Raw genomic sequence first — 72089 nt, 5'->3', positions numbered from 1 at the left:
GCATGCATGCACATGTATTTGTGTTATGCATATGTATGCAAGTGTGTGTACATGCTAGCGAGTGTGTGTATGTGCATCATGTGCACGTGTATGGGTGTGTGTGCATGCACGTACATGTGGGTGAGTGTCAATTATGTGTGCCCACATGTGAGCATTTGATGTTGTGTACATGTGTAATCGTGTGTGTGTGTGTGTGTGTGTGTGTGTGTGTGTGCATATGTACGTGTACGACTACGTGTGTGTATACTTGTGTGTGTTTATGCATGTATGTATATGTGAGTGTGCATCAGTGCATGCAAGTGTGTGTGTGTACGCAGGTGAGTGTGTGTGCATATGTGTGTTTTTGTATGTGGGTACACGTGCGTATTTGTATGTGTGCATGTATGTAGAATTTTTGTTAAGAAAAATAATTTTTTTAAAGCACCTTATATGTAATGATGGGGTGTTCTATTTCTAAACAAATGATGATAGAAAGAGAGATATGTTTTCATCATATAAGTGACCTTTCATATAGCACTATCCCCTCTTTACACTAAAATTTGAATTTGAAATGGGGATAAAGCTTGTCTTTCACTCTTTAACTCTCCCTTATTACACTCTTTAAAATGGGGATAAAGCTTGCCTTTCACTCTTTAACTCTCACTTCTTACACATGGTAAAATGGGAATAAAGCTTGTCTTTCACTCTTTAACTCTCCCTTCTTACACATGGTAAAATGAGATGGCCAAAGAGTGACACGTGGGTGAATGTTGTGGTAAGGGAAAAATAGTAAGACTAATAGTGCAAGATGTGTATTTATATACATATTATACATATATGTTATATATGTATATCATTTATATAACATATATATGTTTTACACACACACATATATACATATGTATATACATACATATATATAGATGAACAACCTTGGTCCCTTCAATGTAATACACCGTTCTCCAATACATGAAGCTCATGAAACCTTGCTGCAAATCCAAGTTGAAAGTCCCAAGTGTTGACATCCAATTTGCAACCCAACACAATGTCTATTGGCCCATGTCAAACACTACTAAATTAACTTTGCATGTGTATTCATTAGAGAGAATGACATCCACATCATTGCAAACCATTGTACAATCCTCCTTTGCTCCATTTGCCACTTAAACAAAGAAGATAAAGCCATAGGATGTAGCTTGAGATTATACAATGAGTTGCGATTCACAAAACTATGCATGCTACCACTATCTAGCAATATATGTGCCACTCTTCCATTTACCCAAGTTTTAAGTCTCAAGGTATTTATCTATTTGTAAAAACCGGCATATCCATCATACGAGAGTGAACACAAGGTAGAATTATGTTGATTAATCCATATCCATGAATACTGCCAGATCAAAAGAAAACTCGCCACCAAGCTCATGCTCATTCTCATTGCAATCCACAAAATTTTCAGCATCTTCCTGAAGTCCATCATTTTCTTTCCTGAGAATCATGCTCAAAGATAACTTCTTTGCCTTGCATGCTTCATGGTGATCCTTGCTCCATTTCTCCCCACATTTGAAACATAAGCCTTTGCTCTTGATCTCATTAATGCAATCCTCCTTAATCACATTGCTCTTGGTTAAACCACTTGAAGGATTCCCATCACCATTTGGACCCTCCATAGATACTAGGGTATCTAAGAATAGTAGGTCCCATTGTTGAACCATATGGAGCCTTCACATGTGAAGTAAGGGTAGAATCACTCTTTTAAGTACCTTTGTATTGTCAATTATGAACATATTTCTTCTCACAAATCTCAGCCAACATCATAGCTTCCTTAAGATAAAGAGGTCTTTGCGCATTCACATTGGCACCAATGCTAGGCTTCAAGTCCTTGGTGTACTTGATCATTTGGTACTTTTCACTCCCCCCCTCTACATGCAAAGCAAGCTTGAGGAAACTATGTGAGTACTCCTTAACACTAGTTCCCCTTTGTTCCAAGTCTTTCCTAGCACAAATGACCTTATTGTTGTGTATTTCTAATCATGTAAAAGTCTCCCTCATATCTTCTTTAAAAGCTGTCTAAGTAATAACCTCATAATAATGAGAAGAAATATGTCTCCACTAAGTGCGAGCATATCCTTCAAGGTGAAGAGTTGCAAAATAGACTTTGGCTCTTTCACTCCTTGGATTGAGATGAAAATATATGTCCATTTTGTTGACCCATTCTTCAAACTCCTCACTAACTCCTCACTAGAATTTCTCTCTCCTTTGAGCTTGGTAAGAACTACTTTGTCTTTGACCCCTTTAAATTCATCCCTCTCTTCATTAGTGTTATCCAAATGCATCCTTGTAGAAGGTCTTGGTGCCACGTGAAATCATAAGTCACATGTTTCCCTTTGTCCATAATGAAGAAGGCATTTGGAAATGATTTCCTCCCATGATTTATGATGGTGGTGGATCATTCTCCTTATTTGAATGACCACCCTCATTTGCATTGCCAATCAAAATGCCCACAGGTTGCCTTAAAATAGTGATGATGTTTCTTCATACACCCTAGAATAAGAACCCACTACATTGGATTCACACCACGAGTTGCACCGAGAGATGATTATCCATCATGCCCTCCATCGTAGAACGCATGATTATGCCCTCCATCATTATCATTGATTGCATCTCATGCCCTCCATCATCGTAAAACGTATCATCATTGTCATTGATTGCATCTCCATATGCTCATTGGAGTGTTTGTCATAGTCATCCCCACATGCGTGTCCACATTCTCATCCATGTCATGCACTGTGTAAGGAGGAGAGATTGGATCTCAATCCCGAGGAGTCCTTGAAATTCTCAAAAGAGAGTTTCGTGGATGTTGAGAGGAAACTTGCCAATATCTATAAGAAGTTTGAAAGAGGGTAGTATGCAAAGGTAGAATCTTATTAGTACTTCATTCCCATTTGTGTCAGTGGTGCAATGAACAGGGTTAAAGGAGAAGGTTGTAGAGAAATTTGTGAAGAAAGCAATGATTAAATATAAGCCCTGAAAATCAAGATGATGCAAGACAAAATTACCGAGGACTATAAAAGGCATGTAAGTATACAAGGCATTACATTCTCATTGCAAAAGTCTTTCTAGCACTTTGATTCTCAATTTCTTGCTTTTCTATGGTTTTCTTTTTCCCATAGAAGGGCAAAGTCCGTGTTAGGTAAATCCAATGAAGATGTTGACCAGGATGAGGGAGATAATGAGGATGACGACGACGATGTCCAGAATGAGGATTAGGGTGGCCACTATGAGGATGTCCAGAATGAGGATCAGGGTGGCCATAATGATGATGAGAGCCATGATGACCAGGATGAGGGAGATAATGAGGATGACGACGACGATGTCCAGAATGAGGATCAAGGTGGCCATAATGATGATGAGAGCCATGATGACCAGGATGAGGGAGATAATGAGGATGACGACGACGATGTCCAGAATGAGGATTAGGGTGGCCACTATGAGGATGTCCAGAATGAGGATCAGGGTGGCCATAATGATGATGAGAGCCATGATGAGCAGGATGCTGGAAGTGATGAGGCAGATCTCATGGATCGCGAATTCGATAACCTTCATCATGTGATTGAAGATGCATGCAAATGATTGTTGAGCCAATTTCAACCATGTCACCGATTTCCCTTTCAGACATCTCAAGTCCTAAGGAGACCCCTCTCTATGTCTTCAAAATTAAGAATGCACAAATAGATGCATCGTAAACGGGAGGTATCCCTATCAAGACAAGGTGCTAAAACCTACAACGCAGGTGATGCTTTATAACATGTCAAATCATCTTTTAGAATGCATTGTGCACTTTTAGAGTCTATGGTCACTCTAATGGGAGGGTCATTTAGCTTTGAAATTGTAGCCTCACAGTCCATGTTTACTACAATCCAGGCTTACTAGTAAAATGCAAGTTTACTTTTGAAATTGGCTTCGATTTTGTAGCCTCAACAGTCTAAGTTTAGTAGTACAATCTAGGTTTAGTAGTATAGTCTAGGTTTACTTTTGTGTTTATCTACGTAAATGGCCATGTATGCAAAATGTGGTGTGATTGCGAAAGTAAAAATAATTGCTTATCATGCATAAGAACATGAGTGTATCATCTTGTATAGCAATGGTCATATGATATGCCCTATAATAGCAGGGTTACGATGCTCTAATCTACCAATTATGTATACATCATCTCTCCAAAGGTGGTGAGTGCATCTTTAAAGTATGTGGCAGCTTAAAAGCAGTGACAAGGGGGAGAAAATTCATAATATAGAGAAGGAGAGAGAGAGAGGCATGTAACTCTCCTACATATACACAAGAAAATCCTGAAAACTGAATACATGATGTGTGGGGGCAAGGGGCCATTTTATATGGCCCCTATGATCTAGTCGACTAGCAGCAAGGACAACCGACTACATCTAAAAGACACCTGACCTGCAGAAATCCCAGTCGGCCAGCTACTACAGAGAGAGATGGGGAGCAGCAGGAGCAGTCGGCTATCAATTGGATCAATCCCAGAACCACAAGACAGCCTCCCACACCTGGTAAAAATAGGGAAAAAATATGGAGAGTGGGGAAAAATGAGAAAACACCTAAATCGGGCGGGCACACCCACAACAGAGGCCCTGGTGTAAATATACAGATAGGAGATGGCTGCTAACAAAATGGACACATTTGTACTGGCACTCGACCACTATCCAATCAATTAACCAAACACTCACCCATGATAATTTGGCATTGTTTTAGTAGTCATCTAAGTTGATGACTTGATTAGCACACATGGAAAAATGATGTTGACATTTATATGGTCATCTATGTTGATAGGGGCATTGTTTTAGTAGTCATATATGTTGATGACTTGATTATCACATAGGGGACAATGATGTTAACATTTATGTGGTCATCTATGTTGATAGATGCATTGTTTAGTAGTCATCTATGTTGATGAATTGATTGCCACTCATGGGACAATGATGTTGACATTTATGTGGTAAAGATGCTCCTTAAGAAAAAGTTAATCTACATCTACTAGATGGTGACATTTACAATGTCAAGAAAGCCTTGGTATAGTGCCATTGTTAGCTAGAGTAGCAAGAAGAAACCAATGATTGCTTTGTTGAGTACAAACGTACTCAACAATGTCAAGAAAGCCTTGGTATAGTGCCATTGTTAGCTAGAGTAGCAAGAAGAAACCAGTGATTGCTTTCTTGACATTTACAATGTCAAGAAAGCCTTGGTATAGTGCCATTGTTAGCTAGAGTAGCAAGAAGAAACCAATGATTGCTTTGTTGAGTACAAACGTACTCAACAATGTCAAGAAAGCCTTGGTATAGTGCCATTGTTAGCTAGAGTAGCAAGAAGAAACCAATGATTGCTTTCTTGACATTTACAATGTCAAGAAAGCCTTGGTATAGTGCCATTGTTAGCTAGAGTAGCAAGAAGAAACCAATGATTGCTTTGTTGAGTACAAACATACTACTACATCAAAAGAAAACATAAAGCTACTACTAGATCTCTTGTGCAAGAAAATATCAAAGCCTTGGTATAGTAGCCAAAGAAGCACATAGCTAAAAGATATGAATTTGGGTGATGTGAAGAATCCAAAGATATTGTAGTCAAAGCACAAAATTAGATCTAGAATTTGGAAGAAGGTGCATTATTTATTACCATCATATGTGAATGTGTGCATGGAGCTATAAAGATATGAATTTGGGTGATGTGAAGAATCCAAAGATATTGTAGTCAAAGCACAAAATTAGATCTAGAATTTGGAAGAAGGTGCATTATTTATTACCATCATATGTGAATGTGTGCATGGAGCTATAAAGATATGAAGTGGGTGGATCCTCAGTTCTACTAGCATGTTCAATCTCAAGGAAGATGTACTTTCCGGTCACAAGAAACAACATTACTTAATGAATCCAAATTATGCAAAATAGGTGAAAGAAAGAAATAGATAAATTATTGAAGGTTGGATTCAAAGTTAGTTGGATGTCAAAGTTAGTTGGATTCAAAGTTAGTTGGATGTCACCCATAGTGATAGTACTAAAGAAGAGCAAGAAGTTGCGGGTCTCAACAACAGATACAAGACGCTCAAGCAATCGAGAACAAATATGTTTTCACTCCCATTAATAGACCTTGTTAAACTTTATAGCAGGCCTTGATGTGTATTTGTTTCTAGATGGGTTCAATGGTGGACACAATCAATCCTTGATGGATTTGGAAGATCAAGAAAAGATGGCATTTGTGATTGAATGGGGAGCATATAATCAAGTCTTGACAGTTTTGGAAGAATCAGAAAAGATTGCATTTGTAATCGGGCATTTGCTTCTAATATCAAGACCTTTGGGCTCAAGAATGCTCCGATAACATTTCAAAGGATGATAATAAATATTATATGAATACTCGATCACCTTTATGCTAGTATTTCTAGATTTCAATGTCTTTAGTAAAGCATTGGAGCACGTTGTTAGAGCACCTTATTTGTTTACCTCTTTGTTTGGAAAAACATCATTTCGTTTTGATTGAGCTTGAATCCTCAGCTGTGTACTTTCATGGTAGCAATGGCATTCTCGTAGTACCACCGTGGATTCCAAAAAGTTGAAGGTTATCAAAGCACTAACATCACCTTAAAACTTTAAGAAATTGGATCCATTTGTGGGTTAGATTCTGTGGCATAGTTGGTTTCTAAGATTCCATGCTAATGTGGCCTATTTGATATACCTTAAGAAAGAAGGATGCACAGTATGATTGGTTAATGGTGCCAAAAGACTTTTAAATGCATGCTCTTTAGTAGTCACCCCAATCTTGTCTTTCACATCTTTGGCTCTTAGTGATTCCAATGTAGAACGGCCAAGGGTATTGTGCGGTATATCCCAACTCCTACTAACATTGTAAACATCTCTTGAAGAGCCTTCCATGGGATCCAAAACTATGGGCTGCTTCCTCAACCTAGAACCCAGAACATGTCCACTTTGATGGTCTCTTGAAGGCATGTTTGACTTTCCTTGCATACCACCAAGATTCCCATGTGGATTTGGTGCATGACCAAACTTGTCCACACCCTTTTGTACACCCAAAATCCGGTCAAGAGTAGCAAACCTTTCATCCAACTTGTCCACCATTTGTGATGCAATTGGTAGCATGCTAATGGAGAAATTAGAGGAAAGGTATTTTTACCTTACCTATTATGCCAGTAGTGTGGGAACATGACTACTTCACCATGAAACAGGAAGCTCTTAGGATGATTTACGTAGTTAATAAATTCAAAAATTACCTCTTAGGTAATCATTTTACATTTTTTATAGATCATTAGGCCGAGTTATTCCTATTTAATAAGCAAAACTTAGCAGGATAGTTGGTTCGATGAATGTTATTATTGTAGGAGTTTGATTTCTCCATCATAAGCTAGGCATCCAACATGATGCTACAGACTTCTTGTCCCCAAAATTGAAACAAGAGAACCACCAAATGGGGTAAGAGAGATTAGTTTCTAGATGTAGAATTGCTTGAAATATTAATAATTTGGATTAGTAGGATGAAATGTTGGATTAGTAGGATGAAATGTTGTTCTTCCTAGAGGAAAGCTTTGAGCTAACAAAAGTTTTTATGGTGGTTGTTGGGCAACACATAGGGTGGTGAAAATATTCATAAGACATACAACACAAAGATAATTAATTACATGCAAATGACTATGCCCGTAAAACAAAACATACGTGATATGTGAGGTGTAACTATACACAATGAAACTAAATAAACCGAGCATTCAAGGTTTAAGTTAGAATCCATCCATGACTTTAGGCAGCTCCACACTAGAACATTTGTGAGCTCTTCTCTTCTACACTTGTGAGCTCTTCTCTTCTACACTTTCTTGCTTGTGCTATATTGAATCTTGCATGCTTAATGGATGCTTGTTAGATAGGTTTGATTGTAGGTTTCTCTCTTCTGTTAGCTTCTTCCCCATTCCACCTTTTGTGAGACAAGACCACCGTGGAAGGACATTGTCTTCTTGCCTTCATATAGGCATAGAGAGCTCTACCTTCACCCCCATAGACATGGAGAATTCTGGTGTGATAATGCATTGAGGATACAAGGTGGATGAGCTATTGCACCTACATAGACATGGAGAATTTTGGTGTGATAATGCATTGAGGATACAACAGATGAGCATCCACATCGAGAGGAGTTAGAATTGCATTGCAACTCAAAGGTAAGACCCAATGACACTTGATTTGATAAGGCTAAGGTAAGCTCTTCACTTGAACAGTTTAGTGCCATAATCAAGGACTATCCTAAGTGTTAGCTCTTTTCTTCCATCCATTCCTAGCTATTAGGGTTCACCAAATAAGAATCTATAATGGACCTTATCTTGAACTTCTAGAGTACATAGATGGTTCCATATCATGGAGATGGTAAAGCCCTTGTGGCTCCTATTTTGGAGCTTTAGATGTGTTAGTTATTGTTTTTTATTTGGTTGTGAGGCTTGTTTACATTATATTTTCATATATTGGACCCTGGTTGTTTGGTGATTTGCATCACGTTATTCGATGAGAAATAGCACATAATTTGAGACTTGGTGAGCACATAATTTGATAAATGAATGACACATTATATGATGGGAAACAGCATGCAATTCATTGGAAGATTTTCTTGTCATAAAATTTGTATCAGCTACAAATTCTAAGAAAATTTCTTAAGTACTTTTATTACCCACCAATAAGTGCGCACCAACCTTGTTATAGGCCTAGTTCCTAGATTTCTATGCACCAAGTAGGCCTATTATATATAAGGAGATTACATGAGCCGAGTTCATACAAAAAAAGCATTACACTGCATACGTGAGCCCAGACACGTGAACTTGTAGACATGAACCTGGACATGTGAGCCAAGAGACATGAACCTACATACATGAGCTCAAACACGTGAACTTGTAGATGTGAGCTTGGAGATGTGAGTCTAGAGGCATGAACCTAGACACGTGAGCCTAGCAGCATCATAGTACATTTAAAACAAGTCAAATTAAAAAAAAAACTTGCTTAAAACCATTCTCAGACTTGATCTAAAAGCACCTAGGACCTTTGACGGGAACACGATCTAGAGTAATTGTTAAAAATGATAAAATAGTCCATTGCAATAGTGCATCAAACCAGACATCCTTGAACCCACCAAGCCTTTGATCCCAGTAAATGACCAACACTTAGTAGAGTGATCCCCCCAATTAAGAAGGCTAGACTCCTTTGGATCCACCTTAACTAAAAGAAATGAGCCAGTGAAACACAGAGGTTAGTGGAGGAATAGTGGAACACTTGGAAATAGTGACTGCCCTCTTAACTATGGATTCACTAAGGCTCTATAAACAATATCTTAAATTTTATGAAGAAGACATTCAACCACCCTATCATTGGCTCTAGTGGAGGAGCGAGAGCATGACTTGGAACCTCAAGGCTCGCCCCCAAAGGAAGTAGTCTCAGTAATCAAACTATGTTAGATGCCACAATGTTTCAAACATTTGGTGTTGATTTTGAGCTGATCATGACCATAGAATAAACTAACAATCGTATAAATGGAAAACGGGACATGTCACTTTTGCCATATTACCCAGGGATAGGTGTTCCACAATACACCCACCAACGGAGCAAGCACACATAGCACAAGTAAGTGTCCCGCCCTCCACAATGTTTCAAACATTTGGTGTTGATTTTGAGCTGATCATGACCATAGAATAAACTAACAATCGTATAAATGGAAAACGGGACATGTCACTTTTGCCATATCACCCAGGGATAGGTGTTCCACAATACACCCACCAACGGAGCAAGCACACATAGCACAAGTAAGTGTCCCGCCCTCCACAAGATCCCATTATAGAAGCGCCTTCACCATAGAACCCAGTTCCAATTCTTCTCCATTTAGATGAGGAATAGGGAACTTAAAGAAAGGTAAAGAACCAATGTATGGGACCACATCATCACAAGATACCCACACAAGCATTCACACGAACATGTCCTCAACCCCACAATCAAGGTCAGGATGGTGCAGGACAAGGGTGAAGGACAAGTGCCATTAGAAAAGACATGTAACCCAACCCTATAGGGTAAGAGATTTTATACCCTCATCCTATATATAGGTCTCATGCAACCACCTCCTTACATTCCACTGCCACGTGATTACGTATAGAAGACATGTTCAGGATGGATTTTTTGATATGGGAAGGGGATTGCAGCAAACATAGCACCTGAGAGGTTCGGAAAAACCAAGCCAATCCATATCTCAAGGATGATGACCAAATTTGATGGAATTGGAGATCCCATTTAGGACTTATGAATGTTCATTCAGGATTTACCTTGAAGGCAAAGCCGACCAGTGGTTTAGGTCACTAAACCCACTAGAAAAGGCCAACTACAAGGACTTGAGGCACACTTTCAAAGTGTGATTTTTTCCCAATGGTGCCAGATGGAGCCCAATTATTTAGATCTAAACTAACTCAATCCCATAGCCAATCAATAGAACCAATTAGGGAACCTCAGTGCTTGCTAAAGGTCTTGTCCAAGATTTTAACCATTCTAAAGAGGTTGCGAAAAGAACCAATTCTCCGGAGCCTTTATCTCTCGAAACAATCTGCCCAAATTCCATGTTGCTAGATGTAGAAGGAGGACTCAATGTGGGAGGTGAAATTTGGCCTTCCATGGGTCATCATAGTCACCATAATATTTTCTTTGATGTGGCCCTTTTGGAAATTCTCAACTTTGGAGAGACTTATAATAAGGAAATTCCCAACTTTGGAGAGTCTTATCTGACTAGAATTTAAGAGCCCATATAACTAAACCTGAACTTGAAGAGAAGGAGGGTGAGCCGTGCCACAATGAGTGATCTCCCTCCATAACGAGAATAAAAGGACAACTAAAGTGCTTATGAACAAGTTGGGATACTACTTTGAAAGCGATGAAATGAATGCCATATTATCTATCATTTATAAAGGAATGTTTATAAAGGAATGACGATCTCCACGATATTGGATGGTGGTGTTGGTGTCAACATAATTACCAAGGATTGCTGGAAGGACTTGGGAAGTGTACCATTTGTATGCACAAGCCTCATGGTCAACCTTACTGACGGTAACATAGCCAAACCCTTGGGCATTCTTCAAGATACAAAGATTAAGATCTTTAGGCTAATCTAAAAATCACCCGCAAACTTGTTGCCAAAGGCAACAAGACCATCTCGGCTACTACGAATCGACTCGCAAAAAGGTCCCAAAAATCACACATTTGTGGCTCCGTTTTCAGAGAAGAGAGTCATACACCATGATCCTCAGAAGGCGTTACATGAGAGATGCAAGGTAGAAACCAATCACATTTACAAAATGCAAAGGTCACCAGTACTTGAAAATAAACTTGAAGACACGAAAGACTCATCCCATGGGTTGAGGCATTCTCTCGCCAATGATTCTAACACAACCACTCTCAGATTGCTTCAGTCTCAACGTAAAAGCTCACACCATGTCGATTGATATCTATAGAGTTTATAACAAGCTGCTGGATGGTGAAGATGAGGACCAAGAACATGAGAACCTCCTAGAGCATGCCAACTCTAAGGACTAGATTCACGTTCTTGCAACCATGGACATACTTCCACAGAAGCTTGGGACAAGATTTGTATGATTAGATAGTGCTGAAATCACATCCCTATTCATTCTTGATGTATTTGAGACAGAACAGGTGATGAAACTAGCTTCCCTAAAAAGACCACCTAGCTACATGGCCCGCCTTGGTTGACATCGGGGCTAGACACAACATTTTGTCTTAGGAGACGTGGACCTCATTAGGCCACCCACCTCTCGCACCATCCATAGTGACCATTATTGCGCATAAATAATTCCCAATCTATGAATGTCGATTGTTTTATAGTGAAGTCTCTAATTGGATATTAACTTACATTATTGTGTAAGTTTTATGTGACCCCTACAGGTACATTGAAAGAGAGCATCATCATCGGGAGGGGATGGATCGTGGCTTCAGATTGCATCGTCTCAGCAGGCAACTTGCGAAAAAAGACCTCAACGTTCAAGCTCCCTTTCGGAATGGTTATCGTACCCCTGGTGGATGAGGGCACTCTGAATTTATCAACATCTCAAGTCTCGTCCTCCACATACAAAACCGCCACCTCAGGTAACCTCTAACACAAACAACACTCTCACCTCACTGTGTCAGCCACACCATCAAAATATCATGGTGATCTAAAACCTCACGCGCGAAGATGAAAACCACCCCCAATCTTATTTCCACCCTCCTTATCGTCCAGCCTCGTTGTGCATCAACTACCAATTTCCTATCTCAAACCATGTGTAAGAGTCAAAGAAAGCAGTTAAATAAGTGTGAGAAAGAAGTGTGTTAGAGTTTTCACATCAGACGAAGCTTCTACACAGGCCTACCTCCAATTCCCATGCACACCTCTTGTAATATCTACATGGGCTTTGCATGTTATAGACATATTTAGAATTGTTCATACATGAACCTGTAGTGAGCCTCATCGTGGACAACCCTCTAGGTACTTTTCTAGATGGGGGGACCATGGCAGGGGTGCAATCTTGGCCCATGGTATGACCCATCGCCTAGACCTTCCTATAGTCAGTAGGAACCTTCCATGGCCGCGTCTTTAACCACACCACCCCTTCATCCACACCACCTCTTGATCCACACCACCTCTATCCCATACGCTCAACAACGCCACATCTCTTAAGCCCACAAAGGCCACCTAGCTCCCTTGCAGAGCAGTTGTGGGCACAACCATGCATGCAAATCTACTACTGTCATGCCTCAAACAATCTATTATCTTGATTTCCCAAGAAAAGGGCTACCAAGTAAATGTTGAAGAAAGCAACAACCATGCGTAAATCTACTGCCATGCCTCAAACCTTGAATCCCCAATAAAAGGGCTATCAAGTGAATGTTGTAGAGAAAAAGAAACAAAAAGAGTGGAAGAAAGCAGTTATGTTAGTCCTTGTGTTGGAGTAGAACACACGCGGGCACACCTTCCACTGCCCACCATTTCCCATGCCTGTCACCTGCATATTTCACAATGGGTTTCACAAATTGTTTTCACTTCTTACATCTCACGGTGCACACAAACAAATGCACCTACAACTAACCTCCATCATTCCATGGGGTCCTAGCACTCATTCCACCAATCACACGACGTGGACCACTTCTACTAAACTACCTCATGTTGAAGGGTCCACACCACTTCCATAACCAACGGAGGCCTGGAATGAAGAACCTCTACATTGCCTATCACTTTCCATGCTGCATCTATAAGATGCCTGCCATCAGACATGCCCAAAGGTTTCGATCACTTTGCTCTAGATTTGGCTTTGCAGATCAGTCCAAAACTAACCACTTACCCTTGGTACCAACTCCATAGTGTATCCTCAACCATCCACTTTGCAATAGCTACACCACCGACTTGGATGATACGTGGTTGCCATTAGAAAGGAGAGTATGTTAACCACTCCATTGGTTAACATGGTTTTTCCCACCTAAAGGCACTTAACCATCTTATCTGTGTGCGAACCAGCACTTAACTTTTATAATACAGCGCTGGAATATATATAAAGCAGCCCTACCATGAGCTTAATGTCAAAAAGGAAAAGTCTACAAACTTAGCATACATAGTTTCTTAAGACTAGTAATAGAAGCCAGACCATTTTTAAGTTTGGCCAGCCTAGTGTAAAAACTAGTCAAGTGTATTTGAGTCATTTTTGACAATAAGTAATACATAATCATTTCCTTACAATAATAGTTTACTTGTGATGCTTGCTTGTATGCTTTTGAATCTTTCTTATTCGATGGATGCATGCTAGTAGATAGGTTTGATTATAGGTTTTCTTCTTGCAATAGCTTCTTTGTGTTTGCATGCATGGAGTAGCCCATTATATAGCATAGGGCTTACTCTGTAAACTTTTGTGTTTGCATGCATGCAGTAGCCCATTATATAGCATAGGGCTTACTCTTCAACTTCTATGTTTGCATAAAAATTTAAAAAACATACAAAAAATAAAAATCGAGGGATTTAATCGATTTTCACTCGAATGACGTTTTTCCCAAAGAGGAATGATGTTCTACCTAGAGAGGAATCACACATTGGCTCTTGTAAAATGACGTGTCATTTTTTATTAGCCATGCACATCATTCCTGAAACCCACCTACATTCTTGTCCTTATCGAATCTTGGAGGAAATATTTAGTTTAAGAAGAATTAAGGTTAATTAAAGAACTAACACACCACTCCCTAGTAGGCATCTTGCAACAAGACTCCAAAAGTGCGTGCGAAACAGCTCTATCAAAGTCGAATCATCATTATGCATCATTTGTTATCGAGTTATGCATCATTCCACATTCGATTTGTATGGTGTTCCTACCCAAGAATCACATACCATTCCTGAAGAAAACACAATAGGCCATTTTGTGAATTACAAGTTATTTGAAACGTAATTCAATCTGAAAACACACACAAACATCAAAAAATTAGAAGTAAAAAAAATCAAAAGTATAAAATAGGTTGAATGGAGTGTGATTTCTCATCAAATTACACACTATTCAAAACCTCCAAAAATGTATAATTTCTCGTCGATAGCACGCTAATCCTCACATGGATCATAAAAACGGGTTGTTAATTCCTTTTTTTTTGGGAAACATTAAATATATATATTAATATTACCAAAGAAAGCCCTATATAAAAAGTTATCTTACAATTCTTCTCATACATACATCAGATTTTACAGCTCTACACAAAGATCTTCCAATTTACAATTAAGACAAGATCGTCCATAGAAGGATCTTCCAATTTACAATTAATTAATCTTATTGAATCTCCTCCCCATAAAAATGTGCTATTCCTAATCGAATTATTGTGCGTTGTACCTGTTTTTTTCTAAGGAGTTCAAGTCAATCTTTTTCTAAGTGTGTTCACGCACGCTTTGGATCGTTACGGCCAGCTCTGAGGGCATTCCGTCAATGCCTCCATCTAGGCATTGAGAGCTCTCCTTTCACCCCTTGACAAGGAGCATTCAGATGTGACAACAACGAAGCGAGGATATGACCAACGAGCTAGCGTACCCACAATAGAAAGTTCCATGTGTGGCTCAAAGGCAATACCCAAGGACACATGCTTCAACAATAAGCTCTTGACTTGGACATTTGGAGATGGATAGGAGCGGAATAAGTGGAGAGTAAGCATCATCACTCACACTCCTACACAATCCACTAGCAAAGCAAGCATAAATCAAAGATAGAAAGCAAACATACACGCAAGCATAACCACAAGAGAACAAAGCGAGACTCAATTGTGATAATTGGATTATGTGTTTTCTCATTAATAAAAAATGACACATATACAAGCCTCACCCGACCGCCTAAGAAAAATTTGGGGACCCAAAAAAAGTCTTATTTCCTAGGCTAAGTATATACTACTGACAATGCACAAAACATAAGCTTAATATTTGACTATCACATGGCATTACATAAGTAGTAAGCTCTGAAATTTCCCAAAATCTATTACATGAAGCACATTGTGTGGGTACAAAAAGATATGTCAAAAAGACGTGGCCACACATCTAGAGTAATGTTAACCAATGTGCTTAATAGTATGCAATTAGTGATCAACGAGCCTTCCATACGACCTGTGATCACAATCTCTAAATAAACCACCATGGATTGTGGAATGATGGAATCTCCCTTTCCCCTCTGTTCAAAGGTCCTTTCCCTTGGACTCTTGGAATCTCCCTTTCCCCTTTGTTCAAAGGTCCTTTCCCTTGGACTCCTGACAACCTTTTCCATCCTTTTAAAGAGTCTCTCACCTCTTGTGTCTAGCCTATTCATTCAAGCTAGATGTGAAAGACGGAGCACCTGATAACGTACCTCCAGGTATAGCTCTTCGTCATTCTCTTGAAGAGTCCAAATGTCCTCCACCAATTTGTTCTGTAAACGCTCTAAGCGTTATAAAGGCCTTTTCCAACCATTTAAACAACCTTTCTGCACTCAATAGAATGAAATTTTCTTCCCAAGGCCAAGGCTTTGTCTTGTCGTGTGGAAAGTTTAATTTGCCCTTTGGTATCAAGGATCTTTTTACTTCTGTCTTTTCAACCTATCCTCGTCATTGCATGAAAACCATGACCTTCGTAATATTTCACACAAATAGCCTTCACAACAATGCCAAAAGAAAGAGAGCGTGAGGCACACTTTGCAAGTACATACATTCTATACATTTCTTAAGAACATGTGACCCATCATGCTAAGGCCTATTCATACATCATCAACCTACAAGTAAGCCTTAGAGAAAAGCCACTCCTAAACTAGTACCAATAACGTGCAAACAAGGGTTGATCCTTAGGGTAAAACCGCAGAGTGATGATTTGATGTTCATATCACTCCCCTACTATCGAAATGGGTGCCGCAAGCACTCCTCCATGTATTTTGATCCGTAAAAAAGCCAGCACACAAACAGTCTTAAAAACATGTAGGCATAACACACGGAGAATACATTTCAAAGAAGGCTTCATATGATTCAGTAGGCCATATTTTGGTTCCAACCATTTACTGTAAAGTAAATGTTACCTCAGTTCTTTGAACATGTAATTTAATAATGACAGCTGAGCTTTGCTTAATGAACCTGTGTCCTATCATCACTGGTGGTTTCCATAGCCTTGCTTTGTTGTTTATAAGAAACTTTGTGGTCAACTTGGAGCAGTTATAATAAAGAGATTCATGTAGCAAGAATTCATTACCATCAATGGCAAGAACCAAGAGGATTCAGAGTGGAGGCTTACTTTCCATCACCAACCAAAACGGTATAAAGGCTGCTGATTCTACCTTGCTTGTTTAGTAAGCAACCTTGACTTTGGCAAAGGATTCTTGTACTTATTTTACTTTGCAATCAATATATCTCAACAATCATGTTGCCATCATGCCAATGCTCTAACTAATCCTTGAGTTTTCTTGCAGCTTTGTTTGCCATCATACCATGTAAAGCATGAAATGACAATTGTGTTACAACTGCCTCTTTAGGCAGCAGGAAAGGAGATTCATATTTAGTGTAAATGAGTACATCCACATATGTATTTGAGTAGAAAGTTTGAAAAAAGATGAAGAGGTGAGGATAAAGCTGAGAGAAAAAGAGAGAGGCACATATAAGTTTTATCTATGTTTCTATGTGCATGAGTGTTGGAGAGAGAGAGGGAGAGAGAGAGAGAGAGAGATGCATGTTCATCTCACACAAGTCACTAAGATACATGGCCTCCTCCCAGCTCTGATGGGTACTTAGGTGAAGACCGGACATCCTTCCACAACAATGCCAGAAGCAGTGGGACATGAAGCCAAGCTGCAGTAATCATATTGATTCCCTGACCAGTTGAGATCTATTTCTTCAAAGCCAAGACATATGTACAAGAGCACCCCCATGAATGCAGTGCCTGCATCAAGAGATGCTGAAAGCACATAATTGTAACGCTGCCACCATTGCTTGTAAAATCGGGCCACGTAAAAGTTGAAGACAAAACCAACAATAAACCACACTACCATGTTGATGGAAGAAGCAGGGGGGAGAGTTGTTCCCCCATTCAGAATGATGGCCACGTTAATCAATGGAATCCACTTCACATGGGGAAACTTCTTATGAAGTAGCCATACACCTATCGGTGCCAAGGCGCCACCAAGAAAAAACCAATTCAGGTCTTTGTATTTGCCTTCAGGCCCAAAAATACGCTTTGGTCCAACAAGGCCCCAGATAATTGATGCATTGTAGAAAACTCGGTCATTGGGGCAAGTCCACGGGCTTCCAGATGGAAGCTTTGATGTGTCACATATGTTGTCTATGGTGTTCAACATCCACCAAGTAACAAGGACGTTCACAAGGGCAGCAGTCACAGTACCCAACACCTGGGCCAAGTCATGTTCCATCCAGCATTAGGGGAAAAGAATATCTTGCCAAAGCATTTGGCATATGGCCCATTTCCAAACTTCAAATATACAGGGAGCCCAAATTTTACAGTAAAACAATATAGAAAACTACCTGCACAACAAACATTGAGCGTGGAGGTATTTTCATGTAATGCCCGAGCTTGAAGTCTGCCAAGAATGAGACTGCTTGTGATGTACTTTCATACCCATATGTCTTGAAAACGGTATTTGCAATGGGTTTTCCAGGAAGCATATAACCAATTATATACTCTGAGAGAACATTCAATCCAGGTGTCTATCTTGCCAAACAAATCCAACAGTTAGCAAAATCATTCCGAATGCTTATTTTATTTCTTGCGAAAAAATGGTACTATTATGTACAATACTAGAACTGTTATCAGACAAGAAATGGTTATCTTAGTCCCCTCAATAATGCGAGTCTTCTTCAGCTTCCTCCTCCAAACATCTAGCCTCCTAAGCTTCTGCCCAATGAAAACGAGGGCTTCTTTCATATCCATCTGTTTTCCGTCAGTTTCATCTCATGGTGGAACACCTTCTGCATGCTTTGCATCGTTTGCATTGTCAGAAGATGGACATAAGAATCTGAGGTACTAGGGGTGCGTAGTAGTTGATGAGAGAATATACCCCTCCCCTTCTCTTTCTCGCAAAACTCTCCTTTGACATGCCTCTCTCAGATGGTGAAAGTCTCTAGTCTTGCGACATTTGGGTCCAGCACCCATAGTAATCAGGGACAGGCTGCTCATGGACAAGGACGTTTTACGTGTGAATGCAAACCAGATCTGGGCAATGTTGACAGGCCATTTGGCGCTGGGCAGGAGGCAGGCCAGGCAGGGCATGGGAAAGTCAGGAAGGCCACTGGGCACTTTCCAGTAAAGACCCCCAAGTGTACCTTTGCATTTACATTCTGCAGTTCTGGAGGAGCTGGGGATCTTGCCTGCAAAAGTATTGAGTAACATCAGCCCATATAACCAATATATGGAAAGGCCTCTATACCCTCAATGACCTGTCTGCTCTCCACAAGATAAAATCAATTCTCCAAGTCTTTCCTAGCTATTTGTTTCTCCGTCAGTCAATTGCACTTCAGACAGACAGGCCTTACATTGAATATCACAGCATAGGGTTTCTCAAAAACATTCACCACTTTAGTGAGTGATCTGTGGAGGCATCTGATTGCTCAGTTGGCTGACCAGTTGACTGCCCGGCTGTTGGCTTTCCACAGAGCTTCAGTCATACCTTTTCAAATAACTTAAGCCTCAATCCACAACTTTTGTTCGATCCCAGGGCTCCCACGATCTATCGGAAGTTTTTGGCATCCATATGGTCAGCCTTTGGACAGGTTCTAGAAATCCACGCCCTTCTAGAGACTTTCCACAGATATTGACACATCACCTTCGCATCAAGCTGTAGTACATAGGGATTTTTTGCATGAAGATGTATAGCATGGTGATGTACAGCAAAGTGTGATGGCAGATGAATCTTGCAACATCTTGGTGATGATGTTCATGTTGACGATGATATTTTATGCTCCTCGATTGCCATCACACTTAATAGCTTTCCGCCCCTTACAGGGGCAGTGCAGACCTATGAGAGGTGCCAACCTAGATCTCGCACCATGTTCTGTGCAGGGCTTCTTGGAACCCTCGCTGCTGGAAGCCGGTCATCAGGAACCAGCTTCATCCATAGGGTCAGCCTTTCGACAGGTTCTGGAAATCCGCACCCTTCCAGAGACAACTTCCACAGATATTGACACATCACCTTCGCATCAAGATGTACATAGGGATTTATTGCATGAACATGTATAGCATGGTGATGGACAGCAAAGTGTGCAGGCAGATGAGTCTTGCAACATCTTGGTGATGATGTTTTATGCTCCTCCATTGCCATCGCACCTAATAACTTTCCGCCCCTTTATAGGGGCAGTGCAGACCTATAAGAAGCGCCAAACTAGATCTTGCACCATGTTTTGTGCAGGGCTTCTTGGAAACCTCGCTGCTGGAAGCAGGTCATCAGGAACTAGCTTCACCCTGCAGTTACCGATGGTCCCATGGAAGCTTCATGCTCAGTGCACTAGATCTGACAAGCCTTTATCTGGGCACATGATTGGTCATGGAGCTATTATCCCTGCTAGAACATAATGGATTATGGTTATGTAGGGTGGATTGAAAATTGGTGTTGAATGTGTATGCTCCTAACCTCAAAGGAGAGAATTTTATTTTATGCCATCAAGGACTGGGGATAAGAAGGGGGGACATGAAGGCATCATTCACCCTCTTAAAAGGGCATCCTAGGAGAGATTTATCTTTTCCTTTCATGGCTGTAGCATGCACCAAGCTAGGACCGTAAGCCTTTCTTTAAACCTGAGTTTAGTGAGTCTTTAGCAATACTTTAAAACAGCATACATGAATCTGAAAGAGATGTAGTAGAGATGACACCAGATGGGGTCCCGAATTACCCATTGAAATGGCCCCCTGCAAGCAGGAGTATTTGCTTTATTTCTTCTTCTGGAGAACTGTATAGATGTTGAACTATGTCCACAAGACTGAACGGACAAACTGACTGACTGACTGCCAAACGCAAGGACAAAGTGACCAAACGTTGGGCTGAATTGTGCATAAGCTTTAGGCGACTTTGAAGCAATCTTTGAGAGGATACACCAGCCCGAGACTGAGGGTAGGTGTGCTGTATACTCCTGAAGAGACTGAGCTTCTTTGCCTTGGGCTGAGAGCATGAGTATGGCTGTAGGTATGCACAAGCAAGAGCCTAGGCATACATGCTTGACTTCTCATGATAATCTCTGATTTATGATTGATGATTTTTGGACTGAACTGATCTTTCCCTTTTATATGCTTCAGGGTGCTCAGTCGGCTGCCCCTAAAGCTTGTCAACCGGCAATAAATGCCCACAATTGGCATTAAATGTCTAGTCGGCTGCTTGGGCTGGTCGGCTGGCTACCAGACATGGACGACAGGAGCCCAAGTCCACAAGGACCTGACCGATAGCCTATACATGCCATGAGGCCTGCCGCCTTGTTTTAAAAGGTGGCTAGGGGTACTAAGTACCCCTTGCAAGGCATTGCCCAAGTTAGGGCTGCCTTGGCCCCCTTCTACGTGAAATGCAACTACATGCCTCTAATGCATCTACTGCTATGGCTGACATCTACATGCATTTGAATGATGAACACTTGCTGAATTCTCCACAGTGGGTTAAGAGGACTGACCTGACACTCTAAGGTTGGGAGACTGACCTACGTAGCTCGTGCCTAACATGTCCCGGACTGGGCTCACAAAGGGGTCACGGCATAAGACAAATATATCCTAAAAGGTACTACTTTTGTACATGATTCTTGCACTATTGATGAGCGAGTTTGTCACCGTGTACCACAGTGCATGGATGCACGTGACATTCCCTCCTCCTTAGCTTGGTGGCCGGTTCATAGCTTCGAGATAGTCTCGCTGCTACTCTTCTAGAACATTCTACAATGAAGGTCCAATATAAGGCTTTAACCAAGAGACGTGGAAGACGTTGTGCATCATCCAACTGTCTGGCAATCTGAGTTGCATGGCGACATCGCTTATCTTCTTCATGATGGGAAAAGGATAGAGAGAGAGAGAGAGAGAGAGAGAGAGAGAGAGAGAAATGAAATGAAATGTTATATTAACGTCTTCAAAAGGCCAAAGTGACCTATGAGACCAAAGTTACAACCATGTGACATCTGATACACTGTCTAGAAAAGAAAGGAAAGAACTGAAGGTAAGTATCTAGCCCTACAATACATCAGTAGGGAGCATCCGGAAGTAGCAACTAGGGAGAGTGGGAAGCTAATGCTACTAGTCAAAATGGGGTACATGGAGTACATGAATACATGAATATGGGGGAGTACAAAAGTGACAGTGAGTACAACAGTATATGGCTGGAGTGGTAATCATCCTAGGAGCTCTAGCATGGGTATTTGCTGGATGGCCTGGATATCTGCCATAGTGAGATGTGTGGTCGGACGAGCCCGATGCCTCGCAATGATGCTCTGAATCCTCCGGTGTAGGCACCATCTCCGATGTGAGGATCTGCAGCCCTCACGCGTCTGGATCTGCCCAACTGGATAGCTCTCTCAACTAGAGTCCCACGGGGTGCCCACTGCTGGGCTGTCGGCTGTGTGTCGTCCCGGGTAGTCCCTCTAAAGAAGTCAGTAATCTGGACCCCCTGCCAGTCGGGCATCTGCTCCTGATAATGGACTCTCTGAGCCTGCGGATCTCGAGATAAAAATACAAGCATCGCTGATCACAATAGTCCATGACTCTAGCCAGTGGTCCAAATCCCCGAAGCCTCTTTCTACAGCCACCAGCCCCTCCATAAGCGTGTGTGCCCCTTCAGCATGCAGCCGAGTTTTCCCAAAAGAAGCACTCCCCCCAATAATAGCATAGCCCCTCCCAAAAGGGCCACGCTTCCAAAAAGGGGGGTATTCTTTTATATTTTTAAAGGTTTTAAACCTTTGTCCACACATGGGGTTGCAAAAGGACCTTATTAAATGCCTAGAGTCACCTTTGACCCCAATAACTGAACCAATCTGTCCATGAAGTTATTGCCCCAAACTGGTGCCATTCACACTGTCCACCATGTTCCCGTGCATACTTGCATAATGTCAAGAGAAAAACACCGGGTCATGACATAACCCCCTCTTGAAAAATGGCAAGCGTCCTCGACTGCACTCAACGGCACAGTAAAGCATCCAATGAGCAAAGAGCCTCCTATGACAGAAGCAACGGCCCTCAAGTGCATCTGAGTGATGAAACAATCATCCTGCACAATATGGCCACACCATCACGTCAAAGTGACGAACTCCTTGTAGGCATATGCTCACTTATGGTAGTGCTATGTGTGAACAGGGCTTAACCAAGGGCACTTTTTCCCATGTGGTTTTTCCCCTTGGACATCAAGTGTGAAAGGACACTCTAACATATAATATTTTGTACTTCTATATTATATGGATGTGGCACACATGCAAGAGTTGACTTGCATTTTGTGGATACCACACTTCTGGCTCTCTCTCTCTCTCTCATTTCTGTGTGTGAGCTTCTCTACCCTGCACCTAACCCTAATGTGCAGGTTTGTGTGTGTGAGTGTGTGAGTCCAACACCCAACATTTGGTATCAGAGCTGGGAGCTGCCTTTGGATTTCTGCCCCAGAAAAAACTGCTGCTAATTGTGGATTTCCGTCGTCGAAATTCCGTCGAAAACTACCGTTCCGTCCGTCGCCTGCATTTTTCCGCCACCGGACTGCCTGCTTCCGTCAGCGTGCTTCCGTCGACGCTCCTCCATCCGCCCACCACCACCGCCCAGCTCGCGGGCGGCACCGCCCTCTCCAGCCGGTGGCTTTAGTGCCCACAGCCCCGCTACGTGGCTCCGTCCATCCGACATCAACTCCGTCCCGGCCCCGTGGCCCGTTGCTGTTCCGTCCCCGTCAGCTCCGTCCATCGGTCTTCCGTTTCAACTGCCCAGCATCGCTTCCCGTTCGATGGCTTCTGTTGCTGCTCTGTTTCCCACGGCTTCCGGTCGTCGACTGCCGTGCGTACCCGTCGACCTTGCGTTCCAACCAGACTGCCTCCGTCGACTCCGTTCCGGCCAGAGCCCGCCCATTGTGTGTTCCGCTGCCACCAGGTCCCTGGCGCCGCCCCGGCCTCCACCTACCTCGTCGCCTCTGCTGGTCTGCCACCGCCAACGACTCCAGTGCCGTGCCCGCGTCCGCTGTTCGCACGCCCGATACCTGCAGCTCCTCGACACTCTCACGCCTCCATCTTGCTGCCCGGTACACGCACTTGCCTGCAGCTTGTTGATTCTCCAGTTGCAACGACTCCCTCCAACAACTGTTCTGCACGACTTGGCCAGCCTGCTGGCCTGTTACCTCTACTCGACTGTCTGCTCACCACCAAGCACCTGCTTCCTCACAAGTGCTGCCAAAGGTATTTTCTGTACAAACTTTTGGTCAAAACACAAATACAAAATCTGCAGCCATTCCAGTGCAGGTCATATGCAGATTTTGCAGACACTTCTGTGCAAGTCAGATTGAAAGGAAAATTGCAGGTGCAATTTGGGGGATTTATCAATTTCAAGACAAATTGAAAAAATTGGGCATTTTGCTTTGCCTGCAATTTGGGGGTTTTCAAAATTGAGGTCAAAATTAGCAAATTGAACCTCTTTCATTTGCAGAAATTTGGGGGTTTTTCAAAATTGAGGTCGAAATCAGCAAATTGAACCTCTTGCATTTGTAGAAATTTGGGGCTTTTGTGGAAATTGGCCAATTAGTTGCACATCGAAGCGATTGGAGTGCATAAAAATTGGGGATTTTCAGATTGGAGCATGTAATTGGGCATTACAACTGCGATTTGTCGCGTATGTATACACATTGTGTGTAATTGGATAATTTGGTGCAGGTTTACACTTGCTTTGGTTTGCAGGCATACATTTGCACAGGACATTTGGTTGCCTGGCAGTGCACATTGGTGCTTGGTTTGCTTGCAGATATATTTTGTTGACAAATGTCTCTCTCTCTCTCTCTTGCTAGGAGGCGGGGCTGGATTGAGCACGCAGGGAGCGTCGGGTTGGACAGTATTCTTGCCCCTGCACTTCTCTCTCTCTCTCTCTCTCTCTCTCTCTCTCTCTCTCTCTCTCTTCCCCACCGCCTTCTCTCTCTTCGCCCCCTTTCTCTGCCTGCATTTCGCCCCTTTCTCTTCGCTTCTCTCTTCTCTCTCTTCGCTTCTCTCTTCCCGTTTCCCCGCCCATCCCTGCTCAGGCCCCCAAGGCAGCAACATAACTCTCCCCTGCACCTGTAGCTGAGCATCTTGTAGGTCGCATTCTCTGAGTCTCCCCCAAAGGGGAGAGGGTACCCTTGAGGGGAGACTCGTTCCACCAACAGCCCTCTCCTTTATCAGAGCAACACATGGAAAGTAAGAAGTCTTTTGCCTCAGTCACCGCTTCACGATTACCGCCCATTCCTCCACCCGTGAGCAAGCCGACACCATGGGAAGCCTACCTTATGCAAGAACTGAAGAAACTCCAGGGAGAATTAGCAGCACTGAAACACGAGACTATCAAGAAAGATGAACAAATCAACGAACTGAAAGTGCAAGTGCAAGCCATGAAGACGAAGCAAGAGGAAGCACGAGAAGGACCCATACCTACAACACTACAAACAGAAACGACAAACCATGTTTCAAAGGTAAATTCAGTTAACTCACAAGATTTTGTTAAAGAAGTCATATCAGCGGTCAAAGAAAAGGAACGAATGGAAAGTAACAAAAAGGTAATCAGAGTCGGTGGTCTTCCTCAAGGCTGGGATAGGGCAGACATAGCTCAAGAGCTTCGAGAAGACTACATATTAGATACAGATGTACTTACAGCACAACTGAGCAAAGTAGTCCCCTTCGTGGACTTAGGAGACCCTATCTCTATTATAGTAAAGGGTACACATGCAAAAGTCTCCTATATGGACAACAATGAGAAAATAGCAGTGATGAAGCAAACAAGGTCTCTCCAAGGAACAAAGGTATGGATAGCTGATGAACTCACCCCGCTACAACTCAAGAATAAATCGGAAGAAAGAATGGCAAATGGGCAATATACAGAGGAGGACAAGCAATCATTAAAGAATTCCGTACCCCACCCCCCTCAAGAGCAAATCCATCCATGGATGAAATATAGCTATTTTTATTTTGAACCTCAATTTCAAACTAGATGCAATAGAACCCATTGTAACTTAAACTCTTAAGAGTCTTAAGAGTTCATTTTGAGTTATTTTTTTTTCAGTTTTATGCCTATTTGGCATCGATACCCAGAGTGGAATGTAAATGGATGTACCTGATCTGTCCCATAGGTCGGATTCGGCCTCCCGTGGACGTTAATATAACTTTCTTTCTTTCTTTCTTTCTCTCTCTCTCTCTCTCGGGAGGAGGGGTTTGGCAGTTTGGAGAGTGGCTTCCAGGGACTGTTTATGGGCTGTTTTGGTTGATTGCAAGTACATGTCACTTGGATGTGTTTTCTGGCATGGAAGTGATGCAAGCTTGAATGGGTGCATGTTCATAGAGCAGATTGCTTTCTTCTTGCTTGAAAGGAACAGAGGGACCTACACTTGTGGGCATATGTATGTTTCCAGATGTTGCATGAGGAAATAGGTCACTGGATGTATGTCGTAGTTGGCATTGTCTTTGAATGGTGTTGTGTATGGTTCTGTGTGGAAACAAGACAAAGGTTTCAAGGGGAAACAGGCCTAAGGGTTTCATGTGGAAAAAGGTCGTAGGATTCTCGAGGAAACATGTTTTTGGTTTCTCCAGGAGATAGGTCACATGTAGGCAGTGGATACAGGGATTGACACATGTTTTGTACAGCCTTGCTGCTGATTGGACAGGGGTTCGGGAACCCATGACTGAGATGGATAGTACCCTTGGAAGGCAGAGGGGGTTGGTACAGGTGTGTCGATTGTATGGTATGTTGTGCTGTGATGCGAGTTCTCGTTTGGGAAACAGTTCGGAGTCGTCGTCGTGATGCAAGAGCACTGGATGTGTCAGGGTGTTATGCTATTCATAGGGTGAGAGGCTATGGATGGTTGTGGCAGCCTTGTGTTGGAAATAAGTGCTCACTAAGAGTACTTTTAGTCTTGGTCATCTCAGTGTATGCCACGTGGCACTCAGGGATTTATCCCATATGCACTCATGCTCAGCTCTTGTACTTTCCCCCTATATATTCAAGGGGTCACATCAATAATCAATCAATCTTGTGTCTTGTCTACACTCATCTCAAGGTAACTCTTTGTCTTTCATTTGTGTTATTGTTTCATTTATTGTCTGCTCTTGCTTTCATATTTCCTACATGGTATCAGAGCAGGTTTATCCTGGCTCCCCTCATCCTCGCCATTTTCTGCTGGATCTACACGTTTCTCCCCTCACCCTATCCTCAGTCTGCTGTGCAGCCATAGCTGCGTTTTTTTTCTGCCCGCCATATTTCTGAAAAGGGCTGCTCCTGTTTGCCCCTGATGCTGGTCGCCATTATTCTGCCCGCCACAGAAATTCTGATCGCCCTGGGCGTAGCTGCTGGGGCCACTTTCCCCGCCCTCAACACGCAGGGCCTCACCATCGTGTACACTGAACAGACTGAGAGAATACCCATAGTCGATTCGGTCTTGATCTCCACTCTGCTTCTCCATGCTGTGCTCGTGCTAGCTTCCGACCCTGATCTGATCTTGGACTACTGCGTGGCCGACACCTCTTCCAGTTTGCTCATCAACGGCCTTCCATGCAAGAGTACCTCGTCCATAACCTCTGCTGACTTCAAGTCGGAGCTGCTCAGAGTGGGCGGCAATGTTTCCAACACCGCCCCTGTTTTCCATCAGTTCTGCCTCGCCATACTTCAGTTGAAGGGTTCCTGTTTCTTCCTGACGATGTTCTTCATCTACTCCATCAGCATAAGGCTCTTCATTATGGTGCGAATCTTTTCCTTCAGCTGGGCGACTCTTTCTCTCGATGGCATCTCTCTAGGTGCAGCCCGTGCTGCCCCCACCCTCATCGCTGCCCTGATCTTCCCCTTCGTTTTTTCACATAGCGGCAACCTCTACAGCAGCAGCTCAAGGCACAATTTCAGATCTGCCTGCCCATGTCAGGCCCATGCATCTCTACCTTCTCTCTCTCTACTTCCGGCGGCCTGTCCTCTAGTATTGCACATGCAGCAGCTACCCCCGCACTCTCTTCTTCATCAACATGTCTTCTCAAGTCGTGGACCTCCTGGACATTCAACTCATGCAACAACTCGTCATTTTTGGTTGGACCTGATTTGCAACATCTGTGCAAAGGGCATTTCCCCCTTTGTTATTTCCCATTTCCTCTTCATCTTCACATGTGGGTTAGCTGTCCATTGGACCAGCCAGACCTGCAGCAGCAAATTTAAAGCAGAAATCAAGTGTATGTTGTGTTCTATTTTCAGTCTACTCTCTATCTCTTAAAAAATAAAAAATAAAAAAATAAAAATCTCAGTTCTGAATTTCATTTACTTCTCTATCTTGTACGGGATTAGACACTGCCAAATCTGGTAAGACCTTCCCATCTCTCTCATAATTATCTATGTTTTTGATGCTATCTACCACCATTGGTCACCAATGATGTAGATCATGGCCCATGGGGTAATATCATGTCTATTTGTCTACATGGACTTATCTTGTCCCTATCCAAGAGGCACCCCTGCATTACCCACTCTAGCAGGAGGATTGCCCTTGAGGAGGGATTATCTATCAAGGCCCATCTCTCTATCTATCTACAATCAGTCAGTCTCTCTGTCTATGTGTCTATCCTGTGTGTCTATCCTGTCACATGTCTTTGACACTCTATCTATCAGTCTATATGCCTCTCTTTTGTGGATTAGCTACCCACATTCTCTTGGCATTTTTTGTCTATGTCCCATTTATCTTCTATTTGTCAGTCTCTCTCATGTCTATCTGAAAGTCTCTCTCTCTGTGGGACCACTCTACTGGCTGATTGTCTCTCTCTCTGTCTATCTATGATCCACTCTTGTCCCTACCCTTGTGGACCCATATGAGGATATCACTTGAGGAGGGGTGTCTCAGGATCTTTTGTCTCTCAGTCTATCAGTCTTTATGTCTGTCTTCTAGTCTTGTCCATCTTGTCTTCTAGCTTGTCTCTCAATCCTTGTCTAGTCTCTCTGTCTTGGTCTTATCTTTTGTCATGTCATAGTCTTGTCTTTTTGTCTTCCTCCTAGTGTCCACTTAAGGAGGGTGTTGGAAATAAGTGCTCACTAGGAGTACTTTTAGTCTTGGTCATCTCAGTGTATGCCACGTGGCACTCAGGGATTTATCCCATATGCACTCATGCTCAGCTCTTGTACTTTCCCCCTATATATTCAAGGGGTCACATCAATAATCAATCAATCTTGTGTCTTGTCTACACTCATCTCAAGGTAACTCTTTGTCTTTCATTTGTGTTATTGTTTCATTTATTGTCTGCTCTTGCTTTCATATTTCCTACACCTTGATCATGGGAGAAAGCTTCCGTATGCAGGACTCAATGTGAACAATGGCTAGACTTGTTTGCCGATGCCGAGTGGACAAGAAGCCATGATGCAGGGTCTTTGCAAGATTTAGGAGTTCTACTGTGGTTGAGTTTCCAGCCTTATTGTAATCAAAGCTCTTATAATCAATTAAAGAAATACCGCAAGGGACGCCACTGCGTTTTGGGGCCAACCGGTGTCCGTGTACTGTTTGCAGGAGCACTCTAGCTCCCCCTGTTTGTTTTCATTTTCTAGGTCTTCAAAGGTGTTGAAGTGTTTTGTGTGCGAGTGTATGTTTTGCACTGCCCTTTGGTTTTGTTTGAAGACCAAGGCCGGTTTACGGACATCGTCGACTTTCTCAAGGAGGCGAGCCTATGGTTGCTTTGGCTAGGACAATCGCCAACTTTCCTATGGAGGCAAGCTTGTGATTGTCTCATGAGAGTCACATCAAAAGCTTCAACATGTGGAAAGTGAAAAGAAAGTGTAGGAGGCAGTATAGGATTGTGTGTCTTTACCTGTATGAGGTGAAGAGAAAAAGCTGAAGATGAAGCTCAGGAGAAAAGACACCAAGGACAAGAAGTAGTCGGCCAGGGAACAAGAAGCAATTGAAGTGTTATGGTGCAAAACTTGGATTGAAGGCTATGGCTTTCGACACTTTGTCACCGGTGGTATCTTCACGGAGGCTTCATGGGTTCGGAACGCAGTTTCTTTCTATGTTTAGTAGTGGTGATCTACTATGCTTCATCGGGAACTTGTGCTTACCAGCTGGGTGGAGTGCAAGCAGGTTTTGGGTCCCTGAGGATGTATTAGATGAGGCTCAGTCGGAAGCGAAGGAACTTGATGAGGTTCTTATTCTCGAGCAGATATTGGCACACAAGGAAAGAAAGGTACAAGGTAAAGTTTTCGGTCGCTATCTTGTGAAGTTCAAGAACTACTCACCAATGGATGCGAAGTGGATGGAGGAGGGTGACTTAGCAGATTCACCTCAGAGACTGCAGCTTTATCTTGATGCCTTTGAGTTGGAGCCGACTCTTGCTACGGCTCATTCAGGTTCAGCAGAGCATAGGTCTGGAGCATTGCATGATGCTCAAGAGGGGGGTAGCACCTCCGCTCCTTTGTCACAGACAGGCTCAATTGTCATCTAGGAGTCACTTGGTGACATCTTTGTATTCACCCGAAGGTACTAATAGCTGACAGTACATTTGCTTCTGGGACTTCTATGATATTGTGTACTAGTCACATGAGATGGTAAAGTTGAGTATGGTTCACAGTCGGTAGCACCATGAACTATAAACTGCAACTAAGGATAACTCTGTCTACGCCTATGGTTAACATAGATGGTTTTTGCCTTTAGAACTAATGTACGACTGAGGAAGATTGGGACATTGATCTTTGTCATATGGTTCTGGTTGTTCTTGACCACAGGATTGGTCAATTGGATATTGAGATGATGCTATTTGTGGAGCTGGTCTCCTTTGGAATGGCATGGTTTGGTTGAGCTCAAAGTCTGCGGCAACCTGAGCTAACACTTCGAGACTCTATGGAGGGCGTAAGTCTTGCGAGAAGTCCTAGAGTTGGTTTGGTTCATGGATATATGGATCGAACTCTATTTGTGCATGTATGCATACACTTTTTGAGGTATTATCGTATTCTGGTGCCATTGGATCGTGGTACCCTTGAGAATACATTGGGAATACTCCGGATTGATACATCAAGTACTTTATTATGTTCATGGATGCACCACTGGGTGTGGCTCATGCGGGATGGCCATGCGTAGAGTGCGTAAAGCATCAAGAGGGACATGTGGAAAGTACTTAGTGGATGTATTGTTTGAATGCATTGAATGCTTTCATATGCTCATGATATATCACCAGTCGTGGGTCCTGGGGGATGCCCATGGGGTAAGGCTTGCGAGCAACCCTTAGACTGTTATTTTAGAGTGGGTAAAGCATCTTGAGGAGCATATTGCTTGCAAATGCATGTGTGTCATATGTGGAGTGACGCATGGTTTTGTTCTTGGCTAACACAAGTTACGTGTTTCCACTTGGTTTTAGACTTTTGCTACAGGTTTAGAAGGAACAAGCAAGAGGAGTGTTGGGTGTTGGACTCACACACTCACACACACTGAAACCGGCCTCTGATAGAAAACCAGAGTGCGGTAGGAGCAATCACCCGTCCACTTGTAGTCTAGATGAGAAACAAAACACAGATTGGAGCTAGAGTGCCCAAATCTGAAAACACGACACCTGTTGGCCCCAAAGCTTGGCGCCCCTTGCGGTATTTCTTTATTCAATTATAATAAAATGAATGGCTGAGTACAACACAAAGACCAGCCAAGAGTTTACACCTGTAAGTCCAATCTGACGGCCCACAAATCCTTCTCAGCACAGAGGATCTATGCACACAGATCTGTGTCTTCAAACAACACACTGTGCCTCCCTCTGATCAGCCAAGATCACTAAGCAGGCCAGCCATGGGCATACATCTGGCATAACTCAAGTGCATGATACATCTTCTCAGCTCAAACATACATGTGCTGTCCAATCTCTGTCTCAACCCTTGCCAATCTGCCATACCCCTCCTCTCACAAGGGGCCAGATAACACATATCTGCAACAGACATCAAGCAGTAGAAAGAGAGATAGATGAACAGAAACAGAGCTTACCAAGTTCAGCTCGTGAAACAACACTGGAGGAAGCAACAGCACCAATCTGTACTTGCAGGCACTTGTATCCACAATCCTGCTTCACACGTGTGCCTGTACTTGCCTGTATCCTCCTCTTGATGTTCACTCTTATGCTGTCCTTGAAATTACAGATCTGAAAATCAGCACAGTACCCGTCTGTACCGCCTCGGGATACGTGCCAGGAGTCGTACTTGCACAAACAGTCCACTGTCCACTCTTCTACCTGCCTGTATCTGAGTTTACAGTCCTGTCCAGCCAGTTTACGCCACCTGCAGCAGCCTGCAGCAACTGTACTTGCTGTACCTGGCTGTCCGTACACTGTACGGCAGCCGTACAGTACTGTACTGCTGTTGTACCTGCTGGTACAGCCTGACCAGACCTGTGCGCAGAGAATCCAGCAGCAACTAACAGCCGCCTGTGTGTAGGTGGACCAAGGAAGTGCCTGCAGCCTGTCCGTACAGGCTGTACGGCTGGTTTGCACAGGAAAAACTGCAGCAAAGAGTCTTCAGCAGTCGCCCTTCTCCTTCCACTTCTCCACGCTTGAGTACATGCGCTTCAAGAAACTCCACGATTCCCTCTTGTCCAAAAGCTAGAGAGAGAGAGAGAAGAGAGAGATACACTTACTCCAAAAGTGGAGTGACTCTCCCCCAAATTAATCCCTAGGGCCCCAAACTTTAATAAGTTCCTAGGGCCACTAAGGCCTAGGGGCAAACTTCAATAAACATTAAAACTTAATGTTTCTAGTTCCCCCCTTCACACCTAGGGATGTCCACACATCTTAAACTCTGTCCGGGCACCCCCCATGTGAATCATAAAATATTCTGACTCTGCAACCACCATGCCCACACTTGTCCTGCTCCATTTTCACAGGGCCATGACATACCCCCCTCTTGAAAAATGGCAAGCGTCCTCGATTGCATTCTGGTGATGCATCAAAATATCCAAAGTGAAATATACAATATGGCAAGATCAGCGTCCCAATCTCTCTGAGCCATACACATGTATCAATATTCACTACAAACCAATGGCATAGTAATAGTCCAAGTTGTATACCACTGTGAACCATACATATCCACAAAACCAGAGTGCGGTAGGAGCAATCACCCGTCCACTTGTAGTCTAGATGAGAAACAAAACACAGATTGGAGCTAGAGTGCACAAATCTGAAAACACAGCGACACCTGTTGGCCCCAAAGCTTGGCGCCCCTTGCGGTATTTCTTTATTCAATTATAATAAAATGAATGGCTGAGTACAACACAAAGACCAGCCAAGAGTTTACACCTGTAAGTCCAATCTGACGGCCCACAAATCCTTCTCAGCACAGAGGATCTATGCACACAGATCTGTGTCTTCAAACAACACACTGTGCCTCCCTCTGATCAGCCAAGATCACTAAGCAGGCCAGCCATGGGCATACATCTGGCATAACTCAAGTGCATGATACATCTTCTCAGCTCAAACATACATGTGCTGTCCAATCTCTGTCTCAACCCTTGTCAATCTGCCATACCCCTCCTCTCACAAGGGGCCAGATAACACATATCTGCAACAGACATCAAGCAGTAGAAAGAGAGATAGATGAACAGAAACAGAGCTTACCAAGTTCAGCTCGTGAAACAACACTGGAGGAAGCAACAGCACCAATCTGTACTTGCAGGCACTTGTATCCACAATCCTGCTTCACACGTGTGCCTGTACTTGCCTGTATCCTCCTCCTGATGTTCACTCTTATGCTGTCCTTGAAATTACAGATCTGAAAATCAGCACAGTACCCGTCTGGACTCTGTACCGCCTCGGGATACGTGCCAAGAGTCGTACTTGCACAAACAGTCCACTGTCCACTCTTCTACCTGCCTGTATCTGAGTTTACAGTCCTGTCCAGCCAGTTTACGCCACCTGTAGCAGCCTGCAGCAACTGTACTTGCTGTACCTGGCTGTCCGTACACTGTACGGCAGCCGTACAGTACTGTACTGCTGTTGTACCTGCTGGTACAGCCTGACCAGACCTGTGCGCAGAGAATCCAGCAGCAACTAACAGCCGCCTGTGTGTAGCGTGGACCAAGGAAGTGCCTGCAGCCTGTCCGTACAGGCTGTACGGCTGGTTTGCACAGGAAAAACTGCAGCAAAGAGTCTTCAGCAGTCGCCCTTCTCCTTCCACTTCTCCACGCTTGAGTACATGCGCTTCAAGAAACTCCACGATTCCCTCTTGTCCAAAAGCTAGAGAGAGAGAGAGAAGAGAGAGATACACTTACTCCAAAAGTGAAGTGACTCTCCCCCAAATTAATCCCTAGGGCCCCAAACTTTAATAAGTTCCTAGGGCCACTAAGGCCTAGGGGCAAACTTCAATAAACATTAAAACTTAATGTTTCTAGTTCCCCCCTTCACACCTAGGGATGTCCACACATCTTAAACTCTGTCCGGGCACCCCCCATGTGAATCATAAAATATTCTGACTCTGCAACCACCATGCCCACACTTGTCCTGCTCCATTTTCACAGGGCCATGACATACCCCCCTCTTGAAAAATGGCAAGCGTCCTCGATTGCATTCTGGTGATGCATCAAAATATCCAAAGTGAAATATACAATATGGCAAGATCAGCGTCCCAATCTCTCTGAGCCATACACATGTATCAATATTCACTACAAACCAATGGCATAGTAATAGTCCAAGTTGTATACCACTGTGAACCATACATATCCACAAAACCAGAGTGCGGTAGGAGCAATCACCCGTCCACTTGTAGTCTAGATGAGAAACAAAACACAGATTGGAGCTAGAGTGCCCAAATCTGAAAACACAGCGACACCTGTTGGCCCCAAAGCTTGGCGCCCCTTGCGGTATTTCTTTATTCAATTATAATAAAATGAATGGCTGAGTACAACACAAAGACCAGCCAAGAGTTTACACCTGTAAGTCCAATCTGACGGCCCACAAATCCTTCTCAGCACAGAGGATCTATGCACACAGATCTGTGTCTTCAAACAACACACTGTGCCTCCCTCTGATCAGCCAAGATCACTAAGCAGGCCAGCCATGGACATACATCTGGCATAACTCAAGTGCATGATACATCTTCTCAGCTCAAACATACATGTGCTGTCCAATCTCTGTCTCAACCCTTGTCAATCTGCCATACCCCTCCTCTCACAAGGGGCCAGATAACACATATCTGCAACAGACATCAAGCAGTAGAAAGAGAGATAGATGAACAGAAACAGAGCTTACCAAGTTCAGCTCGTGAAACAACACTGGAGGAAGCAACAGCACCAATCTGTACTTGCAGGCACTTGTATCCACAATCCTGCTTCACACGTGTGCCTGTACTTGCCTGTATCCTCCTCCTGATGTTCACTCTTATGCTGTCCTTGAAATTACAGATCTGAAAATCAGCACAGTACCCGTCTGGACCGCCTCGGGATACGTGCCAGGAGTCGTACTTGCACAAACAGTCCACTGTCCACTCTTCTACCTGCCTGTATCTGAGTTTACAGTCCTGTCCAGCCAGTTTACGCCACCTGCACAGCAGCCTGCAGCAACTGTACTTGCTGTACCTGGCTGTCCGTACACTGTACGGCAGCCGTACAGTACTGTACTGCTGTTGTACCTGCTGGTACAGCCTGACCAGACCTGTGCGCAGAGAATCCAGCAGCAACTAACAGCCGCCTGTGTGTAGGTGGACCAAGGAAGTGCCTGCAGCCTGTCCGTACAGGCTGTACGGCTGGTTTGCACAGGAAAAACTGCAGCAAAGAGTCTTCAGCAGTCGCCCTTCTCCTTCCACTTCTCCACGCTTGAGTACATGCGCTTCAAGAAACTCCACGATTCCCTCTTGTCCAAAAGCTAGAGAGAGAGAGAGAAGAGAGAGATACACTTACTCCAAAAGTGGAGTGACTCTCCCCCAAATTAATCCCTAGGGCCCCAAACTTTAATAAGTTCCTAGGGCCACTAAGGCCTAGGGGCAAACTTCAATAAACATTAAAACTTAATGTTTCTAGTTCCCCCCTTCACACCTAGGGATGTCCACACATCTTAAACTCTGTCCGGGCACCCCCCATGTGAATCATAAAATATTCTGACTCTGCAACCACCATGCCCACACTTGTCCTGCTCCATTTTCACAGGGCCATGACATACCCCCCTCTTGAAAAATGGCAAGCGTCCTCGATTGCATTCTGGTGATGCATCAAAATATCCAAAGTGAAATATACAATATGGCAAGATCAGCGTCCCAATCTCTCTGAGCCATACACATGTATCAATATTCACTACAAACCAATGGCATAGTAATAGTCCAAGTTGTATACCACTGTGAACCATACATATCCACAAAACCAGAGTGCGGTAGGAGCAATCACCCGTCCACTTGTAGTCTAGATGAGAAACAAAACACAGATTGGAGCTAGAGTGCACAAATCTGAAAACACAGCGACACCTGTTGGCCCCAAAGCTTGGCGCCCCTTGCGGTATTTCTTTATTCAATTATAATAAAATGAATGGCTGAGTACAACACAAAGACCAGCCAAGAGTTTACACCTGTAAGTCCAATCTGACGGCCCACAAATCCTTCTCAGCACAGAGGATCTATGCACACAGATCTGTGTCTTCAAACAACACACTGTGCCTCCCTCTGATCAGCCAAGATCACTAAGCAGGCCAGCCATGGGCATACATCTGGCATAACTCAAGTGCATGATACATCTTCTCAGCTCAAACATACATGTGCTGTCCAATCTCTGTCTCAACCCTTGTCAATCTGCCATACCCCTCCTCTCACAAGGGGCCAGATAACACATATCTGCAACAGACATCAAGCAGTAGAAAGAGAGATAGATGAACAGAAACAGAGCTTACCAAGTTCAGCTCGTGAAACAACACTGGAGGAAGCAACAGCACCAATCTGTACTTGCAGGCACTTGTATCCACAATCCTGCTTCACACGTGTGCCTGTACTTGCCTGTATCCTCCTCCTGATGTTCACTCTTATGCTGTCCTTGAAATTACAGATCTGAAAATCAGCACAGTACCCGTCTGGACTCTGTACCGCCTCGGGATACGTGCCAAGAGTCGTACTTGCACAAACAGTCCACTGTCCACTCTTCTACCTGCCTGTATCTGAGTTTACAGTCCTGTCCAGCCAGTTTACGCCACCTGTAGCAGCCTGCAGCAACTGTACTTGCTGTACCTGGCTGTCCGTACACTGTACGGCAGCCGTACAGTACTGTACTGCTGTTGTACCTGCTGGTACAGCCTGACCAGACCTGTGCGCAGAGAATCCAGCAGCAACTAACAGCCGCCTGTGTGTAGCGTGGACCAAGGAAGTGCCTGCAGCCTGTCCGTACAGGCTGTACGGCTGGTTTGCACAGGAAAAACTGCAGCAAAGAGTCTTCAGCAGTCGCCCTTCTCCTTCCACTTCTCCACGCTTGAGTACATGCGCTTCAAGAAACTCCACGATTCCCTCTTGTCCAAAAGCTAGAGAGAGAGAGAGAAGAGAGAGATACACTTACTCCAAAAGTGAAGTGACTCTCCCCCAAATTAATCCCTAGGGCCCCAAACTTTAATAAGTTCCTAGGGCCACTAAGGCCTAGGGGCAAACTTCAATAAACATTAAAACTTAATGTTTCTAGTTCCCCCCTTCACACCTAGGGATGTCCACACATCTTAAACTCTGTCCGGGCACCCCCCATGTGAATCATAAAATATTCTGACTCTGCAACCACCATGCCCACACTTGTCCTGCTCCATTTTCACAGGGCCATGACATACCCCCCTCTTGAAAAATGGCAAGCGTCCTCGATTGCATTCTGGTGATGCATCAAAATATCCAAAGTGAAATATACAATATGGCAAGATCAGCGTCCCAATCTCTCTGAGCCATACACATGTATCAATATTCACTACAAACCAATGGCATAGTAATAGTCCAAGTTGTATACCACTGTGAACCATACATATCCACAAAACCAGAGTGCGGTAGGAGCAATCACCCGTCCACTTGTAGTCTAGATGAGAAACAAAACACAGATTGGAGCTAGAGTGCCCAAATCTGAAAACACAGCGACACCTGTTGGCCCCAAAGCTTGGCGCCCCTTGCGGTATTTCTTTATTCAATTATAATAAAATGAATGGCTGAGTACAACACAAAGACCAGCCAAGAGTTTACACCTGTAAGTCCAATCTGACGGCCCACAAATCCTTCTCAGCACAGAGGATCTATGCACACAGATCTGTGTCTTCAAACAACACACTGTGCCTCCCTCTGATCAGCCAAGATCACTAAGCAGGCCAGCCATGGACATACATCTGGCATAACTCAAGTGCATGATACATCTTCTCAGCTCAAACATACATGTGCTGTCCAATCTCTGTCTCAACCCTTGTCAATCTGCCATACCCCTCCTCTCACAAGGGGCCAGATAACACATATCTGCAACAGACATCAAGCAGTAGAAAGAGAGATAGATGAACAGAAACAGAGCTTACCAAGTTCAGCTCGTGAAACAACACTGGAGGAAGCAACAGCACCAATCTGTACTTGCAGGCACTTGTATCCACAATCCTGCTTCACACGTGTGCCTGTACTTGCCTGTATCCTCCTCCTGATGTTCACTCTTATGCTGTCCTTGAAATTACAGATCTGAAAATCAGCACAGTACCCGTCTGGACCGCCTCGGGATACGTGCCAGGAGTCGTACTTGCACAAACAGTCCACTGTCCACTCTTCTACCTGCCTGTATCTGAGTTTACAGTCCTGTCCAGCCAGTTTACGCCACCTGCACAGCAGCCTGCAGCAACTGTACTTGCTGTACCTGGCTGTCCGTACACTGTACGGCAGCCGTACAGTACTGTACTGCTGTTGTACCTGCTGGTACAGCCTGACCAGACCTGTGCGCAGAGAATCCAGCAGCAACTAACAGCCGCCTGTGTGTAGGTGGACCAAGGAAGTGCCTGCAGCCTGTCCGTACAGGCTGTACGGCTGGTTTGCACAGGAAAAACTGCAGCAAAGAGTCTTCAGCAGTCGCCCTTCTCCTTCCACTTCTCCACGCTTGAGTACATGCGCTTCAAGAAACTCCACGATTCCCTCTTGTCCAAAAGCTAGAGAGAGAGAGAGAAGAGAGAGATACACTTACTCCAAAAGTGGAGTGACTCTCCCCCAAATTAATCCCTAGGGCCCCAAACTTTAATAAGTTCCTAGGGCCACTAAGGCCTAGGGGCAAACTTCAATAAACATTAAAACTTAATGTTTCTAGTTCCCCCCTTCACACCTAGGGATGTCCACACATCTTAAACTCTGTCCGGGCACCCCCCATGTGAATCATAAAATATTCTGACTCTGCAACCACCATGCCCACACTTGTCCTGCTCCATTTTCACAGGGCCATGACATACCCCCCTCTTGAAAAATGGCAAGCGTCCTCGATTGCATTCTGGTGATGCATCAAAATATCCAAAGTGAAATATACAATATGGCAAGATCAGCGTCCCAATCTCTCTGAGCCATACACATGTATCAATATTCACTACAAACCAATGGCATAGTAATAGTCCAAGTTGTATACCACTGTGAACCATACATATCCACAAAACCAGAGTGCGGTAGGAGCAATCACCCGTCCACTTGTAGTCTAGATGAGAAACAAAACACAGATTGGAGCTAGAGTGCACAAATCTGAAAACACAGCGACACCTGTTGGCCCCAAAGCTTGGCGCCCCTTGCGGTATTTCTTTATTCAATTATAATAAAATGAATGGCTGAGTACAACACAAAGACCAGCCAAGAGTTTACACCTGTAAGTCCAATCTGACGGCCCACAAATCCTTCTCAGCACAGAGGATCTATGCACACAGATCTGTGTCTTCAAACAACACACTGTGCCTCCCTCTGATCAGCCAAGATCACTAAGCAGGCCAGCCATGGGCATACATCTGGCATAACTCAAGTGCATGATACATCTTCTCAGCTCAAACATACATGTGCTGTCCAATCTCTGTCTCAACCCTTGTCAATCTGCCATACCCCTCCTCTCACAAGGGGCCAGATAACACATATCTGCAACAGACATCAAGCAGTAGAAAGAGAGATAGATGAACAGAAACAGAGCTTACCAAGTTCAGCTCGTGAAACAACACTGGAGGAAGCAACAGCACCAATCTGTACTTGCAGGCACTTGTATCCACAATCCTGCTTCACACGTGTGCCTGTACTTGCCTGTATCCTCCTCCTGATGTTCACTCTTATGCTGTCCTTGAAATTACAGATCTGAAAATCAGCACAGTACCCGTCTGGACTCTGTACCGCCTCGGGATACGTGCCAAGAGTCGTACTTGCACAAACAGTCCACTGTCCACTCTTCTACCTGCCTGTATCTGAGTTTACAGTCCTGTCCAGCCAGTTTACGCCACCTGTAGCAGCCTGCAGCAACTGTACTTGCTGTACCTGGCTGTCCGTACACTGTACGGCAGCCGTACAGTACTGTACTGCTGTTGTACCTGCTGGTACAGCCTGACCAGACCTGTGCGCAGAGAATCCAGCAGCAACTAACAGCCGCCTGTGTGTAGCGTGGACCAAGGAAGTGCCTGCAGCCTGTCCGTACAGGCTGTACGGCTGGTTTGCACAGGAAAAACTGCAGCAAAGAGTCTTCAGCAGTCGCCCTTCTCCTTCCACTTCTCCACGCTTGAGTACATGCGCTTCAAGAAACTCCACGATTCCCTCTTGTCCAAAAGCTAGAGAGAGAGAGAGAAGAGAGAGATACACTTACTCCAAAAGTGAAGTGACTCTCCCCCAAATTAATCCCTAGGGCCCCAAACTTTAATAAGTTCCTAGGGCCACTAAGGCCTAGGGGCAAACTTCAATAAACATTAAAACTTAATGTTTCTAGTTCCCCCCTTCACACCTAGGGATGTCCACACATCTTAAACTCTGTCCGGGCACCCCCCATGTGAATCATAAAATATTCTGACTCTGCAACCACCATGCCCACACTTGTCCTGCTCCATTTTCACAGGGCCATGACATACCCCCCTCTTGAAAAATGGCAAGCGTCCTCGATTGCATTCTGGTGATGCATCAAAATATCCAAAGTGAAATATACAATATGGCAAGATCAGCGTCCCAATCTCTCTGAGCCATACACATGTATCAATATTCACTACAAACCAATGGCATAGTAATAGTCCAAGTTGTATACCACTGTGAACCATACATATCCACAAAACCAGAGTGCGGTAGGAGCAATCACCCGTCCACTTGTAGTCTAGATGAGAAACAAAACACAGATTGGAGCTAGAGTGCCCAAATCTGAAAACACAGCGACACCTGTTGGCCCCAAAGCTTGGCGCCCCTTGCGGTATTTCTTTATTCAATTATAATAAAATGAATGGCTGAGTACAACACAAAGACCAGCCAAGAGTTTACACCTGTAAGTCCAATCTGACGGCCCACAAATCCTTCTCAGCACAGAGGATCTATGCACACAGATCTGTGTCTTCAAACAACACACTGTGCCTCCCTCTGATCAGCCAAGATCACTAAGCAGGCCAGCCATGGACATACATCTGGCATAACTCAAGTGCATGATACATCTTCTCAGCTCAAACATACATGTGCTGTCCAATCTCTGTCTCAACCCTTGTCAATCTGCCATACCCCTCCTCTCACAAGGGGCCAGATAACACATATCTGCAACAGACATCAAGCAGTAGAAAGAGAGATAGATGAACAGAAACAGAGCTTACCAAGTTCAGCTCGTGAAACAACACTGGAGGAAGCAACAGCACCAATCTGTACTTGCAGGCACTTGTATCCACAATCCTGCTTCACACGTGTGCCTGTACTTGCCTGTATCCTCCTCCTGATGTTCACTCTTATGCTGTCCTTGAAATTACAGATCTGAAAATCAGCACAGTACCCGTCTGGACCGCCTCGGGATACGTGCCAGGAGTCGTACTTGCACAAACAGTCCACTGTCCACTCTTCTACCTGCCTGTATCTGAGTTTACAGTCCTGTCCAGCCAGTTTACGCCACCTGCACAGCAGCCTGCAGCAACTGTACTTGCTGTACCTGGCTGTCCGTACACTGTACGGCAGCCGTACAGTACTGTACTGCTGTTGTACCTGCTGGTACAGCCTGACCAGACCTGTGCGCAGAGAATCCAGCAGCAACTAACAGCCGCCTGTGTGTAGGTGGACCAAGGAAGTGCCTGCAGCCTGTCCGTACAGGCTGTACGGCTGGTTTGCACAGGAAAAACTGCAGCAAAGAGTCTTCAGCAGTCGCCCTTCTCCTTCCACTTCTCCACGCTTGAGTACATGCGCTTCAAGAAACTCCACGATTCCCTCTTGTCCAAAAGCTAGAGAGAGAGAGAGAAGAGAGAGATACACTTACTCCAAAAGTGGAGTGACTCTCCCCCAAATTAATCCCTAGGGCCCCAAACTTTAATAAGTTCCTAGGGCCACTAAGGCCTAGGGGCAAACTTCAATAAACATTAAAACTTAATGTTTCTAGTTCCCCCCTTCACACCTAGGGATGTCCACACATCTTAAACTCTGTCCGGGCACCCCCCATGTGAATCATAAAATATTCTGACTCTGCAACCACCATGCCCACACTTGTCCTGCTCCATTTTCACAGGGCCATGACATACCCCCCTCTTGAAAAATGGCAAGCGTCCTCGATTGCATTCTGGTGATGCATCAAAATATCCAAAGTGAAATATACAATATGGCAAGATCAGCGTCCCAATCTCTCTGAGCCATACACATGTATCAATATTCACTACAAACCAATGGCATAGTAATAGTCCAAGTTGTATACCACTGTGAACCATACATATCCACAAAACCAGAGTGCGGTAGGAGCAATCACCCGTCCACTTGTAGTCTAGATGAGAAACAAAACACAGATTGGAGCTAGAGTGCACAAATCTGAAAACACAGCGACACCTGTTGGCCCCAAAGCTTGGCGCCCCTTGCGGTATTTCTTTATTCAATTATAATAAAATGAATGGCTGAGTACAACACAAAGACCAGCCAAGAGTTTACACCTGTAAGTCCAATCTGACGGCCCACAAATCCTTCTCAGCACAGAGGATCTATGCACACAGATCTGTGTCTTCAAACAACACACTGTGCCTCCCTCTGATCAGCCAAGATCACTAAGCAGGCCAGCCATGGGCATACATCTGGCATAACTCAAGTGCATGATACATCTTCTCAGCTCAAACATACATGTGCTGTCCAATCTCTGTCTCAACCCTTGTCAATCTGCCATACCCCTCCTCTCACAAGGGGCCAGATAACACATATCTGCAACAGACATCAAGCAGTAGAAAGAGAGATAGATGAACAGAAACAGAGCTTACCAAGTTCAGCTCGTGAAACAACACTGGAGGAAGCAACAGCACCAATCTGTACTTGCAGGCACTTGTATCCACAATCCTGCTTCACACGTGTGCCTGTACTTGCCTGTATCCTCCTCCTGATGTTCACTCTTATGCTGTCCTTGAAATTACAGATCTGAAAATCAGCACAGTACCCGTCTGGACTCTGTACCGCCTCGGGATACGTGCCAAGAGTCGTACTTGCACAAACAGTCCACTGTCCACTCTTCTACCTGCCTGTATCTGAGTTTACAGTCCTGTCCAGCCAGTTTACGCCACCTGTAGCAGCCTGCAGCAACTGTACTTGCTGTACCTGGCTGTCCGTACACTGTACGGCAGCCGTACAGTACTGTACTGCTGTTGTACCTGCTGGTACAGCCTGACCAGACCTGTGCGCAGAGAATCCAGCAGCAACTAACAGCCGCCTGTGTGTAGCGTGGACCAAGGAAGTGCCTGCAGCCTGTCCGTACAGGCTGTACGGCTGGTTTGCACAGGAAAAACTGCAGCAAAGAGTCTTCAGCAGTCGCCCTTCTCCTTCCACTTCTCCACGCTTGAGTACATGCGCTTCAAGAAACTCCACGATTCCCTCTTGTCCAAAAGCTAGAGAGAGAGAGAGAAGAGAGAGATACACTTACTCCAAAAGTGAAGTGACTCTCCCCCAAATTAATCCCTAGGGCCCCAAACTTTAATAAGTTCCTAGGGCCACTAAGGCCTAGGGGCAAACTTCAATAAACATTAAAACTTAATGTTTCTAGTTCCCCCCTTCACACCTAGGGATGTCCACACATCTTAAACTCTGTCCGGGCACCCCCCATGTGAATCATAAAATATTCTGACTCTGCAACCACCATGCCCACACTTGTCCTGCTCCATTTTCACAGGGCCATGACATACCCCCCTCTTGAAAAATGGCAAGCGTCCTCGATTGCATTCTGGTGATGCATCAAAATATCCAAAGTGAAATATACAATATGGCAAGATCAGCGTCCCAATCTCTCTGAGCCATACACATGTATCAATATTCACTACAAACCAATGGCATAGTAATAGTCCAAGTTGTATACCACTGTGAACCATACATATCCACAAAACCAGAGTGCGGTAGGAGCAATCACCCGTCCACTTGTAGTCTAGATGAGAAACAAAACACAGATTGGAGCTAGAGTGCCCAAATCTGAAAACACAGCGACACCTGTTGGCCCCAAAGCTTGGCGCCCCTTGCGGTATTTCTTTATTCAATTATAATAAAATGAATGGCTGAGTACAACACAAAGACCAGCCAAGAGTTTACACCTGTAAGTCCAATCTGACGGCCCACAAATCCTTCTCAGCACAGAGGATCTATGCACACAGATCTGTGTCTTCAAACAACACACTGTGCCTCCCTCTGATCAGCCAAGATCACTAAGCAGGCCAGCCATGGACATACATCTGGCATAACTCAAGTGCATGATACATCTTCTCAGCTCAAACATACATGTGCTGTCCAATCTCTGTCTCAACCCTTGTCAATCTGCCATACCCCTCCTCTCACAAGGGGCCAGATAACACATATCTGCAACAGACATCAAGCAGTAGAAAGAGAGATAGATGAACAGAAACAGAGCTTACCAAGTTCAGCTCGTGAAACAACACTGGAGGAAGCAACAGCACCAATCTGTACTTGCAGGCACTTGTATCCACAATCCTGCTTCACACGTGTGCCTGTACTTGCCTGTATCCTCCTCCTGATGTTCACTCTTATGCTGTCCTTGAAATTACAGATCTGAAAATCAGCACAGTACCCGTCTGGACCGCCTCGGGATACGTGCCAGGAGTCGTACTTGCACAAACAGTCCACTGTCCACTCTTCTACCTGCCTGTATCTGAGTTTACAGTCCTGTCCAGCCAGTTTACGCCACCTGCACAGCAGCCTGCAGCAACTGTACTTGCTGTACCTGGCTGTCCGTACACTGTACGGCAGCCGTACAGTACTGTACTGCTGTTGTACCTGCTGGTACAGCCTGACCAGACCTGTGCGCAGAGAATCCAGCAGCAACTAACAGCCGCCTGTGTGTAGGTGGACCAAGGAAGTGCCTGCAGCCTGTCCGTACAGGCTGTACGGCTGGTTTGCACAGGAAAAACTGCAGCAAAGAGTCTTCAGCAGTCGCCCTTCTCCTTCCACTTCTCCACGCTTGAGTACATGCGCTTCAAGAAACTCCACGATTCCCTCTTGTCCAAAAGCTAGAGAGAGAGAGAGAAGAGAGAGATACACTTACTCCAAAAGTGGAGTGACTCTCCCCCAAATTAATCCCTAGGGCCCCAAACTTTAATAAGTTCCTAGGGCCACTAAGGCCTAGGGGCAAACTTCAATAAACATTAAAACTTAATGTTTCTAGTTCCCCCCTTCACACCTAGGGATGTCCACACATCTTAAACTCTGTCCGGGCACCCCCCATGTGAATCATAAAATATTCTGACTCTGCAACCACCATGCCCACACTTGTCCTGCTCCATTTTCACAGGGCCATGACATACCCCCCTCTTGAAAAATGGCAAGCGTCCTCGATTGCATTCTGGTGATGCATCAAAATATCCAAAGTGAAATATACAATATGGCAAGATCAGCGTCCCAATCTCTCTGAGCCATACACATGTATCAATATTCACTACAAACCAATGGCATAGTAATAGTCCAAGTTGTATACCACTGTGAACCATACATATCCACAAAACCAGAGTGCGGTAGGAGCAATCACCCGTCCACTTGTAGTCTAGATGAGAAACAAAACACAGATTGGAGCTAGAGTGCACAAATCTGAAAACACAGCGACACCTGTTGGCCCCAAAGCTTGGCGCCCCTTGCGGTATTTCTTTATTCAATTATAATAAAATGAATGGCTGAGTACAACACAAAGACCAGCCAAGAGTTTACACCTGTAAGTCCAATCTGACGGCCCACAAATCCTTCTCAGCACAGAGGATCTATGCACACAGATCTGTGTCTTCAAACAACACACTGTGCCTCCCTCTGATCAGCCAAGATCACTAAGCAGGCCAGCCATGGGCATACATCTGGCATAACTCAAGTGCATGATACATCTTCTCAGCTCAAACATACATGTGCTGTCCAATCTCTGTCTCAACCCTTGTCAATCTGCCATACCCCTCCTCTCACAAGGGGCCAGATAACACATATCTGCAACAGACATCAAGCAGTAGAAAGAGAGATAGATGAACAGAAACAGAGCTTACCAAGTTCAGCTCGTGAAACAACACTGGAGGAAGCAACAGCACCAATCTGTACTTGCAGGCACTTGTATCCACAATCCTGCTTCACACGTGTGCCTGTACTTGCCTGTATCCTCCTCCTGATGTTCACTCTTATGCTGTCCTTGAAATTACAGATCTGAAAATCAGCACAGTACCCGTCTGGACTCTGTACCGCCTCGGGATACGTGCCAAGAGTCGTACTTGCACAAACAGTCCACTGTCCACTCTTCTACCTGCCTGTATCTGAGTTTACAGTCCTGTCCAGCCAGTTTACGCCACCTGTAGCAGCCTGCAGCAACTGTACTTGCTGTACCTGGCTGTCCGTACACTGTACGGCAGCCGTACAGTACTGTACTGCTGTTGTACCTGCTGGTACAGCCTGACCAGACCTGTGCGCAGAGAATCCAGCAGCAACTAACAGCCGCCTGTGTGTAGCGTGGACCAAGGAAGTGCCTGCAGCCTGTCCGTACAGGCTGTACGGCTGGTTTGCACAGGAAAAACTGCAGCAAAGAGTCTTCAGCAGTCGCCCTTCTCCTTCCACTTCTCCACGCTTGAGTACATGCGCTTCAAGAAACTCCACGATTCCCTCTTGTCCAAAAGCTAGAGAGAGAGAGAGAAGAGAGAGATACACTTACTCCAAAAGTGAAGTGACTCTCCCCCAAATTAATCCCTAGGGCCCCAAACTTTAATAAGTTCCTAGGGCCACTAAGGCCTAGGGGCAAACTTCAATAAACATTAAAACTTAATGTTTCTAGTTCCCCCCTTCACACCTAGGGATGTCCACACATCTTAAACTCTGTCCGGGCACCCCCCATGTGAATCATAAAATATTCTGACTCTGCAACCACCATGCCCACACTTGTCCTGCTCCATTTTCACAGGGCCATGACATACCCCCCTCTTGAAAAATGGCAAGCGTCCTCGATTGCATTCTGGTGATGCATCAAAATATCCAAAGTGAAATATACAATATGGCAAGATCAGCGTCCCAATCTCTCTGAGCCATACACATGTATCAATATTCACTACAAACCAATGGCATAGTAATAGTCCAAGTTGTATACCACTGTGAACCATACATATCCACAAAACCAGAGTGCGGTAGGAGCAATCACCCGTCCACTTGTAGTCTAGATGAGAAACAAAACACAGATTGGAGCTAGAGTGCCCAAATCTGAAAACACAGCGACACCTGTTGGCCCCAAAGCTTGGCGCCCCTTGCGGTATTTCTTTATTCAATTATAATAAAATGAATGGCTGAGTACAACACAAAGACCAGCCAAGAGTTTACACCTGTAAGTCCAATCTGACGGCCCACAAATCCTTCTCAGCACAGAGGATCTATGCACACAGATCTGTGTCTTCAAACAACACACTGTGCCTCCCTCTGATCAGCCAAGATCACTAAGCAGGCCAGCCATGGACATACATCTGGCATAACTCAAGTGCATGATACATCTTCTCAGCTCAAACATACATGTGCTGTCCAATCTCTGTCTCAACCCTTGTCAATCTGCCATACCCCTCCTCTCACAAGGGGCCAGATAACACATATCTGCAACAGACATCAAGCAGTAGAAAGAGAGATAGATGAACAGAAACAGAGCTTACCAAGTTCAGCTCGTGAAACAACACTGGAGGAAGCAACAGCACCAATCTGTACTTGCAGGCACTTGTATCCACAATCCTGCTTCACACGTGTGCCTGTACTTGCCTGTATCCTCCTCCTGATGTTCACTCTTATGCTGTCCTTGAAATTACAGATCTGAAAATCAGCACAGTACCCGTCTGGACCGCCTCGGGATACGTGCCAGGAGTCGTACTTGCACAAACAGTCCACTGTCCACTCTTCTACCTGCCTGTATCTGAGTTTACAGTCCTGTCCAGCCAGTTTACGCCACCTGCACAGCAGCCTGCAGCAACTGTACTTGCTGTACCTGGCTGTCCGTACACTGTACGGCAGCCGTACAGTACTGTACTGCTGTTGTACCTGCTGGTACAGCCTGACCAGACCTGTGCGCAGAGAATCCAGCAGCAACTAACAGCCGCCTGTGTGTAGGTGGACCAAGGAAGTGCCTGCAGCCTGTCCGTACAGGCTGTACGGCTGGTTTGCACAGGAAAAACTGCAGCAAAGAGTCTTCAGCAGTCGCCCTTCTCCTTCCACTTCTCCACGCTTGAGTACATGCGCTTCAAGAAACTCCACGATTCCCTCTTGTCCAAAAGCTAGAGAGAGAGAGAGAAGAGAGAGATACACTTACTCCAAAAGTGGAGTGACTCTCCCCCAAATTAATCCCTAGGGCCCCAAACTTTAATAAGTTCCTAGGGCCACTAAGGCCTAGGGGCAAACTTCAATAAACATTAAAACTTAATGTTTCTAGTTCCCCCCTTCACACCTAGGGATGTCCACACATCTTAAACTCTGTCCGGGCACCCCCCATGTGAATCATAAAATATTCTGACTCTGCAACCACCATGCCCACACTTGTCCTGCTCCATTTTCACAGGGCCATGACACACACAAACTTGCACATTAGGGTTAGGTGCAGGGTAGAGAAGCTCACACACAGAAATGAGAGAGAGAGAGAGAGAGCCAGAAGTGTGGTATCCACAAAATGCAAGTCAACTCTTGCATGTGTGCCACATCCATATAATATAGAAGTACAAAATATTATATGTTAGAGTGTCCTTTCACACTTGATGTCCAAGGGGAAAAACCACATGGGAAAAAGTGCCCTTGGTTAAGCCCTGTTCACACATAGCACTACCATAAGTGAGCATATGCCTACAAACCCCCCCTGTAGTGGAAGTGTGAACCTGTACAAGGTAGCAGATCACTCTCTGTATGAGAGTAAGCCCAAAGCTTTGCGGAAAGCTTCAAACTTTTCTCGAGGTAAAGCCTTTGTGAATAGATCTGCAACATTATCCTGTGTAGGGCAATAAGATAAACTGATCTCCCCTGCATGTAGCCTCTCTCTGACATAGTGATAATGAATCTCAATGTGCTTGGTACGTGCATGAAATACTGGATTTCGTGCCACGGCCATAGCACTCTGGCTATCAGTGAGAATGGTGGTGGGTGTCTGCTGACACTCACGAAGATCAGCCAATAGTCTCCTCAACCATACACAATCTACTGTAGCTGTAAAGACTGCCCTGTACTCAGCCTCACAAGTAGATGTAGCAACAGTGGGTTGCTTTTTACTCAACCAAGATATGCATGAACTGCCAAGAAAAAAACAATTCCCACTGGTGGATTGCTTGGTATCATAATCACCAGCCCAATTTGAATCACTGTATGCATAAAGCTGCAAGCTGCCCCCCCTGGGATAGAACAAACCAAGATCCAGGGTACCCTTAAGATAACGAAAGATGCGTTTGACTGCTTGCCAATGCTTTGTGCATGGGCTGTGCATGAATTTGCTCAACAAAGACACCCCAAAAGATATGAAGGGCCTCGTGTTACACAAGTAAATGAGGCATCCCACTGCCTGGCTGTAAATGCCGGCCTCAAAAGGCTCTCCAATATCATGCATAGTAAGCCGTACACCTGATTCTACCGGAGTAGAAATGGATTCTACCGGAGTAGAAATGGGCTTACATTCATCCATGTGAAACCTTTTTAGCAAACTTTTTATGTACTTAGTTTGCTGCATAACAATGCCATCATCTGTATGCATAAACTGTATGCCGAGATAGTAGTGTAAAGGCCCCAAATCTAACATATCAAATTCAGCTTTCAAATCAGCTTTGAAATCTGAAATTTGTGCTTTGCTTGTACCTGTAATGAGCATGTCATCTACATACAAGATGACTATGAGAATATCGGCATCGGTTTTCTTCACATACAATGTGCTTTCAGCTGGACTATTCTCATAACCTTGGCTGGTTAGATGAGCATGTATTTTATCATACCAAGCTCTTGGAGCTTGCTTTAACCCATACAATGCTTTGTGCAACCTGCATACTTTATGTTCCTCACCAGGAACTACAAAACCAATGGGCTGATTTACATATACTTCCTCCTGCAAATCCCCATTTAAGAATGCAGTTTTGATGTCCAATTGATGCACTTTCCATCCTTTATGGGCAGCCAATGCAATCACTGATCTTATTGTGGTCATTCTCGAAGTAGGAGCAAAAGTCTCTTCATAATCTATTCCCTTTTTCTGGGAGTAGCCTTTAGCCACAAGTCTTGCTTTGTACCTGTCAATAGTACCATCAGACTTTCTTTTGACTTTGTACACCCACTTTGTTCCAATTACATGCTTGCCTTTAGGCAATTCCACAAGATCCCATGTATTGTTCTTCATGATAGAAGAAATTTCAGCTTGCATAGCTTACAACCAATGCTCATTCTCATGTGCTTCTTCATAAGAAGAAGGCTCTTCTGAATCAAAGAGACCACCCATTGCGAATGCAGACTCCCCACTATGTACATTCAAAGCATGGCTAGAACTAGCCCTTGTTCTACCTGTGAGTGGAGCTGCAAGTTTGCTTTCTTGCAAAGTTTTCAGCAACCATCTTGGCACTGACTTGGCTGTGTCTATGGCTGTTTGCTCTTCCCTGACAAGATCTTCCACTTCTTCCATAGAAGGGGGCTGAATGGCTGGCTGGTCCACATGTTCTACATGTGGATTTTCTTGTGTAGGGGCTGGCTGATCTGAATCCCCCCTAATTGCAATGGGTAAAAGTCCATCAAACATGTCCTGTATGCCTGTATAATTGCTTTTATATAAGCTGTACATGGGCTGTTCTGAATTTTCAGCAAATACCACATCTCTACTGACAAAAATCCTTCGTGTAGTTGGATTATAAAGACGGTATCCTTTGCTTTCATTGTTGTAGCCCACAAAAATGCATTTAATTGCTTTGTCATCTAGCTTTGTTCGGAGTTGTTCTGGCACATGTGCATATGCCAAACACCCAAATGTACGCATATAATCCACTGTTGGCTTTCGGCTATACCAAGCCTCAAATGGTGTTATGGTTTTCAAAGCTTTTGTCAACACATGAGTTGCACACATTATAGCTTCCATCCAAAATTTGTATAGCTTCCATCCAAAATTTGTGAGGCAACTTCTGTGCTTTCACCATGCATCTTGCCATCTCCATGAGAGATCTATTTTTCCTTTCAGCTACACCATTCTGCTACGATGTATAAGGCACAGTACATTGGTGTGTGATGCCCTTTTGAAGCATATAATCCCTGAATGCATTTGACATGTATTCTCCACCTCTATCTGAGCAGAGTGTTTGGTCTTTACATCCACACATATTTTCAGCCATTGCTACAAAGTGTCGAAAGCATGTAAACACATCTGCTTTCGCTAACAAAGGGTAAGCCCAAGCAAACCTGGAGTAGTCATCAATGAATGTGACAAAGTAAAGATGCCCCCCTATGGATGGTGTCCTCATCGGACCACATACATCACTATGTATGAGCTGTAATTTACTTTCAGCTCTAACAGCTCCATCTTTGGGGAATGGTTTTCGTTGGATCTTTCCCAAAATACACCCCTCACATACATGTCTCGGTGGAGACTCAAGAGGTGGCATATTATCAACCATATGATCCTTCTGCAAAAGCATCAAACTCTGAAAATTTACATGCCTAAAACGAGCATGCCATAGCTCTGCATCATGCATAGCAGGAGTGTGGACAGCCACTGTATTTACATCATAAGTGCGCTTGTCATAGCTGTCCAGCTTATACAAGCCTTTGTATCGTGTTCCAGAAGTGACTATTTCATAACCCTTTGATGGGTCTTTTACCAAACACTTCCCGTCTTCAAATTCAACCTTTAAACCTTGGTCGTTTATGGCTGAGACGGAGAGCAGATTTTTCTTTATCCCTGGAACATACAATACATTTTTCATACATATGTTGGCACCATTGGCTGCAATAAGTATGACACTACCAATTCCCTTTACTTGATATGTGGTATGATCTGCACATGATACAGAGCGGCCTTTTGAAGCATAAACCAAGTGCTGAAATACATCTTTGCATGAAGTGATGTGGCTCGAAGCACCACTATCAAAATACCATGATGCATTCTGTCTGCCAGATGCAATGCAAGACATATCAGTGTCTGAAGCACTTGGTGTGTCACTAGTGCATGTGACCAAAAAAGTGTACTCTTTCTGGATTACATTAGCTGATTGCTGTGCTTTGTCATCAGAAGAGTCTGCTACTGCATTGCCTGCTTCTTTCCTTTTCTCTTTTGTAATCCGCTTCCTACATTCACTGATGTAGTGTCCAGGCTTATGGCAGTAGTGACATTTGCCCTTCTTTTTGGGCTTGTTTGCATCCCCTTTGTCAGACTTTTCACCACTAGAAGAGGGCTGTCCATGACCAGCCTTGCTAGACTGTTGTCCCCCATGCCTAAAGCTCTTTGCTTTACCCTTATCCTTGGCTGTAAATGCCTTTTCTCCACCACGGTTGCTCGATATGTTTGCTCTTGTTTTCTCTTCCTGCAAGAGTAAACCCACGAGCTCTTCAAAAGTGACGGGATCACCACCTCCTCTCATTGAGAGGTTGAGAGAGGTGTGAAAGCCCGAGTAGGAAGGCGATAAAGAATGAAGAGTGTTGGTGACCATCTGTCTGTCTGGGATTACCTCATCAATGTCGAGCAATTGTTCCTGCAAATCTTTCACTTTGGTGAGATGATCTGCCATGGAGTCACCCTCATCCATAGAAAGAAGATCCAATTGCCTCTTCAAGTAAGCAACCCTTGCCTCGTTGCGTACCTGATACATTGCTTCCAATGTGTCCCATGCAAGCTTCGATGTCTTGCATGAACGAATGTGCGGAATAATAGTCCTTTTCACTGAAAGGGCTATCAATGACATGGCATGTGTATCTCTAGAGTCCCATCTCTTCTGCTCTTGTGTGGGAGCAGGATCTACATCAGGAGCTCTTTGAGCACCTCCCCTTTCAGGCGTGGCTGGCTGTATGGTAAGTGGGCGTGTGTCATCACCACACACAATGCCCCAAAGCCCTTTGGCTACCAGCAAATTACGGATCATGAAACTCCAGAGGGAGTAGTTAGATCCATCTAGCTTGTCCTCCTGGGTGAGCACACCAAATACATCTGTAGCATTCAAGAGAAGCCCGTGGATGAGCCTCCTGTCCAGCTGGACTCTGTGCTCCTTGCTCGGCTCTCCTTTTCCTGCAGCCTAGCCCGCCAACCCCCAGAAGAAGGCATGTCTGCAGAGCCGACATCCCCCTCATGAGAAAAACACTCACGCATGTAGATGCAGCCGGCCCTAGCAGGGAGAGAGAGAGAGAGAGAGAGAGAGAGAGAGAGAGAGAGAGAGAGAGAGAGAGAGCCCACATGCTGTTCTGTCCCCTCCTGCTTTTCACCAAGAAAGAAGCCTCTCTGCAGCCGCCAGCCCCTTCATAAGCGTGTGTGCCCCTCCAGCATGCAGCCGACTTTTCCCAAAAGAAAAGGGGCACAATTCCAAAAAGGGGGGTATTCTTTTATATTTTGAAAGGTTTTAAACCTTTGTCCACATGGGGTTGCAAAAGGACCTTATTAAATGCCTAGAATCATCTTTGACCCAAATAACTGAACCAATCTGTCCATGAAGTTATTGCCCCAAACTGGTGCCATTCACGTTGTCCACCATGTTCCCGTGCATACTTGCATAATGTCAAGAGAAAAACACCGGGTCGTGACAGAGGATGAAGGCATGATGAAACCAGACCTCAACAACTGTGCTAGTTGCATCTCCAACTTAGCTTCCAACACCTTGGAAAGACGATACGGAAACTTACTAGGTGGCTCAGCTCCAGGTACCAACTCTATATGATGGTCTTCAGGACGAGAGGGTGGGGGTCTTGGTGGAAGATCATCCCTCAACATGATGTCCTGAAACTCTTGGAGGAGGCTGGTCATCTGGGGTTCTAATGGGGTCGCGGTGGATGTCGCTATCTGTCGTGGGCGGACGACATAGATCATCGCACACTTAGCTCCCTTTCTAATAGCTCTACTGGCTTGAAGAAGTGGAATACCTTGAATGCTCCGATCCCCGCATATGATAGTAGGCTCAGGCAAACCTTCGACGATCGTGAAGGTGTCCTGTCTCCAATCAAGAATGGGCATTGGGCGCATATTGGCGGAACCAATGAATTCCAAGGATCATGTCGCACACGAGAAGGGGCGAGACAATGAAGTCCCTCTGAAACTAGGCCTTCTCAATTGTGAAGGCAAACTATTGAGCTTGCAGGGAAATATGAGTACGTAAGGCGGGAGTGAACCCGTCCACGTCCAAATGATACGGCACAAGGACACATTTCATCTTGGTTGCCAATTACAGAGAGATGGCATCTTTTGAACTGACCATGTCGAAGAGGACAACAAACTATTGCCCCTTCGTTGTGCCATAAGCTCTGATAAGACCTTTCTGATGCTCCTCAACTCTTTCCTCCTGCTTATCATCGCATACCACCGCAAGTACCGCATTCAAAGTGGGCAAAAGCTGAACAGCATTGGTGGCTGAGGGCGGCGATAGAGGGGGTGGTACAGCTGTGGCGGTAGCCATTGTAGAGGCTAGTTGTTTACTTTTTTTCGCTTGCCATTTGGTACAATCCTTCTTGCTATGTCCCGTGTGGTGGCAGAAAAAACAACGGTTCTCTTTGAAGTACCGTTCCTTCTCATCTGACTGTGTAAGAATCCTCCCTTCTTCTTTTGATCCTTGTTGTTGGGAGCTCCCTTACCTACTTGCTGGTTAGACACCTAGTTCTACTGGATGGTCTGTGTCTACTGCTATTGAGGTTGGGGCTGGCTGGAGCGGTCTTGGGCTTGCCTCCATTGAGCATCATCTCATGATTCTACACAAGAGTCAAAGCCTTGCCATAAGTCTAGGGTTCAAAATTTCAAACGGGGAACCGAATGTTTGGATCCAATCCCCGAATGAACTGCTTGATCTTCTCCTCCTCGGACTTCCCCAACTGTTGAGCTGATGTGATCACCTTGTTGGAGTAGGTGTGCACAAGGAAACCGTTTTGGGTGAGTTTGTAGAACTCATCTTCAAGATTTGTCATGTACTGTGGAGGTAGGAACCTGGTCTTCAAATCGGACCTACAAGTGTCCCAATCATAGTCCGGTAAGCCAATGTAAGGATCTGTGTGCAACAAGGCCCAATGTTGCCACCACGTGACTGCATCACGTGAGGTGTGGAGTTGCTAGATGGACTTTGTCTTGGGTTTCTATGATCTAGGAAATAGGAAAGTGGGCAGTAAACTGGTGAATAAACTGAGTCACAATCGAATGGTCACACTTGCTGTTGTACTTGGTGAAGTTCGGTGAGGAACGGATAGCTATTGTCGAGGCTATGGCTGGGGTTGTGGAGGATTGAGAAGGGTGGAAAGAAGTTACCAGAGTCCGGAGTGTTTGTTGAAATTGGTCCCTCAAGTCTTCTCGGGCTTGTTGCTCGTGGTTCACCTTCGCTTCGAGCTCTACCCACAATCGCTCCTCTTTGGCCTTGCATTTGGCTCTCTCTGCCAACTGTTTGGCCAGTCTTGCTTCACGATCTCGCTCTTCCTTTTCAATGATCCATCGAAACCATTGTTCCATTGAGGAACTTTGTTCTTTAGGCCTATCAAGGTTTCCTGTAATTCTACCAGTTTTTTTTTCCATCTACACTCTTTCGAGTTGAATCTGAAGTTGCCTTATCTACTCCTTTAGCTTTTGGTTGTCTTCCTCTTCTTTTTGCGGAAGCGTTTCTTCAAATGGTTCTTCTTCTTTAGTGATGTCTTCGAAGCTTGATGCCATTGCAGATGGGCGAGTGGTTTTTCCGGATCTCAGCTTTACCATCCACAGGATGCCCTCACCCTAGGTTGCCTGGTTGAATCACGTCCCAAAGCTCTGATGCCAATGTAGCATGCGCTAAGCTAGGACCATGTGAAACAACGAAACCTTTCTTTAAACCTGAGTTTGGTGAGTCTTTCACAATCCTTTAAAACAGCATACATGAATCTGAAAGAGATGTAGTAGAGACTACACCAAATGAGGTCCCGAATTACCCACTGAAGGGCCCTCCCCTGCAAGCACGTGTATTTGCTTTATTTCTTCTTCTGGAGAACTGTATACAATTTGAACTGTGTCCACAAGACTGAGCGGACAAACTGACTAACGGACTGCCAAATGTATATCACAATTGGCTGTAGCCAGGAGGCAAAAGATCTTTGATCACGAGAGAGCCATCAGGCGTAGATTGTGTGCTTTACAGAGGGAACTTCAGAAACACCATGATGCATTATGCACTTCTAGGGCTGAGTTGCAGGACTCTTTTGAGCAATGTGCAGAGATCCCTTATCATGTATAGGAGTCGTTATGGATTCAGCTAGGAAGCATGCATTTCTTTGTTGTCCACGGCCTCTCCCATAACAAGAAATGCATTAGACAGCTCCAAAACATGCAAGGAGTGCTCCACTCAGTGCCCAACATAGTCAAGAGGATTTCCTCTTATTTTTACTACTGCTTCTTATCCACAGAGGCTCACTCCCCTCAAAGGGATAGGGCGCAGCAACAGAAGGTTTGGTAGTCCCTGCCTAGACTGATTTCGGATGACATGTGTGCGGTACTTGCCCCTTTCCTTTTTCAGTGGATGAGCTTAGACATGTGATTCATGCATTACCACATGGTAAATGTGTTGAGTATGCACATGCGGAAGCATAGACAAAACAAGAGAGAGAAGAGGAAGCAAAGGAGAGAGCTTGTGGACATGATCACCTTTAATAATAGCAAGAAGCTTTACAATGGCAATAGCCAACAAGTAGTGTTGAATAAAGTGCACGGATTGGATACAACAAGTGAATATAAAGGATTGCCTTATATAGTGAATGTGTGAACTAGCCGATTGCCACTATAAACAGGCCGATACCTCACGACTTACTGCACAAGGAGAAAATGGATAAAATGCCCAATAAATAGGGTAAACCTCATAACACTGAGATGCACAATTCTAACACCCCCTCTGCAACTCATAGGGTACAAAAGTCTGAAGAAAATAACATGTTCAGCTTCCAATGTGCATAGTTGGTTCCGTCCAACTTGTCATCCTTGTTCGTACAAAGGGGAGCCATATCCATAGTGTAACTATTTGGCCCTCCTAGCTCTATTTCACATGATGAAATCCATGCCCGGACACTAGACAGGTGGAAGAAGACATGGGGACAAGGTCCATAAGATTTGATTAAGAAAAAGCACCATTCTTGGTCAAAAAGCAAGAAAAATCAACAAGTCAAACAGGGTTGACCACGACCATTGGAAAGAGGAGACTAAGCTGGACCAAAAGCTAAGAGGTGCTTTCTCAAAAAGCATCTCCACGGCCAAAAAGCAAGGCCCTGAAGTTGTAAAAGCACAAATCAATAACTTTGGCTATTATTAATAAATTTAATAAAAAGGCAAAAACAAAGCAAAAGCATCACTTTTTGGCAAAAAGCAAGGCTTCCCCAAGTATAAAAGAAGCATAAGCCTCTCTTGAGCATCAAGTTGAAGAATCTCTTCATCACGTTGCCATCTTCTTCATCATCATCTATAAACCAAATCATGGAGTTTTTCATCGCTACCCGCTGATTTCAGAGTGCCTCTAGCAATTACAGTGCCACGTCACCATCTTTCCATGCGATTGTACGGATTGTACGGACAAAAATCCAAAAACCCTAAAACTACTCAAAAAAACCCTAAAAACTACTTTTGGAGGTTTTTCTCTCCCGAAAACCATTAAAATAAGTTTTATATCAGTTTTCTTGCCAAAAAGAGCTTCTCTAGGGTTTTCATCCTCGACGAGGCTATAGGAATTGTGGAGATTATTCATGGGATGAGCGAGTGGAGATTATTCTTGCCAACGTGCCCGTGGATTGTTCCTGAATAAATTCTTGAAAGGGGCGGGGCCTGTTTCCCGCTCAATGTGGTGTACTGTGCAAGATCCCTATTCCCTTCTATCTCTCCCCTCTCTCTCTATATATCTCTATATGTCTATCTTTTGGACATGTGGTTGAGTTTGTCACAGCACACCCCGCTGGGCTTACAGTGGTATCAGAGCTAGATTTCTCTTGAAGAAACTTTCTTGGGGTGACGAAGCCATGTCGAAAGCAGAGGGAGACCAAGGGCCTCATGAGGCCAATACAGCCCTTCAGGATGGGAACCAGGGTCATCAGAAGAGTATCACGACTTTCAACAGTTCAAACAATTTCTCCAAGATGAAGAATTCCTAGCTTGGAGAGCTAGGAAGGCAAATGACCAAAGAAGGGCTCAAATGTTTGAAGATTTCATTAAGGATCGAGCCACCGAAGCCGAAAGAGTTGAAGTTGCTAAAGCCTATCCTCGGACCAAAGGAGTCACGATTGTAGGAGGATCGAGAGCTACTCGCTCTATTTATCATGGAGGAGACAAGGAAGCTATTCCTAGGCCTACTCTTTCAGATGCGATTTCCTCAGGACACGTAAGGGAAAGGAAGGCAAAGAAGCCACAGAGATCGGAAGATCATCAAATTGACATCATGCCAGGAAGTTCGACGAGTGGTTTGCATTGGTGCTTAGCCCATTGCATGTTTTGACATATAAAGAAAGCCGTGGAATCTTTGTGGACCAAAGCTAAAACATAACTCTTTTGAAGCATTGAGACTTTATGCTAGCAAAGGATCAGTATTGGTTATTTTAGATCTTTTTGTGGTTGAACATGATCGGATTGCATTGGAGCAGTCTTGAACCAAGAAGACCATGCTATGGCCTATGAATGTCAAAGACAACAAGAAAGCATATGCATTATCTCGGAGACCCTTGAGCCATGCGGTTTCTTTGGGTTACCATATGGACTTCACTTTGATGAAGGATCTTTATGCTACCCAAACATGTGTTGGAAGGAATTGCAGAATACAGATTTGGTGACTTCTTATGTCATCAAGAAGGGTTTTCTTATGATGCAAACCTAGGATATGTACGACACAAGGAATTGAGGCCAAAGTAATGGAAGAGTACCATGCTCCTTCCTCCATGGCGCATAGAGACACCTCGACTACACTTCAAGCTTTGGAGAGCTACCTTTTATTGGCCTAGTACAAGAAGCACGTTGAACTTTATGATTCGAGAATGTTTGTTTTGTTAGAAGGTCAAGTTTGATCAACAAACACCAGCAAGATTATTGCACCCATTGAATGATCTATGGGAGAATATTGCTATGGATTTTATCTTTGGATTGCCAAAGTTAGGGAATGATGGTATATGGACCTTGCAAGATACCAAGAAGATCAACCATGTTATCCCCCAAGAAACTTGTTTTGAAGGATCCACCAGGGATGGAAGAGCCAGAACAGATTGTGTTTCATTCTGTGAGAAAAAGAGGAAAGACAGAGGTTAGAAAGTTTCTCTTGGACTTCGAGAATTATTCACTATTGGATGCAAAATGGATGCCAGGGAAGTACTTCAAGGACTATCCAAATATACCTCAAGCTTATAAGGAAGTGGTTGGTCTAGATGTATTTGAAGTACAGATATGGACGTCTTGTGATCAAGACAAGTTCAATAGGGAGGGATTGTGCCTCTAGCTCTCTTCATTGTATATATATATATGACTAGAACTGACCATTATTTTGCTTATAATGGTTACTTGGACGTTCTCTAGTTGGGTGGCAACAATGGCGGATAGCCCAAGAAGCAAGATTTGTATATGGGAGGCAACGATGCCAGATATCTTGGATTTCGCAGTCGGGCGATTATTGCGGACCAGATGGCCCAGGTGACTGTATTGGATTTCGCAATCGGGTGGTCATTGCGACCAAATGGCCCACATGACTGTATTGGATTTCATAGTCAGACGATCAATGTGACCAGATAGCCCAGATGACTATTGATGAACTCTCGGGTGGTCCTAGTGACCGGATGGCCTTGAGGATAGTCTGAGCGGTCCTAGTGGCCAGATGGCTCAGCACAGTTTCGATGAAACCAAACAGGACAATCCATGAACAAGAGGATCATTACTTGTGCATTGCATACTGATGTATGTTTGAATTTCTTTGACTTTGTGTGCTGTTTTTGATGTATAGACAATGCTTGGATTTATGGCATGTGATAGTCCACTGGGCTCCAGACTACCTAGCCCGTACCTGGAATACCCAATAGATGCGAATGAAACATACTTGTTTATTGACTAGCTTGTGTCTAGTTTTTGCAGGAGGTAAGTATGCATTTATTATATCTAACATGTATGACAGGCCATGAAGATGTACCATTAAGAACAAGGACATCGGTCAAAGAAAAGGCATTGAGATGTTGCCAGATGAGCAAATGACACCACGGATATGGGGAAAGACCAGATGCACAAGCTCACCAGATATGGGGCTAGTACCAAGAACATATGGATGTACTTGGAGGATATGGACATGCTTGGAACACTTGCGGTCCGCAGTTGAGGACAACTGCGATGTAAGAGGGAGGGAATGTAACTATTTCGTTCTCCTAGCTCTATTTCACATGATAAAATCCATGCTCGGACACTAGGTAGGTGGAAGAAGACATGGGGACAGGGTCCATAAGATTTGATTAAGAAAAAGCACCATTCCTGGTCAAAAAGCAAGAAAAAGCAACAAGTCAATCAGGGTTGACCGCGAGCCAAGGGCACCATTGGAAAGAGGAGACTAAGCTGGATCAAAAAGCTAAGAGGCGCTTTCTCGAAAAGCATATCCACGACCAAAAAGCAAGGCCCTGAAGTTGTAAAAGCACAAATCAAGAACTTTGGCTATTATTAATAATATTTAATAAAAAGAAAAAAGCAAAGCAAAAGCATCACTTTTTGGCAAAAAGCAAGGCTTCCCCAAGTATAAAAGAAGCATGAGCCTCTCTTGAGCATCAAGTTGAAGAATATCTTCATCGCGTTGCCATCTTCGTTCAAGCGTGGAGATTATCTTCTTCATCATCATCTATGAACCACATCATGGAGTTTTTCATCACTACCCGCTGATTTCAGAGCGCCTCCAGCAACTGTAATGCCACGTCACCATCTTTCCGTACAACCGTACGGACTGTACGGACATAAAATTTCAAAAATCCCAAAACTGCTCAAAAAAACCCTAAAAACTGCTTTTTGGAGATTTTTTATCGCCCGAAAACCATTAAAACAGGTTTTATATCAGTTTTCTTGCCAAAAAGAGCTTCTCTAGGGTTTTCATCATCGACAAGGCTATAGGAATTGTGGAGATTATTCATGGGATGAGCGAGTGGATTTAGAGCTTGGACTTGAACATAGAACTTGGACATATAGCTTGGGCATGAAGCTTGGACGTGAACATGGAACTTGGACATAGAGCTTGGACATGGAACATAGAGCCTAGACATGGAGCTTGGATTTTGAACTTGGATCTAGATTTGGATCTGGACTTGGACTTGGATTTGGATATTAGATTTGGTACTAGCCCAGTGAGAGATACTTGTGGCCCTGTGGGTCATCCCCGTGGTGTGCTCGACATCAGAGATCTTGTGCCTCGACATCGACATCGACATCGACTTGGAGATCCTACATCGGCATATCTGTTTGTTTTGTATTCATTGATTGTATTGATCTTGGCCAACGTGCTCGTGGATTGTTCCTGAATAAATTCCTGAAACGGGGCAGCTCAATGTTGTGTACTGTGCAAGATCCCTATTCCCTTCTCTCTCTCTCTATATCTCTATATCTCTATCTTTTGGACACGTGATTAAGTCTATCACGGCACGCCCCGCTATGCTTACACATAGCAACGAAGTACACAAATTTTTAGCACTCCAAGACTCCTCTCGAGCACTATCCAACGAAGCGAGGCACGAGAACCAATCAGAGCCCTCTCAAATCTAAGAGAGAAAGAGGCTGGACAGCAGCAAAACAGTCCACCAAAACTCACCGAAAACACCCACCAACCGGAGGGAGGGGAGGCCGGGGAAGAAGTAGAGATGTTGGGGCCGCTTGTCAGGATGCACCACACGCGAGAAAACACCTTCCACTGCAGTCCACGCTGTAAAAACAGCCTTGATATCGCACATGACTGCTGTAAATGCATGTAGAAGCAAAAAACGCAGCCAACAGAAGCTTGTAAAAAATGCTTGGTAACCAAGCACAAGAGTAGGGCAGCCTGAAGAGGAAAAACGCAGATGTGAGAAGCCTCTGGGAGAAGGAAAACGCAGCTATGATGAGGAAACACAGCCACTGTTTGATCTCCAGTAAACGCAGCCACCCGGTTGAACTCCAGAAAATGCAGCCACTGTCCAGAAAAGCACAGCTACTGTTATGAAATCCACGAAACGCAGCAAAGGGTAAGGATCGAACTCGCAGATGATGGCAGCCGGGTACCTAAGCAACTGATACCATGTTGGAGTATGCACAAGCGGAAGCGTAGACAAAACGAGAGAGAGAAGAGGGAGCAAAGGAGAGAGAGCTTGTGGACAAGATCACCTTTTATAAGAAGCTTTACAATGGCAATAGCCAGCAAGTAGTGTTGAACAAAGTGCACGGATTGGATACAAGTAGTGAATATGAGGGGCTGCATTATATAGTGAATGTGTGAACTGGCCAACCGTCTCTATAAACAGGCCGACAGCCTCACGACTTACTACACAAGGAGAAAATGGATAAAATACCCAATAAATAGGGTAAACCTCATAAAACTGAGATGCACAATTCTAACAAAATGTCCTGGAGATGATGACCTCTCTCCCATGTTTTTCATGAGTTTTTGGGATAACATTGGAGATGACAACACAAGATATGTGGAACATGGGCTCTATGCCTCCTTTTCTTATCAAGGGTCTTACCCACCTTATCCCTAAGGGTTTCCCACCTAAGGCCTATCACATTGCTTGGGACTGCATACAAAATTCTTGCCAAGTCAATGAGCATGAGATCGCAGCCAATGTTACAGATAGTCATTCATGACAACAAAATGGATTCCGATTAAGAACAAGATATTGATTTACACATAATTAAGACAGAGGAGAGAGAAGAAGAGAGAGATTGGTGTCAAGTAACATTGATATCAGAGCAAAAAGGGTAACCAGCCTTAGTACAATCAGAGCATATAGTATCTTCAAAACATGCCTCAATGCAGTCACAGCATATAGTATCTTCAGAACTTGAGAATATTGTGTTCCACAGCCCTAAGCTTGATTAAGAACAAGATACTCACTTAAACATGATTAAGACAAAGGAGAGAGAAGAAGAGAGAGAGATTGGTGTCAAGTAACATTGGTATCAGAGCATCTAGGGTAACCACCCTCAGTCCAGTCAGAGCATATAGTATCTTCAGAACATGCCTCAATGCAGTTAGAGCATATAGTATCTTCAAAACATGAGAATATTGTGTTTCCCTAGCCCGGACTAGCTAGAACGCCTGGTCAATCTAGTAAGCCACTCCCAACCTTCATCGTGCATTAGGTCGGCTCTCGTCTTCACCCGTGCTACTTTCACCTTAGCTTTTGCTTTGGCTAGATGTATTCCATTGATTCAATAGTTGCTTCGGATCAGATAAATCTAGTATTAAGGATTTTACATGTCATCATTACAAACTTTAGCCTATATGTGCATTAGTAACCCTTTATTTGCATCAATGATGTTCCTTGAGGCATCCTACTCATGTCTTTGCTCATTTCGCACTACTTTGGAAGAGTTTTGTCTAGCAGCAGGGGCTTTTATAAATTGGCATAAATCTCTCAAATTTTGGGCCAATGGCTCCGAGAGGGTTGATTGGGGCATAGATGTTGGCTTCACATGATTGAGAGAGGACATACTGTCAAATACCTTGGATGCCAGGTCAAGATAGACTTTACATATTCTTAGATGTGTCCCTGAGAGCGGTGGTGATACTAGAGACATATTTTCTCCGAGGCAGATTACCGCCCCCATCCTGATGACTTGGTGTTCTTTGGCCCAACTCATTTGCATTTACAAGAGTTAGAGTTTACATCACTTGCACCTCTACAGCATGGCTAGCCCAGTCTGGTCCACAGATATTTTGAGGGCCAGGATCATTTGGTGCATAGAGGGGTGATCAGTAGACTTTGCTTCAAAACAAAAGATGAAAATACCTGATTAGTAGTTGCAGTCAGAATTCCTATTGGCAGCGTAAAAGTGGACGACAGACAACAAGCAAGAATGATGCCCCACCATGGAAGCTGCAGCTGGCTTTTATATATGATGCATGTTGCTACTGAACCACCGATACTGATGATGGAGAGGAGAAAGAACCACCAGTTGGGAATGTCCTGGTATCTTTTCATCAACCTGGTGTGAATATCAACTTTGTCTAATTGAATTGATTGCTTTGTATATTGCCAAATTTCTCTGCATTGAAATAATTAAACACAAAGATAGATTAGGTCACCACTTTTGTTATTATATATAAGACAATCATTCCTCTGTTTCCTATCAAAAAAATAAACGAAATCATACGCCTGCACAGGCATGCATGCATACAGAGCAAGAGAGATTAGGTCACCACTTTTGTTATCCCATATAAGACAATCATTCCTCTGTTTCCTATCAAAGAAATAAACGAAATCAAATGCCTGCACAGGCATGCACACATACAGAGCAGGAGAGAAGAAGGGTGGAGCGATAGGCTAGAGCTACAGGAAACCAAGTGTACAGAGCGCATTGAGAACGTAAAGAAATACAAGGGTAGTGTGGAAAGTTAATGCAGTGAAAGAATACACACTATACAAGGGTACAGAGAGTGTATGAACGAAAGAAAAGAAGAGAAAGACAAAAGTTTTGGAGAAAAGCTACAATTCTATTCAAAGGAAGAATGCTCTTTATCCCCTCACGGATGAATAGAACGAGAAACCACCAGATTGGCTTACGGTCTCAGATATTGTCTCAGAAGCCAGCTAAGCCGATGAGGCTGGAGAGTGGATACCTATCAAGAGGGGGGGGAAATGTCGCTTTAAAGCGATTGGTTGCCACTTCCTATAGACTTATTTAAACCCATGGAAATGGCATGGGGAAAAAATAGCATAAACAAGCATTGACGGAGCAGAGCAACCAGTTTCGGGCAGCCCAAAACAGTCCTAGGCAGGTGCCCAAGACCGGAAAATGGTCTAGGCATATTAAGAGCTCATAAAAGGGGAAAAAAGGCATAATTCCGAAAGGCCCACCGGCAGGCATGTGTGTGCACACCTGCATGCATGTGGGTTGGGGCAGTGGGGGGTGGTGCAGCGAGGGATATGCCTTTTCAAAAGGACCTATGCATCCCCATTTTAAGCAGTAATTCCATCATCAGACTTTGTAAACCCCAAACAAACAGATTGCAGCCCAAAAGCATGCCAGATCCAGCGTCAGACACACCATTCCAACCTCATGATTCTGCAGTGGACACAGACTGGAGACAGTTGAGAGTTAGGCTCGATGGCAGGTTTGGAGATCTCACTGCAGCACAGAGGCCATTGAGAGCACACAGATATTTCTTACGTAGCCATTAACAGTTATCAGATACTGCACACACCCTAGCCATTCAAAATGGGTCACAATCAATGAATGTATCACGCACCGAATACAACGTAACAAAGCTATAATTAACATACTATGAGGTTTGGTAAGGGGTTACTTGCTTTCCATGGAAAAGCGCCACATGTGTCAAAGTTGCAGTAAGCTGAGCAAAGGAGAACCCATAATTGAGGGCGAACAATGTGCTCAAATTGATCTGACCAAGTTTCTCATATGCAGTTACATCCAGTTCAAACTCACTGTTTACAATGGCTGTGACATTATACTCTTGTCCATCTGAAGTGAAGACATCACTAGAATATAGAGGAAATGTCTTTGCGTTGTACAAGTTGTACCAGTAAGCAAATGGAACCACGATGTACATGAAGACTGCGAAACCCACAAACATGCAGACTATAGAATGCCATGGCGTGACCAGAGGGCTTCCAACAAAAGCGGACATGCTGGCCCAGTCAAAGCTAAAAGCTCCAATACCAAGTCCTTCCAGACCAGAGCCGATCTGTTGGGCAGTCACTGAGTTTGGCCAGATCAGGCACGCAATTGAAATGCAAGTCAATGTATAGACTAGGTACCCTGGGAGTGTGTAGTAGGAAAAGGAAACAACTAGGACAATGAGAAAAAATCGAATTCTCGAAATGCCCTTTTGATTTTCCTTCTCATGCAGAGTCCTGCACCACAAAAAGAACAAAAAATATAAGAAGTTTTACGTGCACCATGATGTGCATTTGAGGTTCATATAACTTCCACAGGATATAGTGATAGAGAATGCCGACGCTGTGCAGACAACCTCACCTAAATATAGAGACCTGAACAAGATTCGATGGCCACCACATGTGTGCAGGGTTGACTAAGTATTTCCGGAATATGCCTGCCCAACTATATCCGAGAATCTAATTTCAGACACAAACAGCCAATCAGAATCACCAAAATGACGACTTCAAAACATGAAGCTGAACTGTGCAGTTTCTTCTTCAGAATGCCATCACTACCTGTGTCAAAGTAACCAAAAGTATGGAGGCCACGAAACTGATGTTACGCTTATAGAATGCTTTTATAGTGTTAATAACATATATGCCGTATGCTGTCCCATGTCCTGAAGCAGCCCCAGAATTTGCAAAAATGGTGATAAGAACATGTTCTTTGATGTTGAAAGGCCCAGGATTGATTGAGAACTCCCACTTTGTGAATGGAAAGTGGAACATCCTTGTGGGCAGTAAAGAGGCCATTGCATAGCCAATCGGTAGGGATGCAATCTGAGCAGATATAGCAGTCACTGTGAGGGGCTCGGTTCTATAGCTAAAGAATGAATTCAAGAACGATAGTGTTACACAAGACACAAGGCCCAAAACCCACATGCGGAAAGTCCAAACTGGCAATGTATAATCATCCGTTATGCTAACAGTAGCTGCTACTTCCTCAATTGGTGACTGATCAGATTCTCCAATGGCACGAGTGAACTTTGAATGAAAGCTTTCTTCTTCTGCAAAAATATATAAATGTTAACATAAGGGACATAGTTTTGCTGTAGAAAAGTAGAGAAAGGTACTAAAAAGGTTTTGTACAATGCAAGGGGAAAAAGTGTGGAAGTGAAACACTTTCAATATCATAAAGAGAGGAATATTTCAAGCAACATGTGGTTTTCTACAAATTATGAGTCAAGAGTGTCATTGCCAAGATGTGGCCACATTCCCAGCACACTCCAAAACTATTCAGGACTGCATTCGGAGTTGGTGAAACGCCTGAAAGTTTGGCACAGGATCATTTCTTATATGCTGGACATGAAAAAATGCAGATCTGTAAGAGATCCCGCCACATTCTACTGTGTGTATATGCTACGAATGCATGACAAAAGGCTCCTTCTTGTTTGGGAGCCTTGTTGTTTTGGCGGTCCCCGGGCTGAATCTGGCTGCTTGGGAATGCCCTTCTTCTGCCTCTGCTGCTCTGAGGACTCACACGTGCAACTGCTGGCATATGAATGATCTCATCTATTTCCTAACTTCCTATTTATAGGTTTATGATGGCCGGACGTTTTCAGTTGGGCCATCACTTTTGAGACCCAAAAAAATATTATCATTGATTGTGTTCATAGTGTGCCCAAACCTATTGGGCTGTCAAATCTGCTCCAATCTGAGCCAACTCTACCCCTAAATCTCTGCTCATGCTGAGAATCATGCTCACGTGGCACATACGTGATGTACATGACACCACGATGTTAGGGTTGTGTGGAAAGCCATTACTCTTCCCAAGCATGAAGGTGACGTAAATATCATTCATCCAGACATGCAGAGTAACGCACTGTTGACCAAACTTATAGTTCGGGGTCTTCTTCTCAGTGATCAGCCTTGGATGAGTTTTCTTTCATGCCAGGTTGTGTAGTGCACTCCGGGGAGGACGTGGTACATAGGAGCCTAGCCTGAGGTCAATTTTCAGCAATATAAATTACCATATGCCCGCTTCTAAACTTTTTGCTACTATTGTCAATGCATGGCACATATTGAGATGCAGGCTTAGGCAATCTCTTCTTCCTCCTCCTCTAGATGAGGTTGATAGACAGCACATATTGAGATGTAGACTTCATCCCCCTGCTCTAGCTGAGGTTGATAAGACAGCCTATTATGCGGAGTGACTCTATCTTGGATGAGCATGGACACCAGTTGTGGTTATATGCACTGATCCATATGGAATAAGGGCCCTTGCTCATCCATAGGTGCTTGGATGGCCTCTAAAGACCTACCACAGCCTACCTAGGAGAAGCATAGTGCACTCCAAGGAAGGACGTGATACATAAGAGGCCTAGCCCCTGAGGCCGATTCTCAGTGATGTAAGTTACCATATGCCAGCCTTTAAATTTTATGCCTCGATTATCAAAGCGCCGCACATATTGAGATGCAGGCTTAGGCAATCTCCTTCTACTCTAGGTGAGTATTATGTGGAATGAATCTATCTTGGATAAGCATGGACGCAAGACAAAGCTAAGAATTGTGGGTATATATGCACTGATCCATACGGAATAAGGGCCATTCCTCTTCCATAGGTGCTTGGATGGCCTCTACAGTCACCTAGGAGAGGCATATTGCAGGCCCCAAAGGTGCTCACAGGAGGATCTTTGGCTCCATTCTAACACTGCCATATATTCGCTTGATTAATTATCAAGACAGGTGTCCCACTTCACACTATTGGCCTTCACTGGAATCAGACGAAGACACTTCCCTGACTTCTGTTGAGTGAGTGGAGAATGAGGAGATTGGCTACACAGAGGCCCATTGTTGAAGCGGAGATTCCACCTGTCAAGATACATCCTAGCATTGGGAGCATGGTAAACTAGGTTTTTGGCATGGATAGTTGCTTACCGGAATCGGGCAGAGGCTGATAAGGGTATAGTGTATCTTCTTCCTGTGCAGCTTCCATGGCCTTTCGATCAACGGCTGAAAGAGTTGTTGGGAGGATCACTTGCTAACAAGGTTGCTGATCCGGAGACCAGCATGGGCATAAAACTGCATTTGAAATGTTGGGCACAATACATGCATTGCGCATGTGCTCACAGCAACGAGCTGCGCGTGGTGGAAGGCTGCTTGTCTTTTGGGCGATCGCACGTGTCAAACGCACGCGACTCGTTAAGAATCGCCTTCCAACATCTTTGGAAATATTTTAATTAATTAATACCCACATCCTTGGTAGGTACGAGGATATGACATGTTGCGTGTGCCACATATAAAACTATGATCCTAGGTCTTCCTCACATTCCTAGTGTGAAGCATTTATAGAAGACAACTTCTTTTCCACACACTCAAAGTGCACAGATATCTCGGCTTTTCGGCGATTTTCCCTTAAAAATCTACACATTGATGACCAATTTCATAGCTAAAATTCATAGAATTTATGTAGGCCAACCAAATTTCCAACTTGCTTTTTTTTCAATTCGAGCCATCAACAATGGTAAAGGACGGTTTCTTCTTCAAGTACATGTGAAGTTTGATGTTTCAACACACATTATCAATCTTGCTTGATGGCAAATAAATGCTATCTTGGTTCTCCTCTACCTTCATCCACTGCACAAGTCTTGCACGTGTGGAGAAGGCCTCGATTTTTTGACGTTCGAGCCATCAAAAAACAATAAACCGATGTGACGTTTGAGGTTTCCTTATCCATCATGCGCTACCTAAGTTCTCATCTACCTTCGTCCATGTTACACAAGTCTTACACTTATTGGACAAGGCCACGAGTGCCCAACTTACATCTCTTTCTCCATGTGGGCCATTCCCTTGATGAGAAAGAAAAATCGCATCCTCTGTCTAGAGAAAAGGAGTAAGTACTAGAACATCTTTTAAAATTTTGATATTTTAATTGATGGAGTTGAGCATTTTTCTCATCTCGCGTCATCACTTGATTCCCTAGACAAATAGAATTTTATTACTATCTTCTTCTATAGAAAAACATATCAACAATATTCAAATATACAAGGCTTAAAAGAAGAACAATACAATACATTGACAATGTTGAAATGTCCAAGGGTCAAAAGAATTTATATTTTTTAAGGGAAAAAAGAAAACACAATAGCACCTAGTTGAAAAAAGAGGGGAAAAAATCCTTTTGAGTGAACACACACACACACACACACACACACACACACGCACGCACATGCACATGCACGCACACAAAAGAAGAAGACGGGGGGAGAGAGAAAAAGAAAGAGAGCACGCAAAAGAGAGAGAAAATGGAAAGACAAAAGGAACTTCTTTTTTAGGCTTTCATATTTAAAAAAAAAATTCTACTCTCTAAGAAAATACAAGAGGATCTTTTTTACACCTACAAAGAGGATCTTTCTTATAAAAGCAATCCCAAAAAAAAAAAGCATGGAGGGCAACACATTGGTACCTCACATCAACAAAGCCTCAAGGGAGAGAGCAAAACTAAGTAAATAAGACCTCTAAGAAAATTGAGCATTCCCTCTTATGGTGCCCCTTAGGAGGTTTGGATAGAGGTCCATGGTGTGCACACCCAAGAATTTCAATGATAGATGAGGGGATTTGGATGGAGGTCCATGGTGTGCACACCAAGAATTTCAATGAGAGATGAGGGAGAAATATCCCCTCTAGGTAGGAAAAGGGTTACCATTTCTAAAGATGGATGTTCATGTGCTAGGACGTGTTTCAAACTAAAAGCGTCATCTTTTATTGTAAAGTTAGAAACCCTAAGTCTTTAGATTTGAGAGGCTAAATGTAGTTAAAGTGGGAGTTCATAGAGAATGAAATTGAAGAATTCCATGATATGGGATAAATTTCTCCTTTGTAGAATTTGTGGAACATAGAAGGTGTTAACTTCTAGGGATGTCATGTTCACAAAGGTTTCCCTTATTATGGCCATGCCTTGGAGGCCCAATTTTAATATGAAAGATGCTAGATTAGAATACAACTTGTGATAGGTGGATATTCATGACATCTTGGTGGAAATTTTAATGCTTGACAAATAGAAAATCTTACCCAATGTTGGTATATGAATGGAGGTTGATGAGAAACCCTGGGGGATTCACAAGCCATATCTGATGGTATCACGTGAGTGTAAGTGAGGGGGTTTTGGGAAGGGGGGGCTTAAGCTTATAAGTTAGAGGGTGAAGCTTATAAGTTAGGGGGTGAGGGGGATTTATGGTGGTGGTGGGGGAGGGGGGGACAAGGGATCATGGGAGAATGAAAGTAGGGGTTTCATTTCTTCTTATAGTTTACAATATATGATCTAGTGGTGTAGTTTGAAAACTTGATTAGTTTACTACTCTTTTAAGCTAACCACGCATGGAACAATTTGGAGAGTACATGTAGGTCTTTGTGCTTCTAGCACTTACATCCATGCTACTTATATGGGTTGCAATTTGTCACATGTAGGTCTTTGTGCTTCTAGCACTTACATCCATGCTACTTATATGGGTTGCAATTTGTCACATGTAGGTCTTTGTGCTTCTAGCACTTACATCCATGCTACTTATATGGGTTGCAATTTGTCACATGTATAACATCAATATTTGCTATTTGATTTTTAAACCTTAAATAGGGGGTACTTGAATTTCATAATTGGGACTCGTATGCTTAGAAAGGAGTATAGTTTATTTTTTTAGAGAAACTTAAATAGGGGATTTTTATGAGTTTCACGCACGCAGGTGACGTCCCCTTTTTATGGAAAGTGAATTCCCTGGGTGAGATACCCCTTTCCAAACCATGTGTGTGGAGCATGGGAGATTATTTATTATGAAAAGTAAGCCAATAATAGCCGAGTTTCTTTATAAGAATTTATCAATCTTATGATA

At 44.0% G+C, this 72089-nt stretch overlaps 1 protein-coding gene across 2 annotated transcripts; it reads right to left on the bottom strand.

The window, feature by feature from the left end:
• Positions 1 to 17037: 17037 nt before the first annotated feature.
• Positions 17038 to 69417, bottom strand: LOC147608192 (oligopeptide transporter 4-like). Of its 2 annotated transcripts, XM_086789026.1 has the most exons (8): positions 69145 to 69266; positions 67148 to 67274; positions 66784 to 67047; positions 66587 to 66684; positions 65899 to 66462; positions 64378 to 64633; positions 18060 to 18242; positions 17038 to 17926 (listed from the first exon to the last, which is right to left on the bottom strand). In XM_086789026.1, the coding sequence occupies exons 3-8, from the start codon at positions 67018 to 67020 to the stop codon at positions 17309 to 17311; spliced, it is 1956 nt and encodes a 651-aa protein (XP_086645152.1). In that variant the 5' UTR covers positions 67021 to 67047; positions 67148 to 67274; positions 69145 to 69266; the 3' UTR covers positions 17038 to 17308. The 2 variants fall into 2 exon arrangements, with proteins under 2 accessions (XP_086645152.1, XP_086645151.1); XM_086789025.1 differs by having other exon boundaries at positions 66784 to 67274; positions 69145 to 69417.
• Positions 69418 to 72089: the final 2672 nt, after the last annotated feature.

Source organism: Cibotium barometz, chromosome 53 (assembly GCF_041138505.1).
Source record: "Cibotium barometz isolate CiBa-2024 chromosome 53, ASM4113850v1, whole genome shotgun sequence".
Taxonomy (NCBI): Eukaryota; Viridiplantae; Streptophyta; class Polypodiopsida; order Cyatheales; family Cibotiaceae; genus Cibotium; species Cibotium barometz.
Note: the sequence above shows the minus strand (reverse complement) of the source record. Positions and strands in the feature narration are given on the sequence as shown.

What these genes read in the sequence shown, in the direction of transcription:
- LOC147608192 (XM_086789025.1), bottom strand. Translation starts at nt 69,202, where the DNA reads ATGGAAGCTGCACAGGAAGAAGATACACTATACCCTTATCAGCCTCTG. An exon ending in TTTTGGTTACTTTGACACAG is followed by an intron (nt 66,685 to 66,783) that starts GTAGTGATGGCA and finishes GTCTGAAATTAG; the next exon opens with ATTCTCGGATATAGTTGGGC. An exon ending in GCTCAATGTTTGTTGTGCAG is followed by an intron (nt 17,927 to 18,059) that starts GTAGTTTTCTAT and finishes GACTTGGCCCAG; the next exon opens with GTGTTGGGTACTGTGACTGC.